Here is a 62,471-nt window from a genome sequence, read left to right as displayed (position 1 = left end):
TTTACTTAGATTTCAGCAAAAAAGAATATTTTTAAATATATATATTTTTTTCTGTTTAAAATTAGTTTCGTTTAGTTAAAAAATCATAATAAGAAAATCTGCTTTTTAAATACTAATTAAGAAATCAGCTTACAACTAGTATCTTAAAATAATAATTATGAGAAATGCTCTAAAAAATCGTGCTCTTTTCCGTATTCTGTACAAAATTTTAGTACGATTCTTGGTTTTAAAAAAAAAATCGGCGTTTTGCTTTCTTAAACGCCAATACTAGCCACTTTCTCTCCCTTTGTTGCTACCTTATCCCCTTACTGACTTAAAGAGTAACCCAGTTTCCATGTAATCTGGTCTACCTACCTTTCTCTCCAGTGACAACTTAAGGTGGAATGGACTATAGGCATGCATAACTCATTCTAACACCTTTTTTACTGAACTAAAAAACTTTGCTATTCAGAACTAGGAAATTTCGTCAACTATTAACTATTGTTTCAGTCGGTACCATTGAAATGTAATATTATTAAAATACGTTGTATTAAAACATTTCATTGGATTTAATTACGAGAGCACAATGATTATAAATAAACAGTAGATTTACACGCGTGGCGTCAGTTAATAATGACGTGACTCCCCATTTTAGGTGAAGACGAAAGCAAGCGTTTTTTTTCTTCTTAAAAGCAACTAAATAAATAGCACATTTAGGCAGTCCCGCAGTGGACAGGTCGTTAAGACACGGCTCCCAGCAGATCACTGAAGTCAAGCATAACTGGCTGCTGTCAGTATGCGGGTGGGTGACCATTTGGATCAGTTTGCGTAGCGACCGAGGGTGCGCGGTATTGGTCCTCGTTAAACTGTTCTACCGTAAATTGCTCGATTTCACGTGCAGGTCATCGGGCTACCGAAGTGGGGATGCCATCCCCTCTGCAGAGGATCAAGATTGTGATGGCATGTCTTCAGATCATCCTCAGGGATGTTTCCCAGACCGTCGCCAAATGCCCATTGTGCAGCTTTATAGAGCGACGTACATGAACTACAACAACTACAGCGCATTTAGGCAAGCAATGAAATTCTTCTTTGTTAAACGTTTAATGCTACATTTTTATTGGCCGGGAAATCACGTGGTAGGATCCAGTTTTCCCTCATTCATTTCCATGTTGTTTTGGTTCTCACTCGCATAAAAATAATAAAAGTCATGAAAGTATTGTTTTCCCATAAATATATATTTTTTTAGTTTGATTTGATACGAATATAATTTAATAGGATAGTATTTCTTATTCGGAGGGACTCCACGCACTAATTTTTTTTTTTTACTGTAATGTCCATTGGCAATCGAAATGAGCTACAGTTAGCGTAAAGCAGAACTGTCTACTTTGGCAACACTTCGCATGCTTTCACCATCACAGTGTGGAAAGTCATCTGTCTTGAATTTCAAATAGATTAAAAACTTGTAAGTTAGGAAACTATAAGGAACTGAAAACCACATTAAACATAAATCTAAAAGAAAACTTCATGGAAATTTAAAAAATTTGTTTTGACAAGTAAGTAAGAAAAATATTAAGAAAGGGGAAAATAACGTATTACATTCTTATACAATTAAGAAGAAAAAAGGGAGGAGGATCAGAAACATGGAATCAGTCTTCTCCTCAGATGTCGTATTCGAGCATGGCGGTTGCGAATACGTAAGCCATATGCAGTGAGAACGGCTACTTTGCAAACCGATCTCATTTTTGGATTTCCTTTTTTCTGATGTGTTTGATCTCGATAAACCTTGAAATACAGAGAAATACGCAGCCAGAAGCGCTCTCATCGACAACTTCCGCCCGATGTTCACGCCGGTGTAAATTGTTTGTAAATAAAGATAAAACAAAAAGTGTAATATAGAAATATAACTGTCTAATCATGAGCTTCGTCTCTCGCTTAAAAAATCTGACAAATAAATTGTTTACTAAACATCTCTTTATAACGAATACAACTCTAGGCGTTTTCTTTTTTGGTGTGGCAGATGTTGTACAGCAGAATATTGAAATGAAATTATATGAGGGAAAACCTTATGAAGCGAAAAGAACAGGTGACTATTAGTTAACACCTCATGTAGTTAAACGAAACATTTGACAAATTTTTAAATGTGATTATGAAAGTTATTTAAAAATATGTAGTTTGCAATTTTTTATTATTTTAAAAACTAAAAAAAATTAGATTTTTTTTAGTTTCTAATTGTTTAAAAAATATTTTTTTTAAAAGCGTTTAAAAAAATTTTGAATGACGAAAGAAATTTATCTGTTGCGTCATTTAAGTTCTTTTCTTTTTACTATTTTTTTAAGAAACTGATGCCTGCACCAATTTCTAATTTTTATTATTATATTAAAGGAATCGAACTGTAGATATTTTATAGGCCAGTCATACGTTTACGGGTCTAGGAAATGAATTCATAGCAAGATGAGGGGCATTTTGTTTTGGATGATAATCATGCTACATGTAAAAAAGAGATTTGAAGATTTCCGTATTGGTACTTTCAACAAAAAAGTCACAAAATTCTGGCAGCAACTGACAGTAGCACGCAAAAGCAAAATAATGAAGGAAAAAAAAACAGAAAAAAACACGCACACACAAAATGAGAGGAATTTGAAGGGTATTACTTGTAACTACTGTGAGCAAACTTCAAAATATTATCATTATTTTTTAAATCTCTGTAAATACCAATTTCCATTGGCACTAATGTTGTAATATCCTCACATTAGCTTATGCGCAAAAGAGGATACCGTCCAATTTTTTATTATTTACTTATGAAAGCAGCTTGCCCGGAGGTGACTGTTTATGTTAACTGAAAAGAAACCAAGGCACTAAATTAAATCATCCGGCTATCTAATTGGAAGTAACTGGAAGAAAAGTACATAGTAGCTTATGTGAGGATGATTATAAATTCTACCTCTTGTGTTTTATTTGTTCTTTCTGTCTTTTATTAGTTTTTCTGTGCTATTGCCCATTTGTCACTGCAGCATGATGAGTATTTTTGTTTAGTGTCCAATATAAAACTCTTCCATTTTTTTTTATTTATTAAAAATTACTAATATGTAAAAAATTTGAAGAAATTTTGAAGCATTTCATGTACAGTATATATGTAGGATTTTCTGTAAACAATGCATCTATTGTTATGCAATATATCATTTTTTTTACAACAGGGCCAGGAGAACAAATTATTTAGCTTTTTTAGTGCTGCAAAGAATTTAGTTTTTACGTCAATTAACAATAATTTAATTATTTGTGAGAGAGAAATAACAATTTGTCTTACAAACCTACACCATATCAGTGTCTACTCTACCTTGTGCTGATCTATGTGTTTATAAACGAACTTTATGGATTCAAACCACAATTTGACATGTTCTGCTCTACGCAAAAAAAAACTTTACTGTGGACAATTTCTTTAACCAAATTATTGGGGATATTTCTGTAGCGCCAACTACAATCGCCAAGGTGCCAAATGGATTTTTAACTTGCAAATTTAAAAAACAACATGTAGATGTTTGCCCGGGGGTGGCTACGAGTTATACCTTTCGAGTTGGTCCCTTTTTGTGATGTTTTTTTAAAGTTTATCACGGGCCACTGCCCGCAAGTTTCCAGGACTTGGCGATTATTCTGCCACAGATCACGATATGGAAATCTCCCCAAATTATTTGTAGTTTGAGATGTTGGAAGAAAACTCTGATCATTGGATTTTTCTTAGGTGTTGGAGGGAACAAAAATTTTATTAAAAATTAAATTAATGGAGAAAGTTTATTCATAGAAAGTGTGGATAATTTGTTTTAGGTATTCCTTTTCTTTGTATATCCTAAAAAACAGCTTCATTTACCTTGAAAATTTTTTTTAACTGAAATAAAATTGTAAAATTTAATTTTGTAGTTAGATTATATTTTTTTTAGCTATCTTTTTATTTTTTATGAGTTAATTATTATTTTTTATCCTTAAGCAGGGGTGGAAATTCAGAAAATTTAACACAGGACCAGTAACTGAAACACATTACTAGTTTGAACACCTTTTATTGGCATTTCTTTTTATTGGTACACATTTTTATTGGCATTAAAACATCATTTTTACTATTATAAAAAACAATGCCTTTTTTTGACCTAGGAGGCATTTTACTAGAAGATGATTGTATAAAAATATTTTGAAATAATGACAAAAAGCTGAACTCAAGCATCATTGGGAGCAGTCAGTATTTGGGAGGGTGACCATCTCAAAACTTTGCTAACTGATGTAAATTTATTCTTAATAAAATTGCGCAATATCTCTATCTAATAACAATAAATTAACGAGATATAAAAATTGTTAAATTATGAGTTGGTTACAATGCTGTTAGCTAATTATATCAAGCAAAAGGAAATAATGTATTTTAAAAAAGAAGTCAAAATAAATATTCACATAATTTAACTTTTAAAAAAAAGTTTATGAAGTGAATTTAAATTAGAAATTACAATACAGCGAATATGTCATAAGTCTGATGAAATGTGCTGTTTTGTTGCAAAAACACAGACTAAAATGTGAAACCTGAAATCAAATAACAAAACAGCATATAATCTCTTTGCATTAATTGCTGATTCAGGGAATTACTGATAATTATTGTATGTCGGTCTGAGTCAATTTTTTGTGGTCTCAAACCAACCTAATTTCAAGTCCTGCTTTAAGCTAAATTAGTAGGCCAATGTGTTTAAAACTCCTGACTCATTTTTTGGTCCTAGTCTAGCCCTAACTTGATAGATAGTACCATCAAGTCAGGGATTGGGATTCAGGGATCAGTAATTTGGATAAATGTGGATTGGATTTTTGGTACTTTAAATAATCGGACAACAAAAAACTTTTTTTTAATATTTTGTTTTTGTTTCAGCCAATTTATTGTTATCTGGCAGTATTATTGGTGTTGCTGGTCATCACTGGTATTCATTCCTGGACAGAAGATTTCCTGGAACAGCTTATAAACAAGTTGCAAAAAAGTTGCTTTCAGAAATGGTTATAGGACCACCAGTATTTCTTGCTTTTTTTCTCTTAGTAGGATTTTTTGATGGAAAACCTGTAAAAACTAGTATGGCAGAATTCAAGAAAAACATTTTACTTATATTAGCTGTAAGCATATCTTATTATAGTTGACTATCTCAATCTGATAATAATTTGTATTTTAGTATTTAAAGATGTTTTGGATTTGTTATTATTATTATTATGCTAGAAATAGTTATTTTAGTTGTCACCTTCGACTCTTCATTTTTATCCCTTTAATTGATTTGTGTTGTATTTTAAGCTAACTTTTTTTTTATTTTTAAGAAGAAGAAATGTATTATTTTAATTATTCTTAACTTTAATTTAAAGAATTTTTTTCATATTTTTGTTTCAGTTATCGCATGTCTCTTTCTTGGCTTCAACATTTGCAATATTATTCATATTGAATAAATGATAAAATCTGTTATAAGGATAAAAGAAATCAACTTTCTATTTTTTTTCCAAATGTTATCTTACTTACATGACAACAAAAATTAATTAACTGGATAAGAATGAAAGGTAACAGATAAAATTATCACTCATATATTTGTTAACTGACCGCGTCGCGAAACGGTGGCTCAGTTTCGACTATATACCGGACATGACTGCCTAGCCACACACCTGTTTCGTTTAGGGCTGGCACCCGATCCCTATTGTTCTCTGTGCATGAGCGAAGCTGTTTTGGATGGCGGCCACATTCTGCGCTGCAGGGCCCTCTGCGGGACGTCGTCTACCGAGCGATATTGGAAAGCAAGAGCGCTCCTGAGGAAATGACTTTTTACTTTCTTGTTTTGTTCCTGTGTTTTTACCTTTTAACGTGTCAATTCACCTCTGCCATTTGAAATAAATAAATAAATATTTGTTAACTAGCTAAACCAAACCAAAATTTTCAAAATGGCAGATAAAACTGGAAATAATCTTGTTTTTGTTTGAAAACAGATGACCAATTATTGAATTGTCTCTCATTGGTTTTTAGAGTTTAAACAATTTTTTGTGTTGCCCAAAAAGTCATTGTAATACTTTTGAAAAATACAATCTATTTTGCCTGAAAAGAAGCTATTGAAATTGGACGATACTTTATTACCTACATTATATGCCTAGTAGTTTAGGAAAAGAAAAATCTGTGAACACGTAACATATTTATGCTTTTTATTTCAAATGTTTGATTTTAAAAATAAAACAATTACAAAATTTCAATATGATTCTTGAATTAGACATTTCTTTTTGTGAGTCATATTTGCTTTTCTTACTTTCTTTATATCTTTCTGCCTAATAAATGTGTGTGTGGGGTAGATTCTTTGCTTACTGCGGATAGGTTACGATTCGATTTCCCGTATTAAAAATTGAGTGTCTGATAATATTTTAGTTTCTCAGACCCTGTCTTCGGCGTTTTTAAATTCATCATGATGTAGTGTCAACAGAGTGTTGAATGGTTAAAGAGACATTAAAACTATTCTATGTGTTTTATTTATTATTGTTTTTTTTTAAATTATAATTTTATTTTATTTTTCGTTCTTACTGGAACTTATTTTGATTTTAGGCTGACTGGGCAGTTTATGCACCTCTTCAAGCAATTAACTTCTTGTATCTTCACCCAAAGTACAGATTTTTATATGTATGCGGACTATCCTTTATGTATGACATATTTTTGTCATATATATTGCACAAAGTAAGTTAATCATTTGATATTTTGTAAATACATTATATTGCATATAAAGGAACTTTCAGTAACTAAATACTTTTTTAATGTGTATTAATGTGTTATTATCATTATGTACTCTTTGAATATCATATGAGTGTCATGTTTTGTTATAAAGGGAATTGAATAGTTGAAAAAAATCAGTAATATGATATTTTTTAAATTTGTGTAAATTGTGATTTTTTAAATTTGTGATTTTTGAATGAATTAAAATTTACTAATTGTAAGAAAAACTGAATATTCACAATGAGAGGAATGTGTAATTTAAGTATGGATTTAAGTAATACTTTTTAGTTCTATTTTTACAATAATTAGTTCTATATATAGTTTATATATAGTCTATATAAAATATATATATAGTTGTTAGTCTGCATCTCTGAGTATTTAATATTTTCTTCAAATCTGGTGTTAATGTTAATATCTTTAAACATTTAGATAAATATATCTTTATAAAACATATGAAAAAATGAAACAATTACATGTTATGTATTGATTGATATATTGATTGATTGATGAAATGCATTTGATAAAATGTGTATATGATAAAAAATCAGTAAATAATATTAATTAATCAGTTGTTGAGGGAAAAAAATTACGTTCTCTTTGCGCACATAATGTAAATTTAGAAATAATATTAAGATTATATATTGCTTTAAAGTAGGAGTGCACAACCTTTTTCAGTGAAGGGCCACATGCACAGCAGATTGACCAATGAAGGGCCGCATGCCAAAGTGTTTAGACCGACATATTGAAAGCAATTGTTGGTGGTGATTGTTATCTAAACATCATTGTTTATATAACACTAAATTCTTTTTGTCGGTTAACCTTGTAATCTCTTTGCAAAAAATACAATACTTTAAAACGTTTAAAATTAGAAAATGCAAAACTGATTACTTAAGAAGGAAAACAGAGTTCGAAAATCAGAATCAATTTATCAGAAAAAATTTAGATAAATTGAAATAATTAAAAAACTATGGAAAAATTGAAATTTTTTTTATCACATTACAAAATACAAAAATCCGTTTAAACATAAATTTTAACGTTAAATTTTTTTTTCATAGAATTACATTTCAAATAAATAAATATTCTAGTTATTAATATAAATTCAAGTTAAATACTTTGNCTTTAAAGCAATTTCTAGTTAAGTTTGAATTGTTTTATATGCATTTCCATATTTTCTAATTCACCAGATAAAAGGGAATAAGAAACAACAACATAGAAATAGGAAAAGTTTGGAATTATAATTTTTTATTAAAAACTTCTTAATATTTTTAAGCTATAAGAATTTAAAAGGAAAAATTATTTATTTAATTTTTTTTTCTAGTATGTCAGTGGCAGTTTTAATCTAAAAAATATTAGTTTTTAGAAACGAAAAGTACACCCCAAAACCAAGTTTCGTCAAACTAGATTTGAAACTGTAACAGTTTATTTTGTGAGTAAGTCACAATATAAAAGAATCCATTTTCACCAGGCAAGTTAAAACTAGCCCTAAGTGAAAAATTTTTTGTTCCAATTTAGTTTTGAATTGCAACAATTTGTTGTTTAAATAAACATGCTTATTATATACTTTTTCTAATCAAAATCTTTGATGAGTTGCTTAAACGCATTAAATTTTAGCCATTTAAAAGAAACATTCTTTGTTTCTGCATCTTCTGTCTAATATATACAAGTATATTTAATTATAATGATCTCATTTCATTGGAGATTTTAACAATGCTAAGAGCAGCAGGGAATTTGAGAACAATGCTTGTTTAGGTTTTGCTGAACTGAGGAAAATGATGCTATCGCTTTCTTGTATAAACTTTAAAGCATTTCTGGTTATAATGTAACAGTGGGCAGAAATGCAACTTTACTTATGCTAACATAAGCATTTCTTAAAAGTGGCAACTTGGGGTGTTGTTGCAACAGGTAATGGCCGATATTAGCAGAAGACTTGTTGAATTTGTAATGAAGAATGGTAGGCATTTAAAAGACATCGTTTTTGCAAAAGAAGGATTTTTTAAAATTTTCGGTTTGATAACTAAATGCTTTTATGTTTGCTCTTCTGTATTTAATGTAGTTAAAACTAATCATTCAAAATTGCTACCTTCAAGAACCCTCAGGGGTCCCGCTCTAGAGGTAGACCATCTACTCGATGGCTCAACGACACCGAAAACGACCTCAAAGTCCTAAAACCTAAGAACTGGAGGGGAGTTGCCATGGACAGAGGGAGCTGGAGAAGGCGTGCTGTTGAGGCAGCCAAGGCCTGCAAAGGGCTGTTGCGCTCCTGAAGAAGAAGAAGAAAACTAACCATTCACTGTTGACAACACTTTTAAAATCACTTCATCTGCTGCGACATATTTTATAACAATGTTTTTAAGGTTTTATGAGATTGTCACCTAACATGGCACTTCCATCAGTTATTCAAAATTTGTAAATTAAATAGTTTTAATTTGTCCAAGAGAAGCCACCCTTTAATATTACTCCATAAAATAATTTTTTTTATTTCGGCTAATAGCACGAGATTTCTTATCTAAAATTAAATCATCACTAAAAGTAAAGTCAATGTTGACAAAGATGATCAAATGGATCCTAATTACATTTGATTAAATATTAGAGCTTGGTCATCTTCCTCAAGTCAAAATTGCTCATTCCTCAATTTTTGATTGAAAACTTTTAAACTTAGAAATTTTATGTTTAAGTTGATCGGAAGCTGAAAAATGATTTACAAGAGAAACGTTTATTGCACACAGATTAGGGGTTGCAAATTAAAAATAAAAAACCTTTCAAAATATAACAAGGTAAACTGAATCGATCAAAGCCTGATTTGTAGTTGAAGGAAGCATTGAGGACAGAGAAGAAAATTATTAAAAATAAAATTATTCGATCCAAGTTTCGTTGGGCATTTAAATTAGTTTTCCTTTCAGTCTTGTCTTATATGATTTATTGGATTTTGATTGCTTGATTGTTTCTTTCTTACTTTAACATTAATTTATGACTTCATATGTCTTAACTATTTAAAAATTTTTTTGGCTGGGCTCTTAAAATATGCATAAAAGGTGGTCATTACATATCACCATAATATTTTACCAAAATAATCAAAGTAAAATAATTTAACACTTACTTAAAAAATGATGCTATCAGAGCCTTGGTTAAAACTTTTTATTGTATTTTTATTGATTGTATTGCTATCCTTGTACTACATTTTTGTTATCATATACAGTCAATTCGCTATAACTCGAAGTACGATTACTCGAATATTACTATAACTCGATTTTTTTATGAGGTCCCGACCCTTTTATCTTCAATTTCATGTTAATTATTCTCGATTACTCGAATTTTACTCCCTTTAACTCGATTTTTTTTGGATCTTTTAAAGCAAGAAAAAAAACCTAGGAGCTGATATCTTGCCCCTTCCTTTGCAACACACACACAATGTCTTTCGCACTCTTCATGGAGAAGCTAAAGCTGTCCCTCTTGAAGTATGTGAACAATGGTTAAATGAAACGTTACCAAATTTACTTAAAGGATACAATTAAAAATAATGTTTTCAATATTGATGAAATGGGTTTATTTTTTAAATGTCTTCCAAATCAGACTAGGATGTTTAAGGATGAAAACTGCTCAGGGGGTAAAATGAGCAAGGAACGTTTGACTGTCCTAGTTGGTGGAAATGGGTCTGGGACAGAGAAATTGCCCTTAGTTGTTATCGGAAATTACCGAAATCTCCGATGTTTCAAGAATGTAAAAACGTATCCTTTGGATTACTAGTCTAACAAAAAGTTTTGGATGACATCAGTTTTATTTGGAGACTATGTAAGAAAATTGGATCGGAAATTCTTTGCTAAAGAAAGAAAAGTGATACTCTTTATGGATAAATGCACAGCGCATAGTGATCTACCTAATTTGAAAGCAGTAAACTTGCAGTTTCTCCCGCCAAACACAACAGCAAAGTTGCAGCCGATGGACCAGGGTATCATAAAGTGCTTCAAACAGTCTTATCGTAAATGGCTTGTCAGAAAAATGATCTTAAATATTGCAAGCATTTAGAAGATTTGTAATTAATAAATAAGCATTAATTAAATAATCCGACAATATTTTGAAAGTCCATAACCGAAACTAACGGTAAGTCGAACTTCCGGTATGTCGAAGTTTTTCGTCGGTCCTATCAGATTCGAGTTATCGCGAATTCACTGTATAATTAATTCTCTTTCTGTTTATTATTATGAGGCATATTTTAAAATCGTAAAATCTTATTAAAAAAAATTTTTTTTTTGTTTTTCACAGGATGAAAATAAAAAGTACAAAAAAGTGGAAGGTTGAAATATTTTGCATTCCAAGAAGAAAAATTGTGATAAATATTTTATTTAACAAATATAATTAATAGTGGTGGAAAGTGGTTAGTATTGTTCTGTTTTGTCTAGAAAGTTATTTCAAGATAATCATTATTTTTTTTAAAAATGGTATCTATAGTTATTCTTCACAAAAAATACATATCATATTTCCTTTTAACTCAATATGTATCATCATCTTTCCTTTTAACTTTTTAATTTCTAAATGAGTATTTTTAATTTTTTATATTAGTTTGATGGTAATCGAGGAATTTCTTCAACATTGGACAAAAAAGTGAACATACAACTAACTTCTAATTATTGGATTTTTATGTACGGACTCAATTTCAACAGTTTTAGGGCATAACTTTAACTTAAGTTATGTGATTTCATAACTTAAGTTATGAAATCACACACAGTAACATACTTTCTCTGAATAAACATATCTTTTTCTGATGAATTTAAATTTCTGACTCTTAAAATATAGGAGGTAGCCACAATCTGGGAAATATGGTGAAAATAGTTTAGGTAGGAGATCAATAGAGGTTTGAGCCCATTAATGTATTTTACCAACTCAAAAAAGTTATACTTTTATTTCTTTTGATTGTTGATTGTTCTGTGTTCATTAGATTTTTTTTCAAATTTTGGCATTCGTCACTTAAAATTTTGTAAATTAAATTGGTGTAAACATTTGTGTGTGTGTATATATATTCTTTGCAATTTCAATTTTTGCTATATTTTTTTATTTTTTCATATTACAGTTGCATCCCCTATTTTGAGGGTCAAGAATCCAAATCTGTTCAAAAAAATGCACGCTTCTTCAGAGAAAGAAGGTTTTTGTGTCTGATTTTGTAATTTAAAATATAGCTGCTGTAATTAGTAGGCATATTTAAGGTTAGGCTCTCAAACCATTAAGATAATCCTACTAATTTAATCATTTCCTCAATTGCTATTTTGGTGTTTGCTTTTTTTCTTTGTCCATACTGGCATTCATATTATTATATGATGCATTTCTAAAATTCAATAAAACTTTTAGTTATATTATGCTGTAATTAAAAAATTTTTTTTTGTTGCAAGTCTTACTTTATATTGCTTTTTTTTAAAAATGATTATTATGTGAATGAGTATTTAAAATGTGTTTTGAGTGTGAGATAAAAAAAAAGAATGGTAAATGATTAAATATTTCATATTGGAATTAAGTAAAGTCTCTCTCTCTCTTTTTATTCACATATTTAGTTTGAATTGAGACCATGCAGAAGTTAGTAAAATTTTATGCTTTTTTTTATTTATTATGCAATTATAATTTATTACAACAGCAGTTTTTAGTATTTTGTTGAATAAAATTAATTCTATAACCAAAATATTTCAATTATATGAAACTTTTTAATAAAAATTCACTAAAACATTTCATAAAATTTTTTGAAATACTTAACTATTTTTTCTAATACTTATACTGCAAAAATTAAATAAAATAACAATGTTTTTATATGCATATATATAGGTTACAGATAAAGCAAGAATAAAAGGTAAACAAAAGCTAAATCAGTTAAAGTTAGGGTTTACTAATCCTAGTCTTTTGAATCTGAAAGAATCTCTCATGCTTTCACCTTTTAACTGGCCAAAAATGGGTTTAACTATTTCTAGTTTATTGAAGTTCAAAGTTATGTTATGCATGAGGATAAATTGGTTTATAATTGGGTAATACATAAATTATCATTCCCCAATACAGCACAAATGAAGTTAGTATTTACTGCATTAATATTTCTCTAAGGGTCATTGTCTAGAAAAACGTCTATTCTAGATATTGGCTGTGGTCTTTAACCTACTACCATGCGTGAAAAACATTATTAGCTGGTTGAAGGTGAAAACACGGGAGGTTTTTTGAACTTTAACCTACTAGGATAAATATTCTCCAACTTAAAAATGTTGAACCTAGGTTTATCTTTTATTCTTTATTCTGTAATTATAGGTTCTTGCTTCTGTAACTATGGACATTAGGTTAGTAAAAAAAGTTTTTTTTTCCTGGTGCCTCATGTAACCTATTATAAATTTTAAAGAGAATTTTCTATATTATCTGCACCTTACTATGCAGCTTAAATAAGTTCATTGCACATTATAGTCATATTAAAAACTAATATTAAAAATTAAAGTAATTAATTAAAATTAGAAAAATTTAATTTAAAAGCTAGAGCATAATTTTAAAATCTTTTCTTCATTAATAAATACATTATTAAATCATTGTGTTTGCACAGTTTATTTTTTTAAGGAAATTCAACTAAGCAAATTTTTGTGTTTCTTGGCAAAGAAGAAAAGAAAAACAAAATGTTGTTTATTTGCTCATCTAAATCAAATAAAAAATGTTTTTCTCATAGTATTCCAACAAATTTTAGATATGTAATGCAAATTTGTTTTAATTTTTTTAATAATAAAAAAATTTATAATTTATTAAATATAATAATAAAAAAATTTATTATTAATTTATTTTTTTAATAAATAAAATAATGTGCAAAAAGAAAAAGAAAAAAATCTCTACGAAAATTTAAAAATTTACTGTATGTTCTCTATGTTGATAATTATTTTACCTCTTTTATGCATTTACTAAAACTGTTTACGTTTTTATAATTATCTTTAATTCTCTGAAAATATGCTATAAAATCGAACAACTTGTAAAAGCTCCGTATAGACATGTGTATATATTTTGTATTTCATATTAAAGTTTTAAGTAATTTTTATTCTCTTTCTTTGTTTAACATATTCTCATTAAAAATATTCTACTTATGTTATTTACAATTGTATGTAAATTATAAATTTTTTTATCTAAGATTTAAAATTTTTTTCTTGGTATTTATTTGTATTGATTAAAAAAAAAAACTGAATAAATACATATTTTTTGAATAATTTTCTTTCTTTCTTTTTTTATTTAATTTCGTTTTAAAGGATGCTATTTAAATATAAATATGAGTGTACGATTTTGTTTTTTTGTTTGTTTTTATATACAGGTGGCCCAACTTAATTCCATATTGGATAATAGAATAACTTGCCCATTCAAATAAAATTTAATAGAACCAAATTATTTTATATGAAACTATTGTTGAATTTTCCTGTCTAAATGGTTATTTGTTGTTCCTAGTCCACTTAATTGCATAAAATAGGGGTACTAAAGTGAAAAAAAAAATATTTTTTAGAAATGTTTCACCACCTAGAATGGAATTTTCTTTTTTCTTTTAAAAAGATAAGAACACAATAGCACTTCAATAGGGTCTTCCTGTTGATTTGTTGCTCTAAACAAGTTTTAGGAGTATAGTTTAAGAATAATCAAATCATTCCAGCAGTTATACATTGGAGTTAACAAGGGTTTCTTATTTACCCCTTTTTGAATCACTTCATTCAGACATAATTTAGAATGCAAGATGGTCAAAGTGATTTGTTTTCAGCCAAAACGTGTAGTCCTCTCTTAATGCCCTATTATCTATTTCAAAAACCTGCCCACACATAGTGTGTCTTTCTTTAAAATAGAAGAATCATTGTTTACTCCAAGTGAATAACTCTGAGTTGGTTGCAAGACGAGCATAAAAAGGATAGATTTGAGTTAATTGAAAAAAATTCTTGGAAGCATATTCAAATTTTTATAAATTGACGATTAAACGGATATCAAAATAGTCTTCTATTACAGATTTTTTTGAAGGGAGTGAAGTAATATTATAGTATCTATATTATACTTTTTTATTAGCGTTGATTTGTTTTTATATAATTTTAATTTTTATAATTTTAATTTTTATATTTTATGATATTAACACTGACAGCTTTAATTGTAATTTTTTATTGATAATAAAGTTGAGTTTATTTAATCAAAACATTTTACTATGCCTTAGATACCATTAGAGAGTAAAATTTCGTAAAATTGTAGCATTCAAAATTGAATAATGCACTCTCCTTTTAATCAGATAACCCGCTTAATTGAATAGAGTTAGCTGGAACCAATGGTATTTCATTAAGCAGGGTTGACTGTAATTGTCTAAAACTTTAATGTAGAGAATTCTTATAAATTTTTTTAAAGAAAATATTTAATTATAAAAAAGGAACAAAATAAAACTGAAGAACTAACTGAACTGGTAATCACTGTATATAAACTACTTATATCATAATTTTTTTGAATAAATAATTTTTCTACATGTATATTGAAAAAGTTTTAATAGAAAAAAATTGGTACCTTTTTATTTCAGATTTTTTTTGCTGTACTTTATATGTTTTTTTTTAATTATTAAAATTAGTTTGAAGAAAATGTATAAACTTTTCTAATGCATGATGCATTTTTTTTTTCATTTTTGTTTGGCAAGAGTGAAAGGATTGCACTTTGGCTATTCAAGTACCGTAGGTTATGTACCTCTAGTGTGCAGCAAAGTAATAGTTATAGTTAAGTTATGGATGTAGTTATAGTTAATATATAGTTAAGTTACTTTATTGTTGATTAGAGATGAGATAATTCAAAATTAAATTCTTTTCACAGATTAAATGATTTCTTTTTACTCTTAATTTTTATTGAATCTTTTTATCCATATAACAATGACTAAGAAATGAGTTTATTGTAGTCATATTCGAATAAACAAAATTGGTACCTCTGTATTTTAGAAATTTTTTGTGCCTTTTATATTTTTGCAAAAAAAAAAAAAATTATTGAAATTAGTTTAAAGAACATACAATATCAAAAAGAAAAAGAAAAGCATACACATTGGGGTCGTTAATTAATATTTAAGCGAGAAAAAAGGAAAAATGTTATCAAAATCTGGCAAATCACAGTACAGGATGGCAGATGTAATAAACAACAAGATAGGGTTGGAAACAGAGAGGAATCAAATGAGGATTATTAGAAACACTCGAGTTTCAACCTCTAATTAAACCTTTTTTGATGTTTATTCACCTTACTCTGGCTGTTCAAATATTATGTATGCACCTAACGAAGGAAGAGGGTTTTTGAATTGCCTAATTTTGTTGACCAATGGGTATGAGTGATGTGAGCAACACTTACATAGGACATTAAAATCTTATTTTAAAATTATTCTTAAAAAAAAGAAAGAAGAACTATATCAAAAAATCACATGTTGAAACATTACAAATTTGGAATAAAAGTTGAATTCTGAGAGAGAAAAAAAATTTGAATTTTTTTTTTCTTTCCAATTAGCTTCAAAAGTTAAGAATTTTGATCGCTCAATGAAAACACAAAAGATTCCTGATGAATATTTTATTTTAAATGTTATAAAATGAATTACAGAGCAAATTTTGTTTTTTGAATTAAGTTATTGGCAGAATTCCCTACCTATGGCAACACTTGGCATACTTTCACCATAAGCGTGTGGAGAGTCATAGGAGAAGGAAGTACGTTAGTTTTTCTCTTGATTTTTAAATAAATTAAAAACTTTTAAGCTGGAAAACTATTTGGAACTGAAAACTATAGTGAACATAGTTCTAAAAGAAAGCTTCGTGGAAATTTTAAAAATTATTTCTGACAGTTAAATAAGAAAAATATTAAGAAAGGGGAAAATATTGTAGTACATTCCTATATATAACTGGGGAGAGAGACGGAGGAAGGTTCAAGACAAGGAACCCGCCTTCTCCCCAGATGGCATATTCCAGCGTTGCGATCGCATCTATCTTTAATTTCAATTTAATTCTACTGTTAGATTACTACAGTTAAAGCGAAAACCGAAAGTTAATACTTTTTTAAATTCATTTAGTATAAGGATTCTCAAAATATAGATTGAGGACTTTCTTTACGGAACACCCTGTGTATACTCTATTCTGAAATGCGGCACTGATTGCAACATACTGTAAAAGGGTATTAACAAAAGGGTGTAATTATTTAAATAATTGTAAGAAGGTAAGGGATATTTTTACTAACCTGACAACTTTTAATTTTTAGTGAAAAAAAAGTTAAAGGATAATTGAAGTACAATTGTAAGTAAAAATAGTAGTTTTATTAATTTTCCACAGCATTAACACACTATTGTTTGAATAACTTGAATTTATATTTATAACTACTTTGTTTGTACTCGTGATCAAAATCATTTTAAATGAATTTAAAAATTCAATTTTTAAAAGGAAATTTATAAATTCTTTTACCTACTTATAATAAAATCGACATTTCACAGACAATCCATAATGGTTGGCAGCTCTGGTTTTAGTATTTTATAAAGGGGCAATAGTTATTATTTTTTTTGCATTTTTAAACTATGCGATGTGTTTCAGTTTTTATAAACTTTTTCTTAATTCAGTATACTATATTTTAGTCCGAAAGTTGTATATTTTAAGTAGTATATAGTTTAAAATTTTACTGGAAACATATTTAAAATTGTTGGAACTTTACAAACTGGGAAAGAAAAGAAGAGTCGTAATAAACAATATAAAATACATAACATTTATTAATTAAACATACTTTATACAAATGTGCTTTATGAATGAAGAGTTGACTTATCTGACTGATTTGTATGAAAGCGTACTATTGATATAAGCTTCTGCCATGCATAATTCCTTCTAGTAAAGCTTCCTCTTTTTTTAAACAAAATAAATGAAATTTTAAAAATTTATTTTATACAATCAAGAATTCAGATTCTCTTTACTGATTTTACTGTAAAATTATGTATGTAGAAAGGGAAAAAATGTTCGAGTTAAATAAAATTTTTTACCGAAATAAATTGACTAATTATTGCAATGATGCATAAATTATTTTCATTAAATATGAGTTATCTTGAGCAGATGAGTTTTTTAAAAAAACAGAGTCCTTTAAAACAAACCCCGTATATCTTTTGCCTCTGGCAAAATATGGAATAATTTATACAAGACTAGCCTAAAGCTAATCATAAGTAACAAGCATTGGATTTACAATCCTGATGTAAATCCAATAAAGTACACAAAGACAATGGCTTGACATGTGTCAAAATGTGACTAATCACAGCAGTAAAATTTAAAAATTTCTAAAACTTGGATGTTTAATAATCTTCATCGTATTCAACACCAGCTGCTTGGTTTGAGGCATAGGGTTGATATCCACTTCCAGATCTGGCAGTTTGCTGTGGCTGTGGTTGCCTGTATTGTTGTTGTCTTGGAGCATAACCTGCAGTTGCCCTCTGTGGTGGTTGTGGTGATGCTGCTTGTCTCCTGCTTTGTGGTGATGGTTCAGGTTGATAATGAGCTTCTTCGCTGCTGGTGTAAGCAGATTGAGGTCGGGATTGAGGGGCAGAAGCTACTCTGTAACCTTGAGGAGGTGGACCTTGAGGTTGGGCGGGACTACCTCGATAAGTTTGCGATGCAGATTGTGGTGGAGGTTGAGGCCTATATTCACGAGGTTCCTCTACTGGGTAAGATTCTAATGGCCTAGATGGTCGTGGTTGTGGTCTGGGTTGAGGTGCAGGTTGAGGAGCTCTGTATGATGGTGGAGGTGGTGCAGGGGCAGATGGTCTGGGTTGTGGTCTTGGCTGAGGTCTTGGGGCAGGTGCTGGTTGATATTGAGGAGGAGGTGGTTGGGCTGCAGGTCGTCTAGGTTCTTGAGGTTGTGGAGCAACTAAGGGATCACCTACTACATATCCATCAGGGTAATATCTTTGAGAGTAACGAGCAGTGTTGTTTGGTCCTTCGTAGTCAATAGGCTAAAAAAGAAACATTTTTTAAGTTTAGTTTATGTTTCTTGAAATTTAATTTAGTACCAATATTTGTACTAATAATTTATGTTTTCTAAATTTTTCTCTTATAATACGCTCTCTCTCTATTTTTCTCTTATAAATGGGCTACAGGTGGCGTAGAGCAGAACTCTCTATCTATGGTAACACTTCGCATGCTTTCTTCATTAGCGTGTGGAGAGTCATAAAACAAGGAAGTACGTTAGTTTCTGTCTTGGTTTTCACATAGATTAAAATCTTTTAAGATGGGAAACTATATGGAACTGAAAACTACAGTAAACGTAGTTCTAAGAGAAAGCGCCATGGAAATTTTAAAAAATATTTATATTAATTAAAAACACAAAATATTAAGCAAAGGAAAAATATCTTAGTACATTCCTATACAACTGACATGGGGAGGAAGGGGAAGGGAGAAGGGCCAAAGGTATGGAACCGGTCTTCTCTCCAGATGGCGTATTCGAGCGTTGCAATCGTCTCTCTCTCTCTCTCTCTCTCTCTCTCTCTCTCTCTCTCTCTCTCTCTCTCTCTCTCTCTCTCTCTCTCTCTCTCTCTCTCTCTCTCTCTCTCTCTCTCTCTCTCTCTCTCTCTCTCTCTCTCTCTCTCTCTCTCTCTCTCTCTCTCTCTCTCTCTCTCTCTCTCTCTCTCTCTCTCTCTCTCTCTCTCTCTCTCTCTCTCTCTCTCTCTCTCTCTCTCTCTCTCTCTCTCTCTCTCTCTCTCTCTCTCTCTCTCTCTCTCTCTCTCTCTCTCTCTCTCTCTCTCTCTCTCTCTCTCTCTCTCTCTCTCTCTCTCTCTCTCTCTCTCTCTCTCTCTCTCTCTCTCTCTCTCTCTCTCTCTCTCTCTCTCTCTCTCTCNATATATATATATATATATTTCTGTCTTTCTTTCTTTCTTCATATTTAATTTGAATATTTTTTTAACGGTTGATTTTTATGTATTTGACTTAATAACATAAAAAAATATATATTTAACTCGCAGCAAAATTACAGTAATATCTTTAAACTATTGAATTATTTTTAATCTTGCTTATCTTTCTTTATACTTTCTTTTGCTGCTTTTTTTATACTTACTTTGTATAAATATTCATTCACAAAGTGGAACTTTTGCGATTGGGCACAAATATCTTGAGAATCTGGCACACAGTTAAGATGAACTTGATGGAAGACGGTGTTTTCAGGACACATCCAAGAATGTTTAGCTCCACCAACACAGTAATGGAAGACCTGGCAGTTGACACTGTCATCAGCGTAGTAACCGTCTTGCTTTCCACCACAGGTGAATTGTGAGTCTTCTAGGAGAAGAGTCAAAGGATCTGGCCCTGCTTCCTCTTCATCATCCTCAGCATGTCCATTTAATGACTGTTGAGGAGCTGAACCATACTGCAAAACAAAGGATGTCATGAGTACAGAAACAGTTTGTGACAAATCTATATCTGCCAAATGTTTGATAAAATGAGCTTTTAATAGAATCTGGTGGAATAAAATATCGCTTAGACAGAATATTATGCATCAGGCAAGCTCAACTCTCAACTGAAATTTTTGTCGTCAGCCAGAGAAAGTTCTATATGCCTCTTGAAATATTTAAAAAGCATCACTTCCGCCAACAATCAAACCAATTCAACGTTTTGATTATCTTTCATTTTTAAACCAGGCAAGAATTTTAGAATAGTTGAAGGCGTTGGAGTAATTTTTGCTATTAAATTTCTATTTATTGTTTTGAGTAGTTAAGATATTTCCTTTGTTGGATTTCGCAAAAATTTTAAGATTATCTATGGATTAATACACAACGTGAGCGGAGGGAGTTTTTTTTAACTGTTTCGGTTTATATTTGAAGCAAGTTAAGAGATTCAATTAGTTCTTTTATGTAACAAGATCTGCTTTGTGTATGCATACGAAAGGTAAAAACATATTTCCACTCTTTAGAACCGGTTTTTCTTGATATTCAGAACAAAAAAGAGGCCTTTATGAGGACGTTTTACTCTTTGGTTTTATGATTGGTTAACAGTTAATTCAGCTACATCACAAAAGGAAAATTTGACTAATTGTTTATTGGATACTTGAAAGCAAAGTCATGCGTGGGTCAGCCAATCAGGTTCGACAAACACGCGTGACGTCGCTTTCCGGCATCAAATTAAATCCTCCAAAAATTGATTCAGCGCTATAATAAACCCAAAATTTAAGCGTCATGCATAACCACGTGATTCGGCGTTAACATCTGATTAGTTGCAAGAACCGAATTATAAATGTTATGTTACGGCTGTTGTCAGATGGAAAATGGGAAATAAAGACAGGATAGTATCTTTCAAATTTTTCAAGCAATTCGTATTTTTGAAATTAAGTTTTTTGGTGTTTATTACACAACCAAATGAAATGTTAAGTTCGAAAAAATTCTATAGAATTTCAATGATGGCGAAAACTTTTTATTATTATCATTAATTAATCTGTTGTTAAAATGGAGGAAAGCTTAAGATTATTTGAACTAACATGAAGAAATTTTGTATTATTGTTGTCACGCGAAATCTAACAGAAGTTTGTTCACTTAGTTGAATTCTAGAATTAAAGAGATCAAGAATAAAATAGCAAGTGATTTTTTTACAATTGTTTTTGTAATCTTTGATTATATTATTATAATCTTTTTACTTTTCCCGTAATTTATCGTTGTTTTAAGAAATGATTCGGTTTAAAAAGTTACTTTCTTTCAGTATTTTTTTTTTTTTAAAAAAAGAAGAAATGGAAATTATCTTTTTATTTTAATTGATATGCTAGAGAAGACAATCTCTGAGTTTATTGGTGTGGAACCTATTAAACAATTGTAACAAGACGTTTATTTATAATGATTTTTCTTAAACGACAAAATAAATAATTAATTTTCGTACCAAGAGGCTCATTCAATAAAATAAGTCATTTTAAACCCTCTTTTGCCATTAATCTTGTCAATAATATATTAATTTAATGTATTTCAATGTTCATTATTAAATTGATGTAAATGCCCAGTCTTCCAGTTTCAAAGCTTCCTAAGTTTTATTTTTCTTTAAATGAAATTCGATGGATTTCGGTTCGACTTGGAAATCAATTAAGGAAATTTTTTTTTTTATTTTTTTTGGTTTTATTTTAAATGTAAATAATTTCTTTGTTGTTCTGTTCCTTAATATTCAGCCGCTGTTACAGACTGACAATAACATTTTCGTTTTTTTTTTTTTTTAGCAGAAATGGAAAAATATAAGTTACAGTAGTATTTTATTTTTATTTTAAAACAAAAAAGAGAAAAATAAGGAGAATATTCTGTATGAAAAAACTTTGAACTAAAACCAGAAACTCATGGGAGAAAAGTTAATGAACATATTTTCTAGAATTGTTTTTTTTCTTCCTGTTATAAATTTTTGAAAACCATCACTTTAATTTTGTGCATCCTGCCTTAATTTTATCTCGGTAAAGTTTGTGGTTGTTTATAAAGTCTTTTTATTTATTTAATTTTTTAATAAATTTTTTAAATTATTTTTTTCAAATTTTGTTTAATGTATTTTTATTTATAAGAAGGTTTAATTGAAAACAAGGAGTTAATTTAGTAAAATTTTTACTTTGTTTGCTCGGTTGCTTGCTGCAGATGAGGAACCTCTTCTTCTAGACGCTGCTGATGATGATTGTGCTCGTGGTGCTGCTTGTTGTCTAGGGGCTGGTTCGTATTCAGGAGGTGGTGGTGGAGCAGGAGCTGCAACTGCTTGTTGTACTGGAGCTCTTGGTTGCGCTGCTGCATATTGAGGTTGTGATTGTCTTCTTGTTGCTGGATAAACTTCAGCTGCTTCATGTTCTGCTACATAAACGGGAGCTGCACTTAATGACGGCCTATATGACCTATCGCTTCGTGGGCCTGGAAATGTGTAAGAAGCTTGCCGTTTGACCTAAAATTAAAAATCATTGTAATGATAAGCGATTTTGCTGTGAAAATCATTTCCAATCCATGAAAACTTACCAATTTTAACTGAAAAAAGCTACAAAATGTTATCTTAATCTACTCCTTCATGGATGGCGTTTTCAATACAAATGTTAAATTTTTATTTTTATTTTCGAACTTTTTACGACTTCCGGTCAGAAAGTTTAAAGCTGCTTATTACAGATTATTGCGTGAGGGATATTTTCAAACAGATAATTTTGTTTCCAATAAAAGAAATGAATTATATCATTTCTGAGCTTAAATTTACCGAGTTTTATATGATGCTCATGTTCTTAAGCAACTTTGTTGAGTTTGAAGTGAAAATTTGCTTTAGTTATTTATAGTTATATTGTTAAATGAAGTAACATGGTTGTTAAATTTGGAAAGAACTATTTTTTTTTGGCAGTCCTGTTTTGGCTTCTTCTGACTAATTACTATTTGTTCTTGTTGCCAAGTAGTACACCGTGCATACGTTAGTGTTGTCATTTAGTTAGAGTAGCGAGACTAAGTTTATTTTCCAAATTATCTTTTAGATGAGAGGATGCACTCTACACAATGAACACGTTGAGCCAAAGGGGCTCAAAATACATAGGATAAAGTAAACCGGAAATAAGGACGGTAAAAAGCTTGCAGCGCTCTCTAGTGTAGAAAACACCATCTATTCTGAACTAATAATTTTTCTTATTCTCAATAATGAATCTATGGCGTAGTTTTGAAATTGATATTAATATTGAAGGGAAGAAAAATGAATTTATGATTTTTGAAGTTAATGTTATAAGAGGTTGAAAAAGTTTTAGGTTTTCCTTTAACATAGCTCAGGGTAATAAATTTAAATTTTTTAAACATATAATTGCTAAATAATTTACAAAAAATTATTCGTAAAGAATTTTTTTTTTTAGAAATTCGGACAATTCTTTTCCTGTATGCATCAGTGAATATTAGTTAAGGTAACTCCACTTACGCAGGAAAGCACTGCTGTTTTAGGGGAAAGTTTAACCATAGAAGCTTCTATTCAGGGAAACTTTTCCCTCCAATTCCTTTTCATTGCATAGTTTTGGAAAGGATCGGTATCTAATTTTCAGTTGAAACGAGAGTTTCACCCACGGTTGCTAAGCAATGGACTTATCTCTGATGGAATTTCCCTCAACACCCGAAGAGCGTTTTAATTCTGATTCTGAAGAATGGGAAATGTGATTTAATGATAAGGAAATAATTCCAAGATTGCAAAATGAATTTTGATGAGTGGAACTAAAACTTACTAATTATGCAATAATATTAATCATAAAGTATATTAATAATCAGTAAAGTAACTAAAATATTTTAATAATGTTTGTGAAAATCAAACCGGACATTAATATAATTAAGGAAGTTGATGAAAATGTTTCCGAGATCTGTTGTATTGTATAAATGAAATATACTTAAAATTCTACACAGCATTAAAAACTATTAATTTGGCATAAATAAATAAATTCTATTATTCTAAGTACTTACTCGTTCTTCTGCTAAGGCAGCTACCCCTATAAATGAAGGAAAAAAAATCTTATAAAATTATAATTCTTGGAATGATAATGAAAATTATTTAAGCTAAAAAAATATTTTTATTTAATTTTTATTATATAATTTTATTATATTGTATGTTTATTGTATTTTTATAAATAGTACGACGTATTACGTAATTATTTATTGTACTATATAATAAAGAATAACGTAAATGACTTTTTATTTTTATTAAAAGTAAATTTTCGATAAAGACATAATTTTGTAATATGCTTTTGTTATGACGTTGTTTGTGTCAGTATTTACTTGAAAATTTTTTTTAATGGGAGATTTTTTCTCCAAATAATTTTTGAGAATGAAAAAAAAATTTTAATTGTATTTTTATAAATCGTAAATTTTTGGCCTAATTATTAATTATGTAAATGAATTATAATTTTGATAAAAAGTTAATGTTTGGTTAAAACATTTTATTTTAATATAATTTTTGTTACAATTATATATATTAGTTGTATTATTTCTTAAATTTAAAATAAAAAGTTCATATTTATTTAATTTTATTTTTTAAAATTTGTTTTGTATGATATTTAGTCTTCAAATAGTTTTAACAATACAAGAAATAATAAAAAAAAAATTATGTTAATAATTTATCTTCATTATTATTGAAATTCAACCTTTATTTAAACTATGTTTAATGTGTTTCTTTGCTACATTTGCAATAATCCTCCTTAAATTTAAAATGGAAAATTCGTATTTATGTAAACGTATTATGTAAGAATGAAATTTAGAATTTTTTTTTTAAAATTCTTTTTTTTTTTTGAATAAGCGAAATTTTCTTAATAAACTTATTATCTGAGTAAGAATTGATAATTCTTGCTCATAGAACTTTACCTTGCAATAATTAACTGATAATAGTTAAACATTAATTAATGAATAATAATTATGACACATATGCATCTGCGAAACATAATTATCAAATTATCTTACCTAAAAAGAGGAAGCAGGAAATAAGAAACTTCATTCTTTAGTGGAATACTAAAAATAAAGAAAGAAGAATTAATTTTAAAATACTTAAAAATAATTTTATTTTTTCTCAATAAAATATGCAAACTTTAAACAAAAGCCTTTACACACTAACCAATACTATTCATAATAGATAAATCATATGACGAATTCATAAATTTTCTAAAAATTTTGATCCATTTTTAACGACAACAGTTAATAATGTACAAAGTTTTCACACTTTAAACCTTTACCTACTTTCCAAAACTGTTTACAGGTTTACTTCATACGCATGGAAATAAGGTATGGTCAGAACTACCAAAATAAGGTACAATTCACCGTGTTTCTAACTCTATGGGAATACCAAATAGCTCGGTACTTTCCCTGAAGTGCTTTGGCAATGATTTGGGCAAAATTAACTATAAAATATAGTTTTATAATGGATAAAATATGGTAAAGCTTGGTAAATTTATCATGAAGAGCATGGCATAAAAACCATTGATCAGGTTAAATATACTTTTCAATTTTGTATTTTTACTAATGGTGCGGTTATTATATGATAAACTGTAACAATATGAAATAAGTAATAATTATTATTATAACTAAACTAAACTTAGTGGCGCGACAGCTCATAGAGGGCCAAGGACTACTGTGTCCATCTCAGTTTTCTTGACCTTGGGCTCTGTGACCTTGGGCTCTGGGATGCAGGAGCAGATGTTCCGGTCAGGTGGTCAGCCGAAATCAAAACCCCCAGTGTTTAGTTCCCAAGCATGCTTGGTACTCATTTATCGACCCACTGAAGGGATGAAAGGCTGAGTCAACCTTGCCCAGCCCGAGGATCGAACCAGGGACCTGTGGCACGACAGCGCGAAGCGCTACCGCTCAGCCACCGGGTGTCAATTATTATTATAACTGTAATTATAACTATTATTATAATATAATTATAACTGTAATTATAACTATTATTATAATATTATTATAATTATAATCGTAACTGTTAAATAAATACGAAAAAAATTACCAAATAAATGGTTTAAATACCATGTATTTAGATTTTATTAAGCAGATTTATATATATATTTTTTTATAAACAGAAATGTTATTATTATACAGTACAGTAATTTTACCAGAATTTTTTTTTTCGTGCAAGAGAACGATGCATCCTTTTCCGAATAATGCAAAATATTATGCAAAAAGCAATTAGTGACTAAATTTGAATTAAAAAAAAAAAACCGTGGAAGCTTAGTTGCCATCACGAACAATTTACAAAAGAAGAAAGAAAATTTAAATCAGTTTAAACTTAAAAAGAAAGAAAAAAACAAAAACAGAAGTATTTCTTTTAAAGATCCCATGTTCCGCTTACACGGAAATTTTTCTGCATACCAATGAATTGTTTGAATACCGTATATATTAGTTTTAATAACCCGAATTACGATTTTTTTTTTTTTTTTTTTACCGGAAATGTCACTACCGTCAAATTGCTGTTTAGGTTAATGTGTAATTTCGTTCTCCCATCACATTTACGCGTTATCATCGCCAATTCCAACTGCAATCGCCAAGTTTCCAATCCGTGGTATGGTTTGCTTATGCGCCTACAGTACAGTAATTTTATCAGAATTTTTTCTCCATGTATAATGTCTTTAAAATTAACAATGCTGCGTTTCAAAACTACGTTTATTTTTTTAAATTTTTTATTTTACTTAAATTTAGCAAAATTCATTAAATCAAAGCAGCAACTGTTTTGATTTAATGAATATTTCTACTTTAGTTTGTTTATAAACGTCATTACGTTGTGTATATCAGTCACCGAAAGATGCATTATTCATTTTTGATTCATTCCAACTTCTTTTAAGGTTGGTTATAGAAATCTTTACACACTCCAATAGTTCTAACTAGTATTCACTATTCTTTGCTTTTGACAGATCTTATTATAGATAACTTTCAGGAAAAATAGTAATTGATGCATTCATAATCATCTTTTATTATGGTCTTGTTGATTTGTTTACATTACTGTCATTTTGTCATCTGTTACTTTTACTTCTGCTCCTGCTTTTTTTTTTCACCCTTTAAGCGATATCTTTACGATAACGATAAATGGAATAATTTTGTTGGTAGTGTCGTCTACGCGACAATTTAACCCGGTTAAATCATTTTGAATGATTTAAAAAAAAAAAAAATACTGCATTTATTTGAAATGCTTTCAACTAGGAACGTCAAACTTCATTCATCAAGTAGATCATATTAATGTCTAGACTACATATTATGATAATATATCTAATAATTATTTCTGGAGTCAAATTGAAAAATAAATAAATAAAAATAACGGTAATTTCTAAATAAATAAAACAATGTATAATGGCAGTAATGTAATATATGCATTTTTTAAAAAATATTTTTAAAGTCATTTAAGTCTAATGTTGCATGTATTCCTTCAATTTGTACGGAGAAAAAAAATCTAGTAAAATTACCATACATGGCATTGTCATTTTTTAAAAAAAATATATATAATTCTGATAAATAAAACTAAAATATACGATATTTACTATACGGTATTTAATTACCGTAATTAATATATGGTATTTAATGTTTATAGTTCTTATATCACACATTTAGAAAAAAATATGGAAAAGCAAATTTTACCGAATAAAGGAATTTTTATATCATGCACTAAGGTATCATGATGAAATTACTAAATTTTATCATATATTATCAAATTGTATTTTATTGTTAATTTTTCCAAAATTATTACAAAAGCTCTTTGGTAAAAATTTATGAGCTTTTTGGTGTTCCCATAGAGCCAGAAGCACGGTATATTTTACTATATTCTGGAAGTTTTAATCATACTTTTTTTTCTTCTTAGTGCCGGGAGTGAAGGTTAGAAAATAACAGAGAAAAATGCAAAACTCATAAAACGAATCTAATAAAGATAATTTCGAACTTAAAGAGAAAATTTAAAAGGAAAAAAAAAATCAAGAACTCAAATGATTTTCAGGTAAGAATGTTTCTTGCACCATGCGCAAACGAAAAACAATTAAAGATTACTGACTGATTCATAAAGATAAAAAACAAGCAGACATTTGTACGCTTTATTTCAAAAGGGTCTTTAATTGCACTTTCAAACCACACTTCCGCATGAACCAATTTTTTTTTAATGCAAGCGATTTTACAAAAGTAATTAACTTAGTTTTAATGTAAAATTCAAGTTTTAGAATAAAAGAATAATAACAAAATAGAACATAAAACCAAAGCAATAATTATAGTTCTTTTCTAAGCTAAGTTTTAAATATTTATATCAATTCACTCATTAGTTCACGATTCCGGCTTACATTTGAGTATAATAAATAAAATTGTTTTATTTATTTCAGTGACTCGAACATGATATTTTTATTTTAATTTATAACGACATTGCTTGTTTTTTTATAATGGTATACAATAATTATTAAGAGTGGGTTACATTGAAGTCCATGAACGAGAAAATAAGTAAAAAAATCTTGTTTTATAGACAATCAATATTAAGTGATTAATTTTCTTAATATAATTATAGAAATCTATATTTCATAAATTTTCAATTTAAGTTATTATAAATTGAAATGAACGATTGGAAATAATTTGTTAACACGCAATATTTCATAAAGTATTGAAAGCTTAATTTAAAATTAAGATTTCTGACTTAATAAAATTGAATATACGTTATGATAGCAAAAATACTTTTGGTTATATTTATTTTGTCAGATTATTCTAGTTATATATTTGATTTTACTGTCAATTTTAAAGATACTGACTGAGGTAATAATGAATTAAGTTTGAATTAACTTAAAATAAAACTAATGTTGACATTTGTTGAGGTTTGACCAATGTTTTACCACATTTACGAAAAACCTACCAATTAGAGATAAATTTTTTAAACCAGTATTCCTCAAAAAAATTAAATTGAATTCATTTTCTTAATCTTCTTTTCTTTTAAATTTTTATAATGTTTATAATTCTTTTTTTTTGTTTAACTTATTATATAGACAACTATTTTTTGCATTTCTATTGTTTTTATTACGAGTTACCACATTTACTAGTTCTTTAGAGTAAAATAACTTTAAAATGCGTTTATCTGGGGTCTTTCTGCTCTTGAATTCCTTACATTTTTTNTATTATTAAAAAAGGTGACATGGTTGCTAGATTTTGAATAACTCGCTTTTTTGGCAGTCTTGATTTGGCCTCTTTCCATTTGTTTATTACTGTTTGTTCGCGTTGCAAGCTGTGCACCATCTTACGTTAGTGTTAACACTTTTAGTATTGTAAACAGTATTGTTAGCATTGTAAACATAAGTAATCAAATACATTGTTTGCAGGAATCTCAAAACACAATGATGCCAAATGGCTTTAAAATACAACTGAAACAGTAACCCGGAAATTTAGGCAGTCCCGAGCTTGCAGCGCTCCCTACTGTAGAAAACACCATCCATACCGGGCAGTGGCACTGAACCTTAAAAAAAGATAGATGTAGGGTATACCCTGCAAATGTAAACCAAATATTGGCACTTATATAGACCTAGTATATATTTCCGTCATTTAGCAAAGTGACTATGTTGAAGTCAACAACCACAAATTTCGGTCGTTGACAGTAACACGTGTTTGTATATAAAACGATTGTGTGCAAAGCAAACTCACGATTATACACTTACGTTTCTTTTGTATAAACAACTCTAAAATAGCATATCTTTCGCTTGAAATTGTAAAAACGCCAAAAAACAAGACCTAAACTATGAGATATATTATAAAATATTTTACAATGGAACTAGTAGTCAAAAAAGAAATGAACACATATACTAAAAAAGAAATTAGTTAAGTTTTATTCCATAATTCAATAACTTTGATTCATGATTCCATGATTCAATATTCATGATTCCATGAATCCATGATTCTATAACTTTGTACGAGTTTTATTTGCCGCACCTTTTTTATTTATAATAATAAAACATTAAAATTGAAATAATTTTTTTCCATACGCGTAAAAAATATTCTTAAATATTCATATTATTGTTTTATTTCCAAAGTTTAATTTTTAAGAAAATATTAATATCTTTAAAAGACAAAATAGCAATTCGCACTTATTGTTGAACATACATCTCTATACAAAATCTCTATATTTTTACCGATTTGTTTTATACTTTGGCTTGTTTTTAAGACAATTACTTTTATAAGAGAGCAATCTGCACAATTTATTAAAAAAATTTAAGTTGTGGATTTTATTTATGAAAAATTTAAAAATTCGAAACTATATTTAAATTAACATGGTTAAGAAAGAACACAAAGACAAAGATAATTGTTGGCAAAGTTTGCTACGATAAGTTTTGTTTGTATGTAGCTGATTGGTAATCATTTTATCAAAACATTTTTAGAAGAGAATCATATCATTAAATGTATTTTATGAGAACATTTTACAAAAATTTATGCAATCAAAATTGCTTATTGCGTATCCTTGAAGAATAATGTATTTCGATATTTCATATAAAAACAAATTATTTTTTTTTAATTGAGACAAAATACAAGTAAGTGATGTTCCTTAATCACCATCCTTAATTTATATATTTAGCATTTTAGTTAAAAAAATATAACCAATATTTATCTCAAATTTATATGTAAGCTAGATAAACGCAAAATAAAGTCGAAATTTAACGAATCAGTATTGAGGAAGACGTGGTTAAAAACATCAAAGCTTGTTTGGTTACAAGAGGAAACGTAAAGGAGTTGAAAACCTATTTTTAAAGTCAGCTTCATGTTTCAAACGGCAATGAAACAGGTTTAGACATTCTTATACTTGCCTTTCTCGATACTAATTTAACCTCTTTGGTTGGCCATATATTTTTTATATGCTTAAATATTAGTTTGCTTAACGAAACTTTTGATTAAAATGTTATTAAAATTTTAATTAAAATTTATATGCTTAAACATTAGTTCTAAAATTATACTTTTTTGACTGCAATTTTGATAATGATTCTAAAAATGTATATTAAAGGCGGCTATTACGAGACACTTTGTACATAAATTTATATATCCGTTAATGCTCATTTAGTATTAATTTCACAATGTTTTTTTTACACTAATATGAAATGTCGGGAAGTTTCACTAAGGTTTCCTTGTTTAATAAGAATTGGAAAGCTCTTGTAACTTGAGGACGTAATGCAGGCAGATTTTCTGAACTTACGTAAGATTACAATAAAAAAATAAAACAATTTTATTATATTTTGTATGTATTAAAATATTTGTTCATTAACAAGCAAATTGATTTGCAAAACTCTTTTTTTTTGATGTTGTACAAAATTACGCATGCGTGGAACAATCTTCCCTATTAATCAAACACTTGCTATCATATATAAAACATAAAGACAAAAATATGATTACGTAAAAAATTTTCATACGAAATTGGAATCAATGAGATTATTCTTGTGAGCTTGTCATTGTTTAGAACAGTCAAGAATAAAGAGACAAGTAGTTTAAAACTATTTTACGCAAATTTATGGTTATGAAATATAGCATGAAACACAGGAGTCTTTTTCTGCGTTAAAGATAAAATCTTTCAACCACGGCTCACTTCCAAACAATAATTTTTCCAAGTTGTACTTGTTCGCAGTTATTTAGATCTAAGGGAACAGTTATTCATTATAGAAATTTCTTAAACTTACAAAATCATTATTGAAATTTCTTAAACTTACAAAATCATAATTGAAATTTCTTAAATTTACAAATTCATTATTGAAATTTCTTAAACTTACAAAATCATTATTGAAATTTCTTAAACTTGCAAAATCATTTTGCTAATTTTTTTTCCATTTCCAATGCAGCAGGCGATATAGACATTATCCTAACGCCGTACAGAGATCAAAAGAAGAGAAAAATGCAAATACAGAAAGAGATGAAATATACAAAATACAAAAACAAAAGCAAAACATCAAAGACGAAAATTAAATCAAGAACTTAAATTGAACAAAAGTTCTCTGGCCTACCAGTATCCTTGTCTTTTGCTAATTAATTGTTTTGGATTTCATGTTTTAGTACAAATATAATTCCGATAATCTAACTGATATTTTAAGTAACTACTAGATTCTTTTTTATATTTGTTTTATTGATTATAAACAAAACTTTATATTATATTTGTTTTATTGATTGTTGTTTATGTTTCATAATTAGAACGTCAGAAAAATATAAAAGGGACACCGGTGACCTATCGGCGACAAAGGGCTAAGCTGAAAGAAAAGTCTTAAAGGATATTTTTGTAAGTTTTTCAGAAAAAAAAAATTTGAAATAGTTAAATAGTCAACTTATTACATTCTTCCTTGTCTTTCCTGTCTAACCAGTTAAATACTACTTAAAAAGGCCGTTACAATTATAAGTCTAGTTTCAAAACGATTATAATTTTATATTTATTTTTTAAAACTTGTTTCGATATTGTGAAATAATATGAAAAGAATTTTAATGAAAATGCTATGAATGTTCATCATTAAAATAAGAATTAAAATCAAAGCCAGGTAGCATTTTCAAAGGAAAATGAAACTTCGTCAATCGTTATGGTTGTCCTCAATATATAAAGGGTATAAATGGCAAAAAAAAGTAAAAAAGAGCATTGTTCGTTTTTCTATTCTCCATTATTTACTTTTGAGTTTCGCCAATCTTGTGCTATTTCACATCATGCCTCATAACAAATGCTAAAGTGACGATGAGAACTCGATTCTACGCAGAGCAATTTATTCTAAACTATGTCGTTTGTTGTAAATTCTAAACTAAGATTGCCTCTATATGAAGAAATAGTTTAGGTCTATATAAATATTAAAATTTTATTTTGAAATCACATTATTTATCATAAATTTTGTTGATAATATAATATTGATATATAATAGTTTATTATTTTCATTGATCGTTAATTAATAGATTTATTTAGTAACATTAAAAGTCAAAAGATAATTACGATTTCAAGCATCGGCAAAAGTATCAGAAGAATAAAAGTATACTATCAAAATTAAGTATCAATATTATCAGATTTTATCAAAATTCGATATTATAGAATATTTATCGGAATTTGATAGATAATCGTGTTGATACACTGCTTGATACTTTATAGTATCGTTAATAAATTTCGATTTTTATTTTAGCTTATTACTTTTTTAGTATAGCTTATACTGCATACCCCTTGGGCTTAGGTCAGTGGTTTCTTATCTTATAGTATAGCTTATTCTAAACTCTAAGCTAGAATTTCTTTTATAAAAAAGAAATAGCTTAGGGCCGTGTTTCTCAAACTTATGACTTTTGCGTACCCTTTCTAAATTTATCGTAAAGCTGTGTACCACTTATAAGAAATTGATGTATTTTTTAATATGAAAAATTGCATAAAAGTTAAAAATCACAACTGGCTGTTGACACTACTAATTATTAACTGATAACTCTGCAAAAAATAGCCAATAGAGAAATACGTAATCGTAAATTTTCATGTCTATAGCTTTGTTTTTAAATATAAATTTTTGAAATGTTCGTGTTTTTCAAGATATTTCGCATACGAATGCGTACCTCCTCTAAACTGTTCCAGTACCCCTAGGGGTACGCGTACCACACTTTGGGAAGCACTGGTTTAGGGTTTATATTTTATCCTGTATGAAAAATTAAAATTTTATTTTTCCGATTTGTTCCCTGAATCAAAAATTTAATTTAGCTTTTATTGATTTGAATTTAAAAGTATAATGTTTGAAGATTATCGTCTAAATTTTGAAAGAAAAGCTATTTTAAAGAAGGGACATTAAAAATCGAAAGATATATCGAAACAATAAAAAAAAAAATTATTGATACCATATATAATATCGAAACTAAGTAATGATGCTACTTAAGTATCGGATAGTGCTTGATACTTTATAGATTCGATATATTTTTGTTTTGGCTAATTGTTATTGATAGTAATATACTATTATCGATATTTATGTAATAAATGCTGAAGTGATGATGAGAATGTACTTCGATTCTATTCAAAGAAATATCATTCAATCAGTGCTGTAGTTGTAAAATCTGTACTAAAATTTTCCCTAAAGACATAAATTGAGCTTTATATTTTTGCTTCTATATAAATTGTAAGGTATTTTTAAGAAGTGATACTTAAAGTTGAAAAGGTATAAAAAGGAAATTAATTATACCACTGATACTACTAAGTATTGATACTGCGTGATACTTTATAGATTCGATATTAAATTTCGATTTTTGTTTTAGTTTATTGTTATTGATTTTCATACAACAAATGTTACAGTTTATATGTAGCTGAAAATTGTAATTCGAGTTATAATGATATTCTGAAAATCAAGAGAATTTGTGGAAATTCTTTTTGTTTTTATTCTAGATTTTGTAACTGTAAATGTCTATTGACGAGAAACATGATGTATGTCAAAAGCAGTTTTACCTATTTTTTTAAGTTTTCTTTTTTTTACATCCGTCGTTCAACAGCCAACCCAATTTCGGGTTTACGACTACTAATGTTCAACTCTGTAGCCTTGCAATTTCGAACCAATCCAGAAGACAAGGAAACTACTGGATCAGTATCCCCAGAGGTATTGATTTGTTATGGGAACATGGAGGACTTTGTGACTTGACAGATATAACGTGCATCTGTCACCATTTACTACACTGGGAGTCTTTGGCCGTCTGGGATCGAACCCGCGAACTCTTGGACATGAGCAGAGTGCCTTAATCATATTTTACATGTAAAATCTACTAATTTAAATTAATTAGATTGTTTTTGTTTTTTTCAAAGATTGCGAAAATATGCCCAATAACAATTGATAACTTTTTAAAATAAAATCCATAAACTGCGGACACCTGTTAACTACCGATTAGTTTTCGAGCCAGTCGAGAATTTTTTCAATAATGCTGAATTTTATATACGAAATTGAAAAGAATTTGATTAATAAAGTATCCTTATTGAGAATATAATAATAACATTTGATGAAAGTGACACAATTTATAAACAAATTATTTTCGCACTTACATGAAGTTATATTCCAAATTTTTTTTGAGTAAAGTATTTTTTGCAACAGTACATTTTTCAAGATGTGAGTTACAAACGTGCTATTAACACTTTTTTTTTTTACAGAATTTAAAAAATATAAAGTAACCTCTTTTTTTAAAATGGGTAAATTGCATCCATCTATATTTTAACAACAAGGGAAGCCACTTAAATTTAATCTTTTTTTAAAAATTATTACTTGATTCAGAAATGTGTATTTTTAATAAATTATTACTTAAAAGTAAATATATTTATTACTAAAGTTTTGAAGATATTGCTTTTTAAATTAAAGAATAATACTTGATAAAAATGACACAATTAAAGAAAAAAAAAATGATTTTAAAAGACTACATATTTGAAATCGTCTTCTGATTTCCAAATATATTTTTATTTTTGATTAAAATACCAAAACAACTTTTTATAATTAAAAATTCTCAATTTGTGTAAAAAATATGCTAATAGTTAACAAGTGGTGCACATATTTTTTTTAAAGGGTAAATAGTGAAGATTTTAAGTAATGTTTATGTAATTCCAAGTATTCTTTAATTTAGAACAATTGCTTGTAATAAATTATTGCAACAGAAAAATTTTTCAATTTGAAAGTTCTTTAGATATGAACTATTTTATAGAAAAATGCATGCATTAGCGAAACATATTTTGAAATCCTTTTACGAATTTTGATACTGTTGTAGGAAACTCCACACAGATTTAAACTTTGTTCAATCGTTCTTTAATTAAAAACAAAGACTCCGTAACTAAAACTCCATAAAATGTTGTTTGAGTTTAAAAGTATGAATTTCGTTACAAAAATTTAGTATTTCAAAGAGTGAAAAGAACACTATTATTAGTGGAAACGAAACTATAAATCACGCATATTTCAAAATCGTTTTTAAACTTTCAAGTACTGTTGAAACAAATTCCACGTTGACAGATTATTTAAAACTTTTTTTTAATCTTTATTATGCCTTTTATAGAAAATGCACCTCGACTAAAATACTTTTCCAAATCAAACGGTTTTCAGTCATCAGTTGTTTTACTGAAATATAATATTTCAAGGGGATAAAAAGAACACAATGTTTTGAACAAACGATTCTATAGATTTCGTATCTTTCAAAATTCTATTCCAATTTTTTTTCCAAATATATTTATTAAAATTTATTTTAAAAATGATTCTTTACTTTAAAGACAATGCATATTAGCTAAAATATTTTGAAACTAAAATGTTCGTTATATATGTGTTATTCTACTATAATATATCACAATTATTAAAAAAGATCGTAACAACATTTAGCAAACGATTCTATAAAACAGCACATATTTCAAAATTCTTTTTCAAATCTTTTGAAGTTTTGAAACACAACTGCTAGACAGATAGATTTTTTTTAAAAAGTTTTCCATCTATTATCTATTTTTTTTATTTATTTAGAAACAATGTATTTTTAGTAAAATAAGATTTATCATCAATTGTACTAAAGTATAATTTCGAAATATTTTAATATATAAATTCCAAGTTGTAATCCAATTTTCCATTCAACTGGTATAACACACAGAGCTAGATAGAAAAAATAAAATTAAATCGCTTGTAGCACACTTACCAACAGGTTCCCGATAATAATCCCTCAAACCAAATGTCGCGGGCTGACTAGTTGAGAGTCGCTTTTATATCAACTACGTCACCGATTGTTACTGCTAACCTAATTCGAAGATCGCGCGAGAACTGCTTTTTGAAGTGAAATTTTTAGAGAGTAAAATGGCAACGATTTGCCACTTTCGCAGAGAATTTTGATAGTTCGATACAATCCGTCTGTATTTTTCATGTGAGGTATGCAAAGGGCAGAGCCCCGCCTTTAAGGAATCTGCCTGGTTTGGCGAAGGTGGCCTTTTAGTTTTTTTGGCCTATTTTATGCATAGCCTTTGTTTCGGACACACTGTCACACAGAAAAAGGGTTTCCCTTTCTTTGTCGAATTTCTCAGTTTCAGCGAAGTTGAAATATTCATAAGGACGCCTACTTTTAGTTATATTGATACGCGTTACTTGTTTTTTTATTTTTATTTTTTATGGAGAATGATCTAATATAAATGACAATTGACTTCTGTGTATTTCTCTTATTATTAAGTAAATTTTTTATTGTAACAAACAATTTTGAAATAACTTTACATTTTTATTCTTTAAAGAACACCAATCAAAGAATTAACATTTGTATTAATGTTGCATAGTTATTTATTAAATAAATATATATTTTTTTGAATTGAAAATATAAAGTGAAAATAAAAGAAATGCTAATTCGCGAAATGAAATTTAGTTGAAAATGATTTGGAAATAAAATAGTTTTAGTTATATGCCTGATTATGAGAAATCAGTAAAACTCAAAGCAAACATTTTCATATGATTTTTCAAAAATAGTCGTTATGAAACAAAAATCTCACATACAATATCAGAACTTTCTAAATCGGCCAGAACATTTTAGATTGATTTAAAAGTCCGATACAAAAGGCATGTCCATGCCACTAAAAGCAAAGAAATTAATAAATGTCATTACACTTAACGCACTGCCTCCAAAGTATTAATATTTCACTAATATAATTTAGTACACGAACATTTAAAACATTACTTGATTATGTTTTTAATTATTAGAAATGCGTACTACTTGTGATATAAATAGCATTTTATGATATTGATAGTAACTACCTGGGATATAAATAGCATGCAGAATTTTTAACGCCGTAGATATGATATATGAGACGTAAATACAATTTTTATTAGTAAATAGTAGTTACAAGCTATTAATGTTAACATTTTTGCATACAGATCATTAACTTCTACTTTCATTATCTAGAATATCATTTTGAAACTGTTAAAAGTGTGACAATCCTTCTCTTCTAGTTAGCACTTTTCTTTTATAAATTGTCTTTTATAATGGCTGGATTCTCTAGTTCTAGTTCTACTAAGATTCGACGTAACTCAATATTTCTACAATCTTTTTGTTCAGCAAAAATTTTTGAGCATTGAAATTTTTTTTAATTTACAAAATCATTTATTGATAAATTTTCGAATATGAATGAAAAGAAACATTTTCAAACAACTTTTTTTGGATTTTATATTTTAGTCTAAATATAATTTAGATAATCTAAAGGACGTTTTTTAGTAATTAAAAAAACTTTTTTAAATAATTAAAAAAATACCAAAATATATTTTTGCTTGTAATTAGAGCGTTAGAAATAAATACATAAAAGGCACTTTGGAGCCCCATCTGTGTCAAAGGGTTAAAGTTTTCCTAAAAAATCTGATGGTTTACACAAATTTAGGTTTACACAAATAAGGTTGGAAACATTTGCTTTAAAAACTTTATATGTTGTTTCTCAAAGTCAGGACTCTCATCTTGTCATTGTTAAGATTGAAATGTAATAATAACTTCGATTAACATTTGAAAATTTTTTTTGTTAAAATAATTTCGAAATCCAACTCGAAGTACTCAACGATTCAGGAAATATGCATTTATATGTTAATAGTCTTTATCGAAATAAATTCTGACTTAAGGCTCAACGTGACTTTATCAAAGCTTCCGTAGTTTTTTTAAAACAATTTTAATTGGACGGACCTTTATTATCATCTTTTCTATGGAAGATTTTTAAGATCATAAATTATTTACAAGGATCATTATCTACAGAGTTTTTCTCATAATGATTAAATACTCCGATAAATAATTAATAAGATATTCTTAAACAATTGGTCTCATTGTAACATTTTATTATTATTATTTTTTTAAAGTGTTACAATAAGTATTGTATTATGGTGCTTTTCATAATGGGTCTAAAAGATTTCCTGTTTCGAACGAAAAATAAGAAGAAAGATTAGAAAAAAACGATTTTTAAAAATTAAATGATTGATAAGTATTTTGTTTAAAGTTATTTATTGCTTTGTTTTATTTTAGTTATTGACAGGTGATATATCACCGTTATTTCCAAATTTATCATGATGAATTAATTTTGTTTTAAAACTAATTCGTTTTGCAAGTGGTTCTTTTTTAAGAACAAAATAAATCAATGTGCTTCCGTTTTCGTTTCTTTAGTTTAATTTTCACTTCCCTGAGTGTATAAATGATTTCATTATTTTGAAATTTTCATTATATATGAAAACAACACATGACAGAATACTTTTCAACAAACGCTGCTGAAATTTTTATTTTTGCGAAAAATTAAGAATTTTCAAAGAAAGTTAATCGAGAAAAAAATTGTAAGTATTTTCGTTACAGTTTTTAAGTTATTTTTCTAAAGTGAATAATAAACAGTTTGATCATTCATCAACAATTTAATCATTGATCATTCATAACTTAATCATAAATTGAAACTGATATAAAATAATTTAAGAAACGACGTTTTATGCATCCAATTAGAAAATTTTAATTAAATTTTGTTGGAAAATTTTAAATTAATTGCATTCTTGGAACAATGTATGCTCTCTTGTATGATTTTACGTAATAAATTAACAAATCGGTGATGAATGAAATTTTTTAATAGTTTCAAGAATTTATTTACGTTAAGTTAATTGATAAGTACTTTGTTGATCAAAAAAAAAAAATCAGATTTAAGGATAATTTTTTAAAGTCAAGTATACTGCTTTATTTTTGCTGATTTTTTTTAAAAAAAATGTGGATATTTAAAAAAAAATATTTTATCACAAACTTAAAAATGTGGACTTAGTTTATAAAGCTTAATAGTTTAAACGTTAAAGGGAATGATTAAACATTAGAAATAATTTGTACAGCGATTTTTTCGTGCAAAATTATAAATGTAATATTTTAATTAACATCATCGAATAGTTTTAATTGTTATTTTTAATTCTTGCTCTTATATTTTTTTTTAAAAATCTGATGCAAAGTCAAAATTTTTAAATAAGTATACTTATTAATTTCCCTCCTTATTCGAGTGAAAATTTGTTTTAAAAAAAGAGGGAAAGTTTCAATTTGAAAAATGTGGATTAATAGTTTAAAAAGGTTAATAATTTGACGGTTATTGGAAATAATTTAACAACAGTAATGTTTTAACTTCATCAATTTCGGTCACATCCACCCTGAAGCGATTGTTTCGTCCACAATTATGAATTCTAATTTTTTAGCGGTGTTATACATTTGGAATGGGATTGAGTATAAACTTTTTTAAATTGTTCAACTACATGTAAACTAAACATACACCAGTCTCTGATGGTGTTGAATTATTTTTAAATAAGAAATGAATTGGTTGAATATTTTCTGAGTCACAACAATATGGAATTGTTAAAATTTAAAATCGTAAGTTTATGAATCAAACTTTAAAATATGATCATTGTATGAAAATATTATCATAATGGTTTTTTTCTTTACAATTTTTGCTCCGATTGCAATGAGCACTTTTTTTCAAAGTATTACTACACTTGTCGCAAAATGAATATTAAAAAACAAATATTTAAAATGAAAATTTGGCCATTCCTGTACTCATGGGAAAATATTTAGAAACTTTTTTAATTGCCATACTGTAAAAAGTTTCGGTTCGTAAAATTTGATTTCGTAAAAAATCAAATACTGTGCATTATCCCCAAAATCCATTTTACAGTAAAATCTATTTTGCTATAAAATCCATTTTACCAAAAAATCCCGTTTACCGTAAAATTCCTTTTACCGTAAAATCCATTTTTACCTTAAAATATTACATCTTAATTTTTGCAGTAATATTTGTTTAATTATAGTGATTCAGTGATTTGATTGTAATTATTACTGTAAAAATTGTGATTAGACTTTTTACCATAACTTGTTCCGGTTAAAATGAATTAACGGTAAAAAGTACTGGCACTCTGAGTTTTGGTATTTTTTCAGGGATTTGTTTGTAATTACCGTATTTACCGTTGTACCTATTTATCGTTTAGATTCCTTTTCTCAGTTTTCTTTAATTAAAAGTAATTTTATATTCTCAATAAATAAATAAATAAAACTCAATAAATAAATAAACAAAAAGTAAAAAGAACAAATTAAAAATTAAGAAAATGGATAGAACGTGTAAAAGGAACTTGATTTTATTACAGACAAGGAGATAAATTTATTGTTATGTAGGAAACTGTTTTTGAGAAACACTTTATTAAGAAATTAACCCTTTTGAGTTTCTAAGGAAACAACAATAAAATTTTTTTAAAACTTTTATTAGTATTAACTATAGGCAAATAGTTCACACATTAATTTTGACACCTTTATAAGTCTTATACAATCTTGAGCAAATCATGTTTTCGTGCAATTTGTACTACAACATTATGTAACCTAGCTTAAAAACTACACTGTTACAAATTCCAGATCAAATTACTGTAAAACGTATTCGCATCCTGAGTGCAACATTTGTAAAATCCATTATACCATAAAATTTTATACCGTAATCTTTGCAGTAATATTTAGCTAGTTATTGTGATTCAGTAATTTTACAGTAAATATTACTGTAAAAGTTACGGTTTATAATATTTTTGTTCCGTGTAGCTAAAAAGTATTGTCATCCTGACTGCCACTTCTTTTTACAGTTATTTGATACGGAGTTTTTTACTGAGAATTATAACCTGGTTCTGTTTCGTATGATATTAAGGTTGCATTAAATTGAACTGTATTATAATTTATTCTCCAAATTTTCTAACATTGCAGAATAACTTATAGGTTTGTAATCATTTTTTCTTTTTGCAGCAGTCTTTTATTGACATTTAAATGTTTTCCTGTCAATAAATGTAAATAATTATCTTAATTTTTTTAAAACATAATTAAAATAAATTACCTAATAAGAAATATATTTTAAAATAGATTAATTCCTGCATTTCTTAGCATGAAACTCACCATGTCATCTGTGCATTTTTTAAAGTGTATTAAACGATAATATCGTTTAAATTTGATGCAATCTGAATACGTTGCAAAGTGAACTTTATCGTTCAAACTAAACCATCTTAAATACGAAACTACCGAAACAATGCTTTATTTTGCACAGAAATATGATTCAGTTTAACATCCTTTTAAAGTTACATCAAATTCGTTTGATTTAGGTAGTAATTAGAAACGTATCTTAACTCTTTGTTAGCCTTTTATGAATCTCAGGTTTTATATGTTGTACATTTTATCGATGATTTGTGTCGTGTGTGAATGGTTTTGGTCGAAGTGAATTTTTTGGAGTTGAAAAATGTGATCCAAACCATTTGATACCAAACAAAGTCCATTTGATACCAAACAAAGTGCTATTTGATACCAAACAAAGTGCTATTTGATACCAAACAAAGTCCATTTGACACCAAACAAAGTCCATTTGACACCAAACAAAGTGCTATTTGATACTAAACGAAGTCTATTTGATACCAAACAAAATCCATTTGATACCAAACAAAGTGCTATTTGACACCAAACAAAGTCCATTTGATACCAAACAAAGTGCGATTAGTATGTTTCAAGATACGAATACTATGATACAACATTAAGCTTTTCTGAGAGTGTATTTTTTAAAATATATTTTTTTTAAATAAAAAAATGTGCAAGAAAAGAAGAAAAAAGTACAGAAATTTAAGAATAAAATATAAAAAATATAAGAGAATTAAATGACAAACATAGAAGACAATGCTATAAACGAAATATAAAAGAACATACGCAGACAGAAAAACAAAATAATTGTTCATTTGTTTGTTGACCTCTAACTGATGATCGTTGAAGTTGCTGTTGTTATTAAAGATTGATTGTGTGTACGGGTACTTGACGTTAATCTGCTAAATTATATTGTAAAGAATACAATAATTTTTTAAAAATTTTTTTAGTACATGATGTAGATAGTTGAATACGCAATTAACATTGACTGAATATTGTGTTGAGAGAATGGGCACTGTAATTGGTCATCTTTACAGAATGAAATGTTGTTTCACTTGTAAATAAACTCAAACGGTGATTGTTTTTAAACTACATAATACGATCAACTACATTAATAGTACAAGTATAAAATAGCGAAAGATGATGAAACAATAAAAAATTTTTTTTGTGAGTTCGGTATATTTTCCGTAGTTTCTTGAACATAAGTTTTAAAAATTTAGTTTGAATTTGCGTGATTTAAACACTATTATTATTATTTTTTAAATATTGTCAAACAGGAAGGTTGTAAAAACAATGATTTTGACAGACATCTACTGCATTTTCTGGTAAGCAACACACACACATTTTCAGTATTTTAATTTGTTTTCAATTGGATACCTGCTTCATCGTAGTGACATAACGTCACTATGATGTTCGTAAAGCAACGTCTTCGAAATGACGTCATCTTAGTAACTCGTCATCGTAGTGACATCACCGTAGGTAAATCATGGTAGATTTATAGGATTAAAAAAAATTTAGGAACAAAAATTACATGCAATGAAGCATTTTATTCATATGTAACTTTTTTTTAAAATCTCATTTTGCTAACAATCATCGGGAGTTCTGAAAGACAAAAACAAACTTTGAAACTCATAAATAATATATATCAGAAGTTTAAACTACTATACACTGCTTTAAAGTACTTTTTATTGTTTGTGACTTTTATCTTTGATTTTTATCTCTTATTTTTATCATAAAAAGGTTCTCAATGTTCAATTCCTTTCAATAATCATAGAATCATAATGTAAAATTAATTTTGTGAGACATTAAAATTATTTGAAATATTTATTAAAATGTTTTATTTGCTTGCTTTTTAAAAGGACTTATTTACTAAAAAAATGTCTTATGGAAACGACAAATATATTAATATTCATACTAAATTTAAACTATGAACAACTTAAATTCAATTTCAAAAAATAACTAAGATATAAAACAAACAAGAGCACGTAGTTAAATACACATTGAAAGTTCTAGTATTGAAAAAAAAATTAAATTTTTGCAGAATGACGAAAGCATGCCGATCAAATAAATTGCTATATATTCAAAAAAAAATTTAGTTAACTTAATTGAAAGTTTGATTTTTCTTAAATGCAAAAACCTCACGAGTTTTTATTTCTTACTACGGAATAGATGATTATTGCGAAAATTTGTATCCTTATTGCTAAACAGAAATGAATAAAAAAAACTAAAAAAACTCCGTTAAATAGTTCATTGAACGGATGGCAAGCATGTCAGACAATGGAATGGTTAGATGCGGGAAGAGCACACATTTTATTAAAAAATATTTGGATTTGCGACAACCGGAATTTAAGGAAGCTTTTCCACAATTTAACTTTAGATCAAGATATCACACTTGGCTGGTTATTATTTTTTTATGGAAAAGATTTTAGAGGTTTTTTTTTCGAATAAAGTTTTTATTTTTTGGGAAGAATACATTACTTTTCCTTTTAGTTAGCGCTTTTGAAAGCGAAAGTTTTCCTTACGTATATTTTTTTTGTTGTATTTTATATATAATTATTATAAATACTTGTCAAACGTTTTAACCATAAGGTAAGAAACATCTGTTTTAAAATAATTTATTTAAAAGGAAATTGATATGTGTATGACATGAAAATGATGAATAACGCTGAATTATAAAACGGCTATTTTTATACATAAATTTAATGCATTTGGATAATTTTTCGTATAACTAAATTTGTTTTAAAATTAATTACGTAAAAGCTTTATTAAAAACGTTTTTGGTCTTTTGTAAAGTAAATGATTATGCTTTGATAAACTTCTTAATTTCTTTCTGCTCTGAACCTGGTAGAATTCTATAAAAATTCTAATGTTATTTTAGCAGTTCAAATATAGAAGACAACAAGTAAGGAAATGTTTTCCTAATTTAATGGAAAAAAAATCCAGTTAGTTTGCTGAAAACGAAAATCATTTTCTAAAAATACAAGGAGCCGTTCTGTAGTTTTAATGTGTATTTACAATTTTTAAACACTTATTAGTATCGTTTTATTAGTATTTAAAATTGTTCGAAGCAAGAAGAGTTTTTTTTAATTGATGCAGAAACACTTGTCAAAAAATATTCGCTGAGCAATGAGTACTATTTTCCAAGAGTACAAAGAACGATTATTGTTTTATTTTCTAAAAATACAGGAAACCTTCACAGATTTGATATTTTAAATATTTATAAGTACGGTTTTATTAATATTTAAAATTGAAAATTGTCCAAAGTAAGAAGAGGTTTCTTATTAAATTAGAAAAAACAACACTTTTTTAAAAAAATAGTAAATTTGCCAAGCAATCAATATAATTTTCTAATGGTACAAAGAACCTTCTAAGATTTGATATGGATTAGTAATTTATAAATATTTAAGAGTAGGGGTTTATTTATATTAAAAATTAAAAGGTGTCACAGGTATGGGGATTTTAATTGTATACAATTTCATTTAAACGAAAGTGCAATATATTGTACATGTAATACACAGAGTGTTGTACATGGAATACACAGGGTGTGTTGAAGTTACACGCCATGTGATTTTTTTTATCGACATTTAATAAAGTAAATTTATGTAACAGCAATTTAAAATTATTTGTTTTTAAAACCGAGAATAAAGAAAGAATGATCACTGGGGCAGCTCGGAATCGTAGAACCAGTATTTACTTGAAAAAAGCAACTTTTAAGAAAGTATTCATGTAAGATTCAGTTGTTGGCATGTGATTTTAGATGTTCTTGTGATAAACATAAAACATGCCATTAATAAGCAAAAATAAGAAATAATAAAATTTTTGGAAGTTTATTTTATTTATCTATTTACATAAGAGATTAGGAAGCTCTGCTCCCCAATCCTCATGGCTGCTTCTCATTCACCATTATTTGCATTTTTTGAAAGTCGATAAAAAGATCATTTTGTTTATATAATATAAATATATAATTGTTATAATTTTTTGAAATTTTTTTTAATATATTAGTAATAATAAAATGTACGATTACCTGAATTAGAAAAATAATCAATTAAACTTAAAAAACAAACAAACTAGACTTAGCAATACTTAACAGTAAATAATAAATGAGAAGTAACTTCACTTGTTAATCCTGTATAACGATAACAATAAATCACATAAAAGTTGAAATCAAAATCCGTTTTTTATCTATCTGGAGTTTTTTATATTTTAAAATTTTTTTTTCGATATAAGTGTTAAGCTTTTTATCTGGCAGCATCTAATAATTTGGTTTCTTATTTTTTATTATATTTATTCACCGTTTTTGCTTTTGATATCAAGTTAAGCACGAGATCACGTTATTAAAAGGATAAAAAGAGAGATAAATAATTTTTTCTACATCAAACAGAAGATCTTGAAAGAGATTTGAAAAAAGTTCTACAACAATGGATAAATGCGCATTATTTAAAGCAGATAAATAAATAAATAAATAAGTAAATAAATAAATAAATAAATAAATAAATAAAAAAAAAACTTAAAGTAGCAATAACTTGTGAACAAAGTGGAATTTCGAAAAAAAAAGGTCTTGCTAAATTTATAAACGTAAAGGACCTTTTCAGCTCAATACATATTAACTCTGTTGTTGCATTTCAGTAAGCTGTAGATCGGCTCAAATTATATGTATCATTAAAAGTTTAACAATTAATAATTGTCAAACTATTCATTTCATCAATAGTTTTCATTTCATCATATACTCAGTATATTTTTTTATACATCAACGTCATTTCATCAGTAGTTTTCATTTCATCATATACTCAGTATATTTTTCTCTACATCCACGTCATTTCATCAGTAGTTTTCATTTCATCATATACTCAGTATATTTTTCTATACATCCCCGTCATTTCATCAATAGTTTTCATTTCATCATATACTCAGTATATTTTTCTATACATCCCCGTCATTTCATCAATAGTTTTCATTTCATCATATACTCAGTATATTTTTCTATACATCCCCGTCATTTCATCAATAGTTTTCATTTCATCATATACTCAGTATATTTTTCTATACATCCCCGTCATTTCATCAATAGTTTTCATTTCATCATATACTCAGTATATTTTTCTATACATCCCCGTCATTTCATCAATAGTTTTCATTTCATCATATACTCAGTATATTTTTCTATACATCCCCGTCATTTCATCAATAGTTTTCATTTCATCATATACTCAGTATATTTTTCTATACATCCCCGTCATTTCATCAATAGTTTTCATTTCATCATATACTCAGTATATTTTTCTATACATCCCCGTCATTTCATCAATAGTTTTCATTTCATCATATACTCAGTATATTTTTCTATACATCCCCGTCATTTCATCAATAGTTTTCATTTCATCATATACTCAGTATATTTTTCTATACATCCCCGTCATTTCATCAATAGTTTTCATTTCATCATATACTCAGTATATTTTTCTATACATCCCCGTCATTTCATCAATAGTTTTCATTTCATCATATACTCAGTATATTTTTCTATACATCCCCGTCATTTCATCAATAGTTTTCATTTCATCATATACTCGGTATATTTTTCTATACATCCCCGTCATTTCATCAATAGTTTTCATTTCATCATATACTCGGTATATTTTTCTATACATCCACGTCATTTCATCAATAGTTTTCATTTCATGATATACTCAGTATATTTTTCTATACATCCACGTCATTTCATCATTTTTTTTCATTTCATCATATACTCAGTATATTTTTCTATGCATCCACGTCACTTCAAATTTCTAAGTCGAACAATTTACCTGCAAAAAAAAAAAAAAACCGTAACGTAAAGTTGAACATCTAAAACAGCAATGGCTGTGCTTAAGATTTTTTAATCTAGAGAGGTGATAAAACAATAATTTAATACCAGTTTTTCATGCAATAAAAATAAAAATATTGCCTTTGTACGAAACGCTGCACAAATCTTTAAGTAAGCTTCATCGTAACAGTTATGTGGATATGAAAGCAAAGCCTCACCTCGTGGATAAAAAAGCAAAATTTCAGAGCTTTACACTTTGTGGATATTACGCAAAGCTTCATCGTTACAATTTATGTGAATATAAAAAGTGGAGTAAAAGAATATTTATACTTTTTCTTATATATTTAATTTTTACATTCATTTGTATGAAACTAAATGCGGACAAAATTTGCTTTTTAAATTTTAGTATTGAATCTTCAATAAAACTTTCAATCGCATCGATTGTTCTCGTATACTTGACCTCCATTTTTGATCTCAGAAATGAAGAACTTTTTGTTTAAAAAAGAAAATCAATTTTCTTTTTTCGGTTCTTCCATCACGATAATATTTTGATTGATTCCTCAGCAGGGGTTGATTCGATTTCTTAACCTTGATTTCGCTTTTGTATGATCTAGTTTAACATCCGTTATGCACCTTCTACATCCGTACAGATCCCAAAGAAAATGTAGAAGTCGTCTGTGACTGAATTTTTAAGAGATGTAGTTAAAAAAATTACAGAAAAATTTTAAAACCATACTAAAATTATAGTTGAAACTCTCATTTTAAATACGTTCCAACTGTGAGTTATTAAAAAAAATTCGTTTTGCGAATCTCAGAAATCAGACGCATAATAGAATGAGAAGTAAATTCGTCCAATTTTGAACTTCGAGTCACGATGGGTCAGGGGATAGAGCGTTCGCCTTCCAATGAGTCCGGGTTCGAATCTCAGTCGATACGAATTCCGCATCCGGCTTGTACCGACCACATTGTTGACATGAAATATCCTCAGTGGTAGACGGATCATGGTTTTGAGTCCCCTTGCCGTCAGGCTAACCGTGGGAGGTTCTCGTGGTCTTCCTCTCCATGTAACGCAAATGCGGATTAGCTCCATTTAAAAGTCCGCCACGAAGGCAAATTTCTCCCAATACTCGATCCAGGAGTTCCCTTGTCTTCTGGATTGGGTTAAAAATTACAAGGCTACGGAGNAGTCGCAAACTCAAAAAATCGGCTGTTCAACGACGGTTATAAAATAAAATTTTGAACTTTCTTGTACTATCGTATCCTGGATTTATATTAATAAGTACGAAATATGAAAAATATTCGATAACACTTAAGAATAACATTACAATACAAGAAGACTAATTAGAAAATATTAGTTTTTGTAAAATAAAAACATATTTTGTAATCAATTAAATATTCTATTTTTATCTTTTTGATTTAGAAAACGCATTTTTTTGGGGTATAGAATGTAAGGAAAGCTGATTATTTTTGAGTTTTGTTGTTGAAATAAAACTATGACTAGACAGTTTTATCATCTCAACTGATAAAATTATGATAATGAGTTTTAAACCAAAATTTTAGTTAATATATATGAAAATATTTTAGAGTAATGCTAGAAATACAGAGAATTGGATACTTGCACTTAAAGAAGAAGATCACGGATATTCATACATGTGATCTATGAGGTGAGGGCCAGCTAATCGTTTAAAAGCAAAATGGCGTGTTAAAGTTGAAACAATTTTCTCCAATTAAGTTAGAATGTTCATTCACGTGAAGTTAACTAAATACAATGCCGTATCTCACATCGAATTTGTTGAAATATAAGTCTTTTACGTCTACGTCTTTTACGTGAATTAGATTTAATATATGCTTATGTATTTTATTGGAACGGTGATATATTTTTGTTTTGTGTATCTGGCCACTTCGATGCATAATTAGTTTGCTTACTTTCAACATGGCTTCATGCCTGTCTTTGTGTTTAGTAAGAAATATATAGTGAAAGAATAGAAATCTTTGTGATAGAATCCTTGTGTAAGAATATAGAACGTGTCACTTAAAAGAATTGATACTTGACAGGCTTGGCTTACTCGAAATAGCACTGTGTTCTGCACGTGCCGGGAGCAGAGCTCGTATCAACCAGTCATCACTAAGATTTAAACCTGTTAAACCTCATTGAGAGTCGAGAGCTTTATCCACTGAGCCGCTGCGGCTCATCTACACTATTTGCCCCTAACACGCTTAAACTAGGTTTGCCCCTATCACCATGGGTGCTTAGTTTTCACTGTTGTAAAACTTTTTTTATTCTGCAATTTTTTATCTTTTCTAACTTTATGAAACAAAATATAGAAAAATTGCAAATAGTTTTGAACAAAATATTTTCCTACACGGATATTTGGATAAACGAATTTTCGAATTATTACAAAATTATTGGGACTATATTTTCAAGATTGCAGCCAATCTCATATTTTGATAATCATAAATTTAATTATGCCGAAAAAAAGTTATGTTTTTTCGGAGAAAGTACGTTTTACGTAACTTAAAATATTGTCTGAACAAATTAGTTTGAATATCGTTAGGCTCTAGAACCACTTAAGATTGATTCTTGGAACATGAAGATCCGGTCATTAGATCATAAAGTTATTCACAGTGTTTAATTCTTTTTAATCATTATACTTTGTGGAATATACTGTAAAACAAAATTTATCAGGAACTGTCTTAAAAAGAGGATAGAAAAATTGAAATAAGTTCTGCAAGAGCTTTTTAAAGTAAAAAAAAAAATGCATGCTAAATTCGTGTTTGATATTCAATGCAAATCACGATTGACATGACAGTAGATATTACAAATGAGGTTAAAAATAGAACGTTCCAATACTGAATATGAATGAAAAGCAGCCAAGAGTGAAATTGGCGTTATTTTATCACATTACAAATTTTTTCTGGTAAAATTATCATTTGATATTTTCAGTGCGCAATTTTTGGTTTTTGAACTTGAATTCAGAGCTAAAATGCAAACTTTATGATGGTTGTAAGTATGCTTACCAAAATATGTACCATAATGTCGGAATATTTTCGACATTGATTAAGCATAATATTGTTTTAACTTCCTGCAACGTTAATAAGGTGATGATTAAAATCATAGTACAGTGCTATTAATTTTCTTAAATAATATCATTTTGTTACTGTAATTGACCGAAATTGGTGGTTGTTGACTTTCAGTGGTGAATGTGGACAACCACATAGTCGCTGGGGAATTTGTTCGAAATATATGCTAGGTCTTGTTAAGTGCCACTGCCTGGTATGCATTTGCCCTGTATTCCCTACATCAAGGGTGTTAAACTCGAAAGCTAACTTGGGTCAAATAAACAATGCTTAACTTTAGGAGGGCCGCAAAAAAAAAAAAAAAATCAACGTTCATAGAAACAAATATTTTTAATTTGAATAGCACATTGTAATAAGCATATATAAAGTTAAATTATTGTTTGATATTTGACATCTCTTCTCTGCTACTATCTTTCCTATTTCGGGAGAAATTTTTTTGGCCGAGACTACTTTCAAAATTGACCCAACATGAACGTTATTAATACGGTTTCGGACAGGAGATTTATTTCCATTCATAACAGAAAATAATTGCTTGCACTGATAAGTACTCCTAAACATGGAAATGATTTCATAGGCGAATTTTCGAGTATTTTCAAACCTTGCCGGCAAATATTTGTAAAATTCAGGCACAACCACTTCAATGAATTTTGCCTTCAAATTTGAGTCGCACTGAATCTCAATCACTTCCATTTGCATACTACTGGGTACTGAGTCTATATTTATTGAGAAAATCGACGAAAACAAACAAAATTTCTTTTCCGAGGAATTAAAATTCTTAAACCTAGTTTTAAATTCCGCTCTAAGAATTGAAATTTTTTCTGCGTATTTTTGATACGATGCAGTATCCCTGGAATGGCAGGTGCCGCAAGCCAATTAGAATTTTACATTTTCGCGCGTACAATTTAAAATGATCCGTATAGTTTATAAATAAAGTATATTATAATTTCATATGCTAGTTTCCTTTCTAATTCACATTTCTAATTTATTTTTACTTTGCGTCGGATAGATTGACTGGGTCACAAAAATGTTTATCTCGGGCGGCATGCGGCCCGCGGGCCGCGAGTTTGACACCCCTGCCCTACATCATTGTTTTTTTAAGGTCAAGTGCCATTGTCCAGTATGCATTTAACCGTTACTCCGAACACTGATGTTTCCCCTAATCTATCCTCAGTAGATATTAAAATATCAAATAAATATTATAATATCAAGGAATAAATTAATATCAAATCGGATATAACAAATATTTCAGACATTCACCATGGCGACTATGTGATTGCTAACATTCACCGGTGAAAGTTGACATTTTCCTGATTTCAGTCATTCGCTGTAACAATCATACACTACAATTAAAATTGTACTGAAATATGGCTCACGATAATACTTTGACTACTTGCATACTTCGAAACTATGGCATTGACTAAAAATGTTGTAACTTTCATTTAAATTACTGCAAGAAGAAAATTTAAATCCACTAAAAACAAATTCATCACATCTCAGCTGTCCACTAAAAGCTCATGAAATAACATGAGTTGAATGGCAATTTTGATGGGACCGTTCACAACGACCGAGTGTTCACTATAAACCGGGTTCATTATATCGAGGTTAGACTGAAATTATGAAAGAAGGAAAAAAAATCTGAGCGGCACTGTTAGAAATATTTGGGGGAAATGGTTAACTAACAATTTATTTAATTCTTATTTTACTATCTTCAAACAAAGAAGTCAAATAGCTATAAATAAGACGGTATTCAAACTGTTAACTGTGAGGAAAACTAGTATAAACTGCTGTCACCTAATGTGGTTAAAATCTCAGAATTTTATCGCGCCAACTTGGCGCATCTAATGAAGCCACTTATTTCCTTGCATCTGGGTACATATTAATCCGAAAAGGTTAATCTGTCAATTTCATGACAAACAAAAGGATGGTTCGAGCCCCATAGTCGACATCACAATAATTCCACCATTCCCTTCACTTGAAGAGTTTCCAGCGTCATGTACTCCCCAAATTATGACCCTGGACTATTAGAATACGATACTCTCATTCTCGCATAGATGGCAGCACCAAAAAGCTGCTGAACTATTTTCAATGTCCAGTTAAATTTCTCGACGGTTTTGAAACCATACTAGTTGTAAATGGTTAAAAAACGGTATAGTTTTGTAATCAGGTCTTTTTTTCAAACCATACTAGTTGTGAACGGTTTCAAAACCGTAAAGGGAAAAGTGTTCTTTACTGTAAAATTCACGGTTAATTGGATGGACAGACTGCTGCCAGTTATTTTACCATAATTTTCGAATGAAAATTCTAACAGTGTAGAAGTATAATTATGGCATGCAATCTTTTATTTTTTGTTTGGAGATTTCGAACAAAAAACACTGCAGAATGGAGAAATTAATTTATTTAGTTATATTTTTGGCTTTATAATGTTGCATGTACTGATTTGAAAGATTCTTTATTAAATACTTTTTGTTACAAAATCTTAATTTTCTATAAATGTAATGTTTAAAAATGAAACCGAAACTCAATCCAATTAGATTATGAAAGTATGTGCATAGCTTATTTTAGTATTTGACTAAGCATTAACACTTGAAATTCTTATTAACTTTGGTTTTTAACGTATTAATTATAGAATGTAATTAAGTAATTAAATAATGGTTAGGTTAATCGTAACTTAATGACAGCTTTGCTAAAGGAAAACAAATAATTTCCCCTTTCGAAATTATCGGGTTTAATTAATTATCCTAATAACTTACAATTAATTAATGAATTAATGATTAAGTAACTGATAGGTTAATTACTTTCTAACTAATTAATGTATTTTGTATGTATTGGTTTGTATTGGCGTAAAAATTAACAAACTTTTCATGCTTTTTTTGAAAAAAATAATTAAAAATTAATTAAATAAATAAAAAATTTTAGAGAAGTTTTTTTAAGAAAATATAGCAAGAATAGGAAAAAATGTGATATATTATAAAATATTTTGTATAATAGTTGAACTAAAAAAATAATCTGTCTTATTTTAAGTTAACTACATGAATCATAATTGAATCATAATTTATAATTATAATTCATGTAGTTGACTTAAATTAAGATAAACTACAATATCAAATTATATTGGTTAGTATTGGCGCATTAATTAACGAACTTTTAATGCAGTTTTTCTTATAAAATATTTTTTTGAAGGAAATATAGCAAAAATAGCCAAAAATGTAATAAATTATTAAACATAGTAATAGACTTAAAATAAGTCAACCTACAACATCAAATTTGATAAAAATAAATATTAGTTAATTGACGTCGATGTTCCAAATAGAAAATTACCGTTTTAAATTTTAAATCCATTATTATTTTTGTTCCTTTATTTAAAATTAGAAAAATTACGAGAAATGTGCGTAGATTGTTGAACCCGTTAAACTTTGTTATGCACAAAGATTTTGTAAGAAAAAAAAAACACCTCTCACGGAAATTGTAGTATTTGTTATTATGGGAAATTACCTTAGAGAAAGACATAAAAAGAAAGTTAAGGAATTTTTTTTCGTTTTCGTTATCCTTTCTCTGTCATCCGCTTTCTCGTCATGCCGACCTTCCCTCCACAATCGCCCGTGGTCAGCGGCCTTGATGACCATCGTAGCGTGGCTGGATAACAAGATTCCTCGAGCTATAGACAGTTCGGTATTTTTTATTTTTCAATAATAAGAAAGGCTTAAATAGCTTACCTTGATTATGGTGTATTGAATATTTAACCATTCCATTGATATTCTGAGTATATCGTGCAATATATCGTGTCGAATCGATGGCTGCTGACTCAGTTTCGATTGTAATCTTTTGAGTCGCTTGTTTATTATGTGGGATGCTCGTTATAATTCGTTTTAAGTATGATGATGCATTTATTACTATTTTTTGTACGCTAGTTTTAAATCGTCCTTCGTTGAAATTCGATTGCCCAGAATTGTAGAACGATTTCTACTATAAAACCAGTATTGTTTTTGTAAATGAATATTGGATTCAGGGCTGTGTCTTTCAGTTCAACGTTATAAATACATACTAATGCGTAACGGAAAAATACTGTCTCATTAAACATTATTAATTTATTTCACATTAAGATATCTATTTTATTTACTTCAATGATATTGGAAGGATAAATCGTTTAAATATTTAGATTATAATCGTTCAAGTAGTTTTTTTTTAATTAACTGTATGCAAGGATAACTCAATAAAAAAGTGTGAATTTTGGAGAAATAAATGAAGGCTGTGCGTGTTTAATGTTATTAGATTTTGCATGGCATACAAAATGTCTTACTTGACATAACATGCATAACGTCTTACTTGGCACTGCAAACATTCTGTCTTATTTGGCATAGAATATACAATGTCTTACTTGGTATAGCATATTGTATTACTTGGCATAGCAAACTTAATGTCTTACTTGACATATCATTCATAATGTCAGACTTGGCATTGCATACATGATGTCTTACTTGGCATTGTATGCATAATGTCTTACTTGGCATGGTATGCATAATGGCTTACTTATTATAGCATACATAATGTCCCACTTGGCATAGCATGCATACTATATTACTCGGTTTAGTATACATAATGACTTACAAGGCACCACATGCATGATGTCTTACTTGGCATAGCATGCATAATGTCTTACTTCGAATAATAACATTGTACATACTTGAAAGGATGGGGAAGTAGGAATATCTATCATTGCTTCATTCCAATTTACTAATAAATAAAATATTATTTAATTGTATGTAATACTCACTATTCGAGGATTAATTTAATAATGAAAATTGTAGTTTTTTATAGCAATAAAAGATAAAGGATTTGTTAGCCAGATAATATTAATTTGTATACCTGGAGTTACCGGAAGTTGGTATATCAATCACTGCTTCTATTTTATCTATAATAAAATGACGAGTTTGTCTGTGTGTTTTTTTATAACTCCAGAACCATTTGTCCGGTCAATCTGAAATTCGCACAGCGGCAGCAAGGGGCAAATTTATCCCCCGATCCTAAAATTCTTTCGTAATTTTTAATTAGTTTATTCGGTAGAGCCTCATGAAAAAAATAATTTTTTTTGACTTAGAACTCGGGATTGATAAAAATGATAGACTGCAGACGATTTTCGTTTCGTCAAATATTTTGAAATATACAATCAGTGATATTTGCTAGCTTATAGCTCTCATTGAATGAGGGAGTTTTTTGCACTTTCCTTAACACTTAAATATTTTTTATTCGTCGTATAAGATAAACTTAATGATCACCATGAGCATGATAGCATTAGCGGATTACGTCCCCAAGTTAGCATTTCTAAAGTTATTTAAATCCACGAGTTTTTGTTTTTGTTTTTGTGCGCAGTCATATTTTTAAAACATGAATCTACACAACAATTAATTTAAAATCAACTGTAATTCGCATAAAAAAATATAAGTAATGTATTGAAAACCGAAATTAAAGAAAACGAATTTCGTATAGGAGAAACACAAAAAATTGTCATAGTGTAATTGACGCCAATGATGCCTGATTAGGTTTGTTATTAGGTACTAATTTAAACAAAACAAAATAGCAACTGTCTCGAAAGTAAAATTAATGGAGAAAACACAATTATTGATTTAAAGGAATCTTGAAATATCGTCACACTTTTATTGACTCCAATGAAGCTTAGCTGATTTTGGTAATATGTACAGATTTAAATAAAAATAAGCTATGTACTAAAAAAAATTTATGAAGAAATGATACGCATTCATTTGAGAGAAATCAAAAAATTAAGCTAGTATAGACGCCAATGATGCTTTATTAATTTTGGTAATAAGTACTAAAAAAATTTAAAAATATGCTACGTACTCTAAAGTAAAATTATTTTAGATATAATACTAAATCTTTTAGGAAAAACGCAAAAAATTGCCATATTATAAGAGATATTGATGCTTAAATAATTTTGATAATAATTACTAATTCACTTCAAAAATAAGCTATGTTAAAATCAATATTAATGGAGAAATGGTACTATTACTTTTAAAAGAAACGTAAACAATTGCGCGCCTACCTATTATTGACGCCAATGATGCTTCATAAAACTTTTAATAAGTACTAATCGAAATAAAAAAAAATAAGCTGTATACTTTAAGTTTATACTCTAAGCAAAAATTAATAGAAAAATAAAAATAATTCGTTAAGAAGAAAAATTAAAAATTGGCATGCTATTGATGCCAATGATGTTTAATAAATTTTAATAATAGGCATTACTGGTATTATGGTAATTGGTGCAGTTTTAACAGGTACAATATAAGTATAATGTATTATATTAGAATATGTGATACTTTATACAACTGTCCCGCAGTGGACTGATCGTAAAGACACTGATCCTAATAGAATATCGAAGTCAAGCATCACTTGCTGCGGTCAGTAAGTTAGTAGGTGACCACTTCGATCATCCTGAGTAGGAACCGAAGGTGCACGGTGTAGGTTCTCGTTAAACCGTTCACCGTTCAAGCGCTCGACTTCATGAGCCGGCCATCGGGCTACCAAGGAAGGGGAGCCAATCTCTCTGCAGAGGATTAAAATTCCAATGGCTTGTCTTTGGATCATCCTCAGGGATGTTTCCGAGACCGTAACTGATAACCCATTGCGCAGCTCTAGTGCGACGTAAATAAAGTACCTACTTACCTAATTTAAACAACTGCGTCAATACTCTGGCGCTTTAATATAGATATTATGAGTAGAAATTTTGATTGATTTTAGGAAAAAAATCTATAAATTAATATGGAAACATTAAAAAGCTCAGTAAAAATTACCAAGCTTTTATTGGTGTTCCCATAGAAACATGGTAAATTCTAAATATTCCAGTGATATGGTAAATTCTACATATTCTAGTAGTTATAAGCATACTTTTTTTTTTCGTACTTTCTCTTAAATTTTTTAGAAAATAATTTTTTTTTATTTGCTTTTCATTTGTTTTACATGGAATTATAATTAATTTTAGAAAAAAATTCGATAAATTAATATGGAAACATTAAGAAGCTCAGTAAAAATTACCAATCTTTTATTGCTGTTCCCATAGAACCATGGTAAATTCTACATATTCTAGTAGTTATTAGCATACTTTTTTTTCTCGTATTTTCTCTTAAATTTTTTTAGAAAAACTTTTTTTAAAATTTTTTTTAATTGTTTTACACGGAATTATAATTAATTTTAGAAAAAGTTCCATAAATTAATATGAACACACAGAAAAGCTCACTATAAATTACCGACCTTTTATTGATACTCCCATAGGGTCAGAAACATGGAATATGGTAAATTTTATCATATTAGTTAGTTAGTAGTTCTGACCATACTTTTTTCTCTTCAGTGCAAAATATGGACATTTTTATTCAAACTAAACCATAACAATTTAATATTGATGCATAATATTGATGCATAACAGGATGGAAAAAGTAAGTATCGAAACATTTTTATTTTAAAAAATTTTAGAACATTTGTAAGCTTTTTCTGCATATTTTTATTACGGTTAAAAAAATAGTAAGCATTTTTAAAGAAGTTCAAAAACTGTGTTTGGAGAACATAAAATTCTTTTCAAAACTTTTCTAAATAATATTGTAATTTTGTTTTACTTGTCTTAATTAAAAACAAGTAGATAATTGATCATAATCTAAATTCAAGCGGAAGTAGAAATAATTTCCGAGACACTATTCATGAAGTCAAGTTTGTTTCCATTCAAGTTTACCTCATAATTAATCTACTTCCTGAATTCATGTTAATAAACAAGTAGAATGCTTGAATTAAATAATCATAAAACTCGTTGATAAATTGCATATTAAATTTTGACACACCAATCTAGTTTTAAGTTTTTTTCTAAATAGCGTAAGCTTTTAATCATTGCATGTTCTGTTTTCTCTGGAGATGTTATTTTTGATATTATCTAATCTTGTACGAATATATTGTATTATTTAATTTTGTGAATTTGACTTCAAATGAATTCTTTTACAAGTGTTTTAGTAAACTATTTAATTGATTCTTCACTGATTTCAAAAGGATTCCTTTCCGAGACTATAATTTATCTAATGACATTTCCACTGACTTCAAACAAGTTATTTTCATAGACCTTTAGTAAACTATATAATCTAGAAAATTCTTTTGCGAAACTTTTAGCAAAATATTCAATCCCTTTTCCACTGACTTCAATCAAATACTTTTATATGACCTTTAGTAAATTATATAATTCATTTCCCACTAACTTCAAATTCTTTTACGAAACTTTTAGTAAACTATTTAATCCTTTTCTCGCTAATTTCAAATTCTCTAACGAAATATTTAGTAAACTATTCGATCTCTTTTCCACTGATTTCAAAAAAATCTTTTACGGGACTTTTAGTAAACTTTTGAATTGATTCTTCACTGATTTCAAAAAGATTCTTTTACAAGACCTTAAATTACTCAATCAATTCCCCCTAACTTCAAAAATATTGTTTTACCAGACCTGTAGTAATCTATATAATCCAACAAATTCTTTTACGAAACTTTTAGAAAAATATTCAATTCTTTTTTCACTGACTTTAAGCAAATTCTTTTACGAGACCTTTAGTAAACTGCATTATCCATTCCTGGATAGCTTCAAATTCTTTTACGAAACTTTTAGTAAACTATTCCACTGACTTGATACCTTTTCCACTAACTTCAAACGAATTCTTTTACAAAACTTTTCGCTTACCATTCAATAGATTTCTCACTGGTTTCAGAAATATTCTTTTACGGGAATTTAAATAACTGAGTAAAATTTCCACTGACTTCAAACGAATTATTTTACGAAATCTTCAGTAAACTATATAATCCATTCCCCACTGACTTCAAATTCTTTTACGAGAATTTCAGCGAACTGTTCAGCNTAATGCATTTCCTGCTAACTTCAAATTCTTTTACGAGACTTTTAGTGAACTGTTCAACTTCTTTTACACTGACTTCAAACAATGCTTGTACGAGACTTTTAGTAAACTATTTAGATGATTCTTCACTGATTTCAGAAAGATTCTTTTACGGGAATTTAAATTATTGAATAAAATTTCCACTGATTTCAAGCAAATTATTTTACGAAACCTTCAGTAAACTATATAATGCATTTCCTGCTAACTTCAAATTCTTTTACGAGACTTTTAGTGAACTGTTCAACTTCTTTTCCACTGACTTCAAACAAGTTCTTTTACGAGACTTTTAGTAAACTATTCAGTCAATTCTTCACTGATTTCAATCAAATTCTTTTACAAAACTTATGATAAACTATTCAATCCATTTCCCATTGACTTCAAACAAATTCTTTTAGGAGATTTTTAGTAAATTTATCAATATTTTTGTCTGACTTCAAACAAATTCCCATGCAAGACTTATAGTTAACTATTCAATTCATTCCACACTTATGCCATGTGTGTGATTTCGTAGTGATGTAAAAAAGAGCCTGTTCGAAAAAAGTAGAAGCAAATGTTGTGGTTCGTAAAGAGAATGATAATTCAATTAGAGCTTGAGACTTATAAGTCTTTTTGCACTAAAATGATAGATTTAAAAAATATATTGCAAATTTATAACTTCAGGTTCAACGAAAACTACTTATATTTTTTTTAAACATTAATATATTAGTTTCGCTGAAATAAATGTAAAAATGAAATAATTTAGACACCAGTTTTTATCTTATTGAGAAAAGTGCAAGAGAGAGATTTTTGGAGGCACATGTGTTAGATAAACTTTTAAAGTTAGCTTAGGTTTTGATTTAGTTTTAAAATTAAGGATATTGTATACCTAATAATAAAAACTAAAGAAATACCTAAACATAAAAGTAACTTAGAACTAAAACTTGCCCAAGAAATACCTAATATTTTAATATTATTATAACCGTTGTTGAACAGTCGACCCAATTTTATGGGTTTACGACTACTAATGTTCAATTCTTGTAGCATTGTAATTTTGAACCCAATCCAGAAGAAAAGGGAAGTCCTGGATCGATTATTTTGAGAAATTTGCCTTCGTGGAGGACTTTTTGATGCAGCTAATCCGCATTTGTGTTAAATGAAGAGGAAGACCACGATAACCTCCCACGGTTAGCCTGACAGCAAGAGGACTCTAATCAATGATCCGCTTACCACTGAGGATATTTCATGTCAGCACTGTGGTCGGCGCAAGCTGGATGCGGAATTCAGATCGACTGGGATTCGAACCCGGTTCGCCACATTGGAAACTGAACGCTCTATAACCTGAACCATCGCTGCTCAAGAAATATCTAAAAATAAAAAAAGTGATTTAAAATTAGCGAAGAGATAAAATATTAATGGCTAAAATTTTTTTTTTTAGCACATGTTAAAAATGTATTTTAGTGTTAATATTTTACAATTAATATTAAAATACACTTTAATAACGCCTTACTTTGTTGACGCATTATATTTGTCCGACATATATAATGTGTCATAAAAACGCGAATAATTAGAGTGTAACATTAAAGTCGGACAAGAAAACTATGATAAAGCTTTATGACTTCAATACCATTGTAAGTACAGTGCTCAAAATAATGGACGAGCCACTCTGAACTGCTTTTGATCAAACGATCAGAATTTCGTGCTCTGGGACTCAATCTTGAAAGTTTAAGGGATGACCATAAATGTGCTAAGTAATTAGTGCAGATGATATTTTAAGTTACGAAATAAGACACAAAGACATACTTTCCCTGAATAAACATACTTTTTTCTTGAGTACTTCACATTTCTGACCCTCAGAGTATAGAAGGTATCTGCAATCTGGGAAATATGATCCCAATAGTTTGGTCAGGAAAGCGATTTAAAGTTTGAACCCCTTAATGTCACCTTTTTAAGCGAATTCAAATCTTTTTGCACGCAATTATACAATTTGTTTATCAAAAGACAATTTCATGTAAAGTATAAATATTTATAATTTTTTATTATTTTATTTTATAATAATCAAAAAAAATTTGAATTGTAAGGTATGTAGTTTTTTACATCATTTTAAAGAAAATAATTGCTCGTGGCAAAATACAAATTTTGAGAGGAATCGGTCGATTTGCTCCTGAGAAATTGAGTTTTAAAAATACGAGTTCTTTAAAATTTGATTTATCAGGAACTATTTGACTGACTTCGTTAAAATTTTGTATCTAAATTTAAATTCTGATGTTGAAAAATGTGTAACTTACTGCTCAAAATTCTTCTGATTAAAAAATAATTAATAATTTGATAAAAGCTTTTTCTTTATAGAATATATTTGGGTAAACGACTNCGACTTTTAACTCCTCATGCACCACAAAGTATAGCATGAGGCTTACAGTTGTAAGTGGAAAACAAAAGGAGAAAAATTTACAAATTTACATTAAAAACAAGATTCCGCAAGGCCGCAAGACTTTCAATACTTTTGACCAGTTCTGATAAGACAGGTGGCCAACAAATTGAAAGACGTCTCAAATCTGTAGACAGGTGGCCAACAGATTTGAGACGTCTATATGTTCGTATTATATTGATATAGTTTTCTCTGTTGTCTTATAAAAACCTGAATAATTAGACAGTAGCATTAAACTCGGACAAAAAAATTATGACAAA

At 28.4% G+C, this 62,471-nt stretch overlaps 2 protein-coding genes across 2 annotated transcripts; one reads left to right on the top strand and one right to left on the bottom strand.

Moving 5' to 3' along the window:
• The first annotated feature begins 1,790 nt into the window (after window positions 1-1,790).
• Window positions 1,791-13,351, top strand: LOC107456801 (mpv17-like protein 2). The gene is made up of 5 exons (XM_071178362.1): window positions 1,791-2,062; window positions 4,874-5,109; window positions 6,560-6,688; window positions 10,985-11,096; window positions 11,790-13,351. Exons 1-4 carry the CDS (start codon window positions 1,894-1,896, stop codon window positions 11,018-11,020), a joined length of 570 nt encoding a protein of 189 aa, XP_071034463.1. The 5' UTR covers window positions 1,791-1,893; the 3' UTR covers window positions 11,021-11,096; window positions 11,790-13,351.
• Window positions 13,352-17,419: 4,068 nt separating this feature from the next.
• On the bottom strand, window positions 17,420-36,973 carry LOC107456798 (serine/arginine repetitive matrix protein 1). Its single transcript, XM_043048644.2, has 6 exons — window positions 36,747-36,973; window positions 25,107-25,154; window positions 24,117-24,142; window positions 22,273-22,593; window positions 19,766-20,074; window positions 17,420-18,668 (listed from the first exon to the last, which is right to left on the bottom strand). The coding sequence occupies exons 2-6, from the start codon at window positions 25,138-25,140 to the stop codon at window positions 18,012-18,014; spliced, it is 1,347 nt and encodes a 448-aa protein (XP_042904578.1). The 5' UTR covers window positions 25,141-25,154; window positions 36,747-36,973; the 3' UTR covers window positions 17,420-18,011.
• Window positions 36,974-62,471: the final 25,498 nt, after the last annotated feature.

Source organism: Parasteatoda tepidariorum, chromosome 3, assembly GCF_043381705.1.
Source record: "Parasteatoda tepidariorum isolate YZ-2023 chromosome 3, CAS_Ptep_4.0, whole genome shotgun sequence".
Taxonomy (NCBI): Eukaryota; Metazoa; Arthropoda; class Arachnida; order Araneae; family Theridiidae; genus Parasteatoda; species Parasteatoda tepidariorum.
Note: the sequence above shows the minus strand (reverse complement) of the source record. Positions and strands in the feature narration are given on the sequence as shown.

What these genes read in the sequence shown, in the direction of transcription:
- LOC107456798 (XM_043048644.2), bottom strand. Translation starts at nt 25,140, where the DNA reads ATGAAGTTTCTTATTTCCTGCTTCCTCTTTTTAG. An exon ending in CTGCCTTAGCAGAAGAACGA is followed by an intron (nt 22,594 to 24,116) that starts GTAAGTACTTAG and finishes TTTTAATTTTAG; the next exon opens with GTCAAACGGCAAGCTTCTTA. An exon ending in TGAATGAATATTTATACAAA is followed by an intron (nt 18,669 to 19,765) that starts GTAAGTATAAAA and finishes TTTCTTTTTTAG; the next exon opens with CCTATTGACTACGAAGGACC.
- LOC107456801 (XM_071178362.1), top strand. Translation starts at nt 1,894, where the DNA reads ATGAGCTTCGTCTCTCGCTTAAAAAATCTGACAAATAAATTGTTTACT. An exon ending in TTATGAAGCGAAAAGAACAG is followed by an intron (nt 2,063 to 4,873) that starts GTGACTATTAGT and finishes TTTTTGTTTCAG; the next exon opens with CCAATTTATTGTTATCTGGC. An exon ending in ACATTTTACTTATATTAGCT is followed by an intron (nt 5,110 to 6,559) that starts GTAAGCATATCT and finishes TTTTGATTTTAG; the next exon opens with GCTGACTGGGCAGTTTATGC.